This window comes from Hibiscus syriacus, unplaced genomic scaffold (genome assembly GCF_006381635.1).
Source record: "Hibiscus syriacus cultivar Baekdansim isolate YM2019G1 unplaced genomic scaffold, ASM638163v2 tig00110378_pilon, whole genome shotgun sequence".
Lineage (NCBI taxonomy): Eukaryota > Viridiplantae > Streptophyta > Magnoliopsida > Malvales > Malvaceae > Hibiscus > Hibiscus syriacus.
Genome location: NW_024062712.1, coordinates 577,352 through 649,440, shown reverse-complemented (window position 1 = coordinate 649,440; position 72,089 = coordinate 577,352). Strand labels below are relative to the sequence as shown.

The following is a 72,089-nucleotide window of genomic DNA, read 5'->3' as shown; positions in this document are numbered from 1 at the left end:
GGACATCTACGTTTTCCTCGACCATCTGAATCAGAGTCATATTCATCTCCACTATCTAATGACTCTACTTCATCAATCCCATCTTTATCATTCGAGGACATATCAACCTCGCCCTCATCTCTATTATGTAACCCATTAAATTCTCTTTCAAAATCCACTCCCACATACACCACATGTACAAACCCCTATTTATCACTCACATCATTTTCACTGTACTCAAAACCACTATCAGAAGAATCACTTTCATCAGCTATATATTATGTATTTTCTTTATATTTCAACTCGATCCTAACTGTTTCATGAGTTTCAATTACAACAATTTCATGAGTTTAAGTTATAACAATTTTAGAGTTTAACTCAGTCATAAAGTTTACTTTATTTTCTTCCAAGTACAAATGAATTTGTCTATTTCTGGGCATATCTTCTAACATGTTAATAATATCACAATCTATTCTTAATGGCTTAGCAGTTAATATCCCCCAGGTTGTTTCCAAAACAATTTCCACAAACTAGAATAACCTAAATCTTTGACAATATCATACATCTCAAGCATTGACATATTGTTCATATGTCACATATAAAAAATTACCTTCTTACCAGCGTATTTAAAGTAGATGAATTTACCATAAAGCCACCATGATGCATGACAATAGTAAAATATTCAGATTATGTCCCTAATAATCATAAAAATTAAGTCCTATTCAGCAGCAACAATCACAATACTTTAGCATAATGGTGGACCATTTACCCAACTTTAAAATCATTTTTTCAGAGATAAAAACCCAATAGATGGGCCATCATTCACATGAAAATTTGAAAAACAAAACAAAACAAAACAAAACTTGGGCCACAATTTATGACAACTTTATAATAACGAAAACCCTATTCAACAACAACAATCACAATAAATATAAAAATATGCATATACAACAACAATTGTAAGACGAAAAAATATATCGAAAATAACAAATGAAAACCCTCTTTTATCACTAATCTAAAAAATTATCTTTAGAACAAAACCCTATTTCAAACAAAACCTTAAAAATATTTCGTACAACCTTAAAAATACCCTAAAAAAAATTTTAGAACATCTTTACCATATTTCGAACAAAAACTAAAAAAATTGAAAACTCTTCAAAAAGGTTATTCGTTTTAGAACATCCTTACCATATTTTATGCTCATCATTCCTTTGGATCACAGGAATCATTTCTCCATTTTGTTTTTGCAGTGAAAAATCAAATGAAACAATTTTTTAGTTACAGAGGATTCTTTTTTCTCCTTTGAATTTCCGTTCGTTCGCCTGATGAGTTTTGAGGTTTGGCTAAGAAGGTTTTAATTTTGTTTTGGGAATAAAAATATATTAATGAATAGTTTAATTATTTTTTGAAATAATAACAACCATTCACAAGACTAAGTCGTTTAAGAAATTTGAATAGTCTTTATAAAAACTATGTCATTTTGTTGAAACCGTCCATGTCATCATTGTCATTGATGTGATCCTAAGCAGACCCAACTTTCTTTTTAATTTGATCACATCATTGAAGCACACTAAGGCTGATTCAAAGGGAGTTCTACCTTATTTCATCCTCTACTTGCTCATTATGCACTATATCTTATCATTCATTTGTAAGATTCTACTTGTGCATGAGATTGCATGAACATTACTTAGTTTGCATGTTTAATTATTCTTATTAGTTTTTAATTCACTTGGATAAATATGCACAAATGCAAGAATATCAGTAAGAATGTCTTCCATTTTTGATGTGATACTGATGTGTTGGGTCCTGAAATCAATTGGATATATTCCTCATCTATTAGCTTTCCAACACCTTTTGAATCACTCAATTTGGTATCAAGATCTGAGATATGATCAATTTATCGAAGACAGTGTACGCTAGAATTTTCATTATGGGAATTTATGCAATGAGAACTTGAACCAATGAGAACCTTTCACATTCTACATTAGAGACATACATTGAGTTATTATTAAAAGTCCTTCTTTATTGTATATTGAAGGTGCAAGAACGTTTTGGGATGATTATGATGCAATTGAAGGTTATCATTATTCATATATTCAGGCATTCAAGGCCATTATCATCCAATTTAAGGGGTTGTTGTAACCTTCAAGGAGCATGCAATGAAGGCTGAATTATTTCTTATTATGACATTTAAGTGTGATAATTAAACATGGGATGGGAAGAGTGGACGAAAAGGAGGTTATGAGTATTCAAGGACTATTCATTCTATTTTATTCATATTTAAGCAATACAAGGAAGCCTCATGACCTCCACCCTATCAGACGAATTTAAGGCCAAATTATCCCAAAAGTGTCTATATTCATCCAAGAACTCTATCATATTCAGCACAAGGAAGAAGAGAAGAAACAAGCCATTCAAGAGCATTGTAACCTTCAAGGAGCACAATGAAGGCTGAATTATTTCACTTATTATGACATTTAAGTGTGATAATTAACATGGGATGGGAAGAGTGGACGAAAAGGAGGTTTATGAGATTCAAGGACTATATTCATTCCATTTTATTCATATTTAAGCAATACAGGGAAGCCTCATGACCTCCACCCTCAGACGATTTAAGGCCAATTTATCCCCAAAAGTGTCTATTCATCCAAGAACTCTATCATATTCAGCCCAAGGAAGAAGAGAATAAACAAGCCATCAAGAGCATTTAACACCATTATTATGAGCATTCATTTCTTTTGTAACTATTTACATTTAAGCCTAGAAGTATTATAAATAGCACCTTTAGAAGATTTGTACACAACTTTGATTTATAAAATACCTTTTGAGAGTTTTCTTTCATTCTAGTTCTTTTGAAGAACTATCGGCTTCAAGATAGTCTTGTAGTCTTCATCATCCCATTTCTTATAGCGTTGGTTCCTAACTCATCTATAGCTAGTGAGTAATGTTCCCCCATCTTTCACTTTATTCCATTGTTTATATTGTTGGTTCCTATCTCTATCTAGCCGATCACAATCTGTCATTCTTTATAAATTTATAAAGTTCACACTACCACCACTATATTATCCTCACATTTCCTTTGTTTCATTTAACCATAATATCCATCACTATTTTATAACCTTCAAACATCAAATACCATCTTTCAACCCTTCATTATCATTATTATCATATCATTTTCCTACTTATGTTCTTTGTTTATGCAATTACAAAATTCAAACCTTTCAGAATCAATTTCTTACTAGAATCACGATCGATAAACAACATATATGACTCGGGCCACACAACTGGGATTATATCGATTGGTATTAGAGCTACTGATTCAGTAAGAAGTCAGTTTTCTCTCTCTTAAGTTAGTAAAAAATTCAAAAAAGAAAAATAAGAAAAGTTTGAGAGAGTGAGTAATATTTCTTTATTAAAAAAATTCAGAATTTCAATTTTGTTCTTCATTTCTTAGCCATTTAATTACTTATTCTCATATTTTCTTATTTCTTTGTAGCCTATTTTCTTTTCTACTCACTTCAATCTACTACCTAACCAAGTTTGTTTCAGCTGAATTCCATGATACACTTTGTAAGCCTTGAGAGAGTTACAAAAGGACTTGAAAAGGAAACAAGTGTGGTAAAAGTTAAGAGTGCACATCAAGGGTAAAAGTCATCCCAAGTGAAAACGAGTGGAGTGATTTTCTTTGGAGTGTATTTGTGAATTTCTATGTGTGAGGTTTATTTCATCTTTATTACTAATCTTTTCTTTCATGTCTCAAAATTACACAAGGCCAAATGATTATACAAGGGACGACGTACGAGATTTTTCATCAAATTCTTATTTTCAATATATCGATCAGGAGATGAGGAGTTTGCTCAAAAAGGCATCTCAACCCAATCTCAAAGAAGTTTGATCAAATAATAGAAAACAGTTCACAAACGTCTCCATTGAAGGTCAAAAGGCAAGTAAAGAGAAGAGATGGCAATCGATCATTTTTTAATTCTACATCCAAATGGAGTGTAAGATCTTACAATGAGGATTTCAATTTCTGAACAAGAAATAATGCCAGAAGTTCAACAAAGAGTGAGCCAAGAACATTTTTCAATCCAAAATATATCTCGTCTTTAAAAGTGCTTGACAATTTAGTCAAAGAAACACAATTACAAGAACAACTAGAAAAAGAATTGTTTGCAAGAAAGAAAAAGAATCGGGTTGAAAAGACATTGATAGTGGAAGAAGATATATAAAAATTTAAAAGAGAATGCAGAAGAAAAACAAATTGGAGTTAAAAAGATTAAGAGTGTGGTTGAAATACTTGAAAGTGAAAAGAATGATTGTGGATAAGAAAATAAAGATTTATTTTTCACTAAGAATTATATTCTTCCTAGTCTTGATCTACCTTTATTACATGATGAAGAAAGATACATTCCAAGTGTATTGCCAATTATCAATCATCTTCCATGTTTTGATGACCCTTTTTATGAGAGAGAATGTGAAGAAGAAAAACAAAAATTTATCTAACCCTACTTTTTTATTTTGCAGGACAATCTAAGATACATATCTTTTCAAGGAGATGATTCAAGAATCATGACTTTTGGATAACTAAAGGATTTGTCATTTGAATACCAATAGACATGACTTTTGGATACTCAAAAGGTGTGTCCCTTGATGCTATAAGAGTTAAGATATTTTAAGTTCCAAAGAATATGTCACTTGAAGTCCCAATAGTTGTGTTCATTGACATTCCAAGAGCAATGCCAAGCTTGAAGAAATTCATCAACTAAGACCCATTAAATACCTACCATGGTTTGTTATTTCCATTCATTATATTAATTGTTTTTCATTTGCTAACTTTGGTTTATTTTGCAGAAAAATAATTCATGTGTGTGGAGTTATATTACCAACCTATGAAGACAAGTTCCATTTTCATTTGGAGGAAAATTGTCCTATAAAAAACAAGGCCACTCTAGAGTATATATTCTGCCCAAAATCAATCAATTCAAGAGTATGAAGCAAGTATCATCCACCTACTCAAGAGCCATCATGTAGAAGGGCACAAAGATTAAAGGGGATGGAGTAACCTACCTACTTGAAGAAGTTCAAAGGTCAAAACTCTCCACCCACCATCATGATGATTCAAATGAACACAAAAGAGTGCAAAGAACATAACCTATTAGGATGAACAATGTGGAAGTAAAGTGCACAAGTAAGCAAAACTTAATCTCAAAGAATGGTGTTTGTGCAAAACAAGAATGAAGTTCCCAGCTAAAAGGAAGTCAAGATTGTTTTCTTTTATAGTAAGTGTCAATTTAGGTACAAATCAATTTAAAAAGAGAGGGGATGATATGATCCTAACCAGCCCTAACTTTCTTTTCGATTTGATCACATCGTTGAAGTTCACCAAGGCTAATTTGAATGGAGTTCCACCTTACTTCATCCTCTAGTTGCTCATTAAGCATTATACCTTATCATTCATTTGCATGATTCTACTGGTGCATGACATTGCATGAACATTACTTAGTTTGCTTGTTAATTATACATATTAGTTAATTTAATTCACTTGAATAAATATGCATGGTAGTTCATTAAAGCATTTTTAATTCATTCAAGCATGAGTTCATTAAAGTATGTAGGTCTTTATGAAAGCTACTTCATTTAAGTATGCTATTTCATTCAGTAAAGCTAGTTCACTAATTAAACTATTTCATTTATATAAACTGGTTCATTAATTAAACTAGCTCTTTAAATGTTTGTATGACATGTATGTTGTTTGTTTTTAATTTATTTTAAAGCTTGAATGTGTACTCTATTGTGTCTAGGTGCATGAGGGGAGTTGAACAATCATAACAAATGCAAGAATATCAATAAGAATGTTTTTCATTTTTGGATGTGATGCAGATGTGTTTGGGTCCTGAAATCAATTGGATATTATTCATCTATCTCTTAGCTTTCTAATGCCTTTTGAATCACCCCAATCCGATATGTGAGATTGAGATATGATCGATTTGTCGGAGACAATGTAGGTTGGAATTTTCATTACGGGAATTTTATACAATGATGAACTTAAACCAATGAGAACCTTTTCACATTCTACATGGGAGACATACATTGTTATCATTAAAAGTCATTCTTTATTACATATTGAAGGTGAAATAACATTTTGGGATGATTATAAAGCAATGGAAGGTCACTATTACTCACTTATTCAAGGCATTTAAGGGCATTGTCATCCAATTTAAGAAGTTATTTATAATCTTTAAGGAGCATGAAATGAAGGATGAATTATTTCACTTATTATGACAATTAAGTGTAATAATTATGCATGGAATAGGAAGAGTGGATGGCAAGGAGGTTTATGAGCATTCAAGTACATTCATTCCACTTTATTTCATATTCAAGCAAGACAAGGTAGCCACATAACCTCCACCCCTGGATAAATTTAAGCCAAATTCAGCCCCAAAAGTGTCTAAATTCATCCAAGAAATCTATCATATTCATCCACCAAGTAAGAAGAGAAGAAACAAGCCATTCAAGAGCATTTAACACCATTATTATGAGCATTCATTCTCTTTTGTAGCTATTTACATTTAAGCTGATAAGTACTATAAATAGGAACCTTTTATCATTTAGTACACAACTTTGATTTATAAAATACCTTTGAGAGTTTGCTTTCATTCTAGTTCTTTTTAAGAACTTTATCAGCTTCAAGATAGTCTTGTAGTCTTATCCATCCCATTTGCTTATAGCGTTGGTTCCTAGCTCATCTGTAGATAGTGGGTCACGTTCCACCCTCTTCCACTTCATTCCATTTTTATATTATGGTTCCTAGCTCTATATAGGTATCAAGTCACAATCTGTCATTCTTTACAAATACAAAGTTCACGTTACCACCATTATATTATCCTTACTTTCCTTTATTTCATTTAACCATAATATTCACTCATTCATAACCTTCAAACAACAACTATCATCCTTTCAACCCTTCATTATCATTATTATCATATCATTTTCCTACTTACGTTCTTTTTTATGCAATTACGAGTTCAAACCTTGCGTAATCAGTTTTTACTAGAATCATGATCGGACAACTACATATATGACTCGGACATACAATAGGGATCATATCAGTCATGGTAAGAAGATGCCATGTCAGCATCCCATTAATGGATTAATGGCAGTGGCATAATAGAGTTCAACGCCAGTGCTAAAATTGGTAAAATTGAAACATTTGTGGTTTTGAGTCCGAACTTAAAGTTCAGTGGTATTTGAAGTAGTTTACCCTAAATTGAATATAAATATTATAATATTATGATATTATTGATTTCAATTTAAATGGTTTTTATGATCATATACAATACATATATATAACAATTCATGTGTGCCTTTTGAAAAAATATAATACATATATATTTCTTTCATATATGATATACATATATCATACACAATTGAGAGACTCGACACTTGAAAATTCATCCACTAATTACTAAAATTTTTTAGTTATTCGAGTTGTATTTTACAACTCGATTTGAACTTAAATTGTTTTTGAGTTGATTTTTTTTAAACCGAGTCGAGTCGAAAAAAAATCAATTTTTGAGTTGAAGCAAATTTTATCATCCCTAAAACTGACAGTAGAAGCTTTTGAGTTCGTTACCACCCAATCGTTAATAGGTCTTTCAATTGATTTTATGTCTTCATATGGTCAAGTTTAATCTCTTTACAAAACGTTTTCTTTAACAAAGTGGTAGTGCACTTCCACATGTTTAGTTCTTACATAAAAAAAATAAATTCTTAGCTAAATGCATGGTTGACAAGTTGTCATAATATAAGTTGATTGGAAGCTCCACTTGTTGATGCAAGTTCTTTAACAATTGTAAAATCCAAATATTCTCTTGAGTTGTCATTGCTACTGCGCGATACTTTACTTCTATAGTTGATAAAGACATTATGGGTTGTCATTTGTTACACCAAAAATTACTATAGATCCAAGTATAAACTAGTAATCCTTATCTTTTTACACTGAATACCATGATCAATTGTAACTCTTATGTATCTCAAAATCCGATGTACTATTTTCAAGAGAGATTTCTTTATATTTTAAATGTAGTGACACAATGTCAACTACAAAAGAAATATTTGTTCTTGTTAAAGTTAAGTATATAAGACTATCCACTAATTATCAATACATTATAACAATTTTTAAATCTTTCTCTTTATTAGCACAATTTTTAAATCTCTCTTTATTAGCACAATTTTTGGCTTTTGGTTCCAACAACATAGAAATTACCTTGCAATTGAGTATTTAGAATCTTTTTCAATAGTTTACTGGAATACTTTCTCTGATAGAGAAAAAAAATTCTTTCTTGATGTAATTAATCTCTAGACCAAGGAAATGTTTAAGTTGTTTAAGTTCTTTCATTTGAAAGTGAACTGATAAATTCTCCTTAATTCAAAAATTTCTTCACACTGGAATCTAAATGTAAACACTCGTTTTTATCCGAGATTAAATTATTCATATTACTATTCTATAGTATTATTATTAATCTAATATCATTATGTATATTATATTTATTCTACCATTGCCATATATGTTGTTTACTATTATTTATATATGATTATATATTATCATTGTACACATTCTATATATATGCTATTATTTAATATTATTTCCCTTATCATTATTAATATATTTATTATTATTTACTACTATTTATTATTATTATTGACCCGTATTGATATTATTATCTATTACTATTTATAATAATTATCACTACTGTTATTATATTACTATGTATGGAAATACATGGATCTTTACATCCAATTATTTTATTCTTGTAGACCCAATTGTTGTAAGATAGCCCAAATCTAGCTCGTTTATTCACAGTCCAACATATCAAATGTTTTGAAGAAACCCTAATACCCTAGAAGATCAATCAGTCGCACATCCTCAACCATCGGAAAAGTACGATCAAGGGCCCATATTACAATCAAAATAGGGTTGATGGGAACCCTAGAGAACTTTCAGCCAAGGCGCTGCTAGCCATAGGAATCAGTTAACGCGCGTAAGATGCACGCGCGACCCTCCGACTCAATTTAGGCGCCGATCGAATCATTGTTGACAAGAAGATCTTCTACTGCAAAGAAAAAGGAAATATTTAATCAACAGAAAAATCAAGAACAGATTTTTCGGGATTCAAATCATTTTTCTGATTTAATGTATTAAACCAAAAGATTTTGATTCGAATGAAAAGATGGAAAAGGCTTCATGTATAAATGGAATGAAAAAAAACAGGGGAAACAAAAAAAAACAACAGTGATGGAATAGGGTTCGAATGCAACAAACCAACCATTGTATTCTCAAAAGTTTAAATCAATAAAAAGAAATTTTTTAGATACTGACTTTTTTTCGCAGGTTCGAGCAGATTTCGGTGAGGTTTCCGACGAGTGACTTACGAAAAAGAAATAGAGTGAGTGAAAATAAAAAGTAAAAAAAAGGTTCCATACCTTTCGGCTGACGGCCTCGCCGGCGTTGAGGGTTTCTGTTCGAAGATCCGATCTTTGAGAAGGAAGAGAAGATGACGCTAAGCAACATATCTTGAAATGGGAACGATCCACTGGCGGACAACGGCGGATCGAAGAGTAGAAAGCTGAACTGTCTTCGATTGTTACACGAATATTTGAGCGTCTCTCGGCGATTTGGACCCTAGAACCGGACTCCTCTCGTCAAGGTGAAGCTATCGTGTAATTTAGGCCCCATCGAAGACTGGCGACGGTGGCGGCACGGTCGACCGATGACCGTTATCAACGACGAATGGCGGGCAGACGACGGTGATCAGTTGCATTTATAGATAGGGAGAGAGAACAAAAAAAGCTATATGAGAAGTAATGAGAAAATGTGGTTTTAAAATAACAATCTATAGCCCATCAAAAACGACGTCGTTTTCGGAAGGCTTATCAAACCTCAAAACGTTGTCGTTTCATCAGACCTGACCCGTGCCTGGCTTACATGTTTGGGAAAACTACAGTTTCTGGCCCATTGTTTCCTTGAAACTCGATTTGATCATTTTCACTTTATAACCTCATAATTTTGTTATCTAATTTTCTATTTTGTTTTTTTAGTCCTTTAATATTAGTTAAATTACTTGTTTAAATTATTTTTTGATTTATTTTATAATGCTTAATTTAACTATATTTTATTTGTTTATTTTCAGGATCCAAACTCAAGATTTTTTTTATATTTTAATTTAGTCTCTAACCTCATAATGTTATATTATCTTTGAAGTTTAACTTTTTTTTTATCAATTTAATTCTTGAATTGTTGTTTATGATATGTAGATTGCATTTATTTTATCCTAGTCTTTTTCTTGTTATATTATCTTATTTTATTATTTAAATATTTAATTTCATTAACATTTTGTTTGTTATTTTTTTATATTTATTTCCGTCCAATATCCTTAATTTTCTTTTACCCTAAATTAGTTCGCCCTGTTCGTTTCAATTGTTTGAATTTTTTTCATTTATTTTACTAGTATTTTTGTTTTACTTTTTCAGTCTTTTAATTTGGTGTTAGTATTCATTCCCATTATTTTTTACTAATACGTTTTCTTTAATGTTTTAGGTTTTTGTATAACGTAAATTAATAGTTTATTTATTTATTTATTTATTTATGTTGTCTTATTTATTATTCTTTACTAATCATTTATTCTTTTAATCTTTTTAAAATTTTATGGTAGGTGAGTTAATTTCATATATATTATTCCTATAAGATTATCACATTTTGTATAACATTTTATATATGACTAATGAAATTTATTTCCTTTTAAGTTATAAGCGGATTTCATTTATAAGGAATCATCTCGCAAGATGGAAGATGGTTGTGTCGATAGCCATATCGCGTTGTTTTTTGTTTTGTAATTAAAGTGTGTTGGGTCGGGAAGTAGAGATTTGCATATTAGTGTTAAGTTTCTGAGCTCCGATTATAGAGAGAAAAATATTGTACAAAAATCAAGCTGGCAATTGAGTCATTTAATTGGACATTCGGCAATGTATATAATCCTATCGGGTTTTCTCTGTGGTTTCAACGTTGTTAAGCTTTTAACGATGAAAATTGGGACATTAATGAACGTTTGTCAAGTTTTCTTGACATTCATAACCTCCTCTTTGTCTTTCACAGTAAATAGGTCAGATAAATCATTAATTACATGAGTAAGCTGAAAGCCAGAACTTTTTCGTTGTTCAACCCAAATCTCTAAAAGCTTTCCTTCAGGAGCTTCTCGAGCTATTTAACCAAAGATAGGAGAATCATTTTGTGGGTTATGGTTATTTGGTTTTTGATTTTGTGGAGGTTATGATTTTCAATGGGGTTATGATTTTTGAGTTTCTGATTTTTTGGAGGTTAGGGTTTTAGAAGAAGAAGAAGAAGAGAGTTGAAGGGAGGTTAACTACCATGTTAGCGAAAAATTAACGGAGGTAACGACAGGGGCATAAATGAAAACGAACTAAAAGTTCCATGACTGTATTGTAAGTTTCAAAAGTTAGGTGATCAAAATGTAAGTGCCACAAAAGTTTGAGGACTATTCATATATTTTACCCTTAAAAATATAACATTTAAATCAGATTTACATATATACGAATCATATCAATTTAAACTATTAAAAAAATTAAAAATTATTATTATATATGAATTATATCATTTTAAACTATAATAAAAATATAAAAAAATATAATTATAATAAAATATATTTTATATAACACTATTAATATTTTAATATATAAATCATAAATTTTATTTATTTTAAATGATAAAAAATTATTAAAAGTAATAAATTATTTTTTAAAAGAAAATTATTATTAAATTATTAAAATAAAATATTTCATTCAAACAAAATTATTAAAATAAAATATAAACCCATAATTGAGTGAAACTCGTGCATTAGTAGGGGTAAAATTAATTTGCTTCCAAATGCAAATTTGAAAATGAAAATGCTAGAAACCATAACTTTTGCGATTGGTTTAAAACCAACGTTTCTACCATTTTTTTTTACCCATTGACATTGATTTTTCGATTAAAACAAAAATTGTTTTACAAAAAAATTGTTTTTAAAAAGCTTTACCAAATGAACATAATTAACTTTTATCACCTTTATATTAATTATTCATAAAAGAAAATCAAATAAAAGATCAAATCATTAACATATTTAATATAAAATATATTTTATTTTATATTATATTATATTTTTCTTTTGTAGTATGAAATAGTTTTACACCGCTTTTAAAAACTTAATTAATGATGGTATGATTTCTCAGTTTATTTTGTTCATTCATCTTTAATCTACTTTCTTGAGAATCAGCAACAATGATGGTATGATTTTGTTTACATATATGATCTCATACGAGGTCTAGCCATGGATTGTGCACATCGACGAATATAGTAGCCCCAGTCATATAGCGGGAACCATCACTGATTAAATAGATGACAGTCGAAGCTAAATCCTTTCAACATCCAACCATCTCTGCAATGGCGTTGCTCCTTCCCAACCCACCGAGGAAACTCGTCGTCTAAGTGTAAACCACGAGCGATTGCATTTACCCTGATGAACGTAGTCATGAAGATGATGGAACCACCTGATTTACGCTCCCGCATTCTCCGACCAACAGCTTTGAGCAGAAACCATGCAGCCATCAAGTTTTTTTTTACGATTTTCTCAAATCTTCTTCAGCTAATTGGAGATGGTCCTGCATCTTTCCTGTTTCATAGAGTTAGACACGGTTAGCTTTTCTCCACAACCTGTTGCTTGATCCAGTTGGACTAAATCTTAACTTGTTGCCTTGGTAGATAAGATGCAGAGTTCCAACGGTGGTCGAACTCGATAGGAGGATCAACTTAAAGCTTTAAAAATTAGAGGTTTAAATAGACAAGGTTATATATATATATATATAAAGAATCAGCTGAACTGCTACAGAAAATAATATGCTACGTTAAATGAATGTATCTGTATATCAAAAACAGCAACCTTGCAAGGCAGTCACTCATGCCACAGAAAAACACATCAGCAATGTGCAGCAAAACAACAAGACAACAACAGATTCTCAGTTTAGGAAAACATATCAGAATTTGGATCCCAATTTCCAGAAAACTTCGACTTACAGAGTCTGGCATAATGTTATTTATGCATTAAACTCATCTTATAATTCCCTTTAGCTTCCCCGTTAATGCTTCTGGTCATACTTTACGCTGGTTGAATCATCTATGATTTCGTTCCCACCATATTAGGTAAAGAGGTAGCATTACAAGCAAGGTGAAGTAAAACGCAGTTCATTTTTAACTAATTTTGATAAATTAATAAATTATGCACTCAAGCTCCTAAACTTTACAAATACATTCAAACAAGACAGGATAAGAAAATAAATCCAGTTTTTAGATCCGTTTTCCACTCTTAATCCAAAGTTGTTTTCTTCACCATTTTAAAGAGCCGAGCAAAATTTCAATTTTCCTAGGATGCTGCGACTGCAAATACGCTTTCACCGGCCATTGAACAGAGATAACCCTTCACTTCCTATACTCAGAAAGTTGGTGGTGTACACGGGAAATTGAAAAGTTTTAGGATAAATTAGATATAAAATCATTATTTAATGACATATTCAATATTATATCTATAATTTAGGGGGTAAAACTAAAGTGACCATTTTATTACAAATCGATAATATTTGTGACTATTTTATTATAAATTGATAATATTAATGATCAATTTGTTACTTTTAAAACTTAGGTGGAGAAGACAAAATTTTCTCAAATATGAATGATTATTTGTATAGTTTACCCGAAAATATTAAGGTATTAAATAAAAAATAAATAAAAATAAAGTTCACGTGACGAGAGAATAAAAACCCTAGAATTACAAGCTTTGTAATTGCAATGCAATACACCCTCAAAAGAGGGCTTCTCTTCCTGTAAACCCTACCAAAAAAATCCCAGCTTCGAATCCAATGGCCGAAACCAAGAGTCCTCACGAATCTGCATTGCACGTCAAACGCAAATCCGACCTCACCTCCCAAGATCACGATCCTCAACGAAACCTCCCCCATAAATCCCCCAAACTCCAAACCCAAGATGAAATCATCCAACCAACTGAAGAAAATCACGCTCTCCTCCCTTATGGAAACAACGATTCCTCTGTTTCTGGTCCCGGACCCGAGAACCGGGATCCTGGAATCGACTCCGGAGAAGGTGAAGCGGAAGACGATGATGACTATGAAGAGGACGACGCCAATGAGGAGGAGGGGAATGGAAGTACCCCAGTGGACCGGAAAGGGAAAGGGATTTTGATAGAGGAGGAAAATGATAGTGATGATGAAGACGACGACGGTGATGATTCGAGTGACGGCGGGGCTGAATCAGAGGGTGAGAGTGATTTATCTGATGATCCATTGGCGGAGGTTGACTTAGATAATATCTTACCTTCGAGGACGCGGCGGCGAGTGGTACGTCCTGGCGTTCATATTGCGAAAGAAGTGGGAAATAAGGGTGAAGCCGATGATAACGATGATAGTGACTCTTGATTTTGGTGAACTTTATATTTTCAATGATTTTTTTTAATTTGGAGGTTAGTTGAATTTAGTCATTTGGGTTAGTTAATACTACGAGTTGATATATGCCTACTCTGTGTTGTAACCCAATTTTAATTCTCCTAGAATTTCTACGTTCGAAATTTCGGAGCTTTTCTTTTTCCTCGTTTTTTTTGATTGTTACAGTTGCTTTTGAAATGCCTACAGATGAGTTAAGATTGAACAAGGGGAGGCATATGCTAAATTGAGTCAAAATTATGGCCCCAAATAAATGGGCATTTGCTGTTAAGCCATTGTGAAATATGATCAAAATGAGAGCTTTGTTTGCTTATGTAAGATGAAAAATGTTAAGAAATCATAGCCTCTCTTCTGTTGACTGTAACGTACACATGAATAAGAAGTCCTTTCAAGTATTTTAACTTAAGGAAGCACCCTTCAAAGTTCAAATATTAGGAGGAATGTGAACAATTTCTGGAAACAAGTGTGGTATTTGTATTTTTCTGTGGGGAGAATTATATGTATTTGTAAATCTTGGCTTGTATTCTAAAAGTATGTTTTGCATGCTGCTAATTATGTGGTTAACGATCCATGAGAATTTTGATCATATGGATTTTCATGTTTCTAACTAATGAAGGAAAGCCTGCAAAGTGAGCATAATTCTTGCTCGGAATCATCATGTTAAACAGTCATGCTTTCAAGCATTGAAAACTTATTCTTGTTTTTGCTGAGATAAAACTTCGTTTTCTAAGACTTGAGTTGTTGGACTCTGGCCTCTTCAGGCAAAGTAGATTGATCAGTTTAAATTAGACTTGTCTCCATATCAGGCCTTGAGGGATGCCTTAGTAGTATAAACATACCGAACTTCAAGTTGCTTCTATATTTGTGATTTGTTAGTGATGAAAACCTTTCATAGCTATAGTAGCGCAGAAACCGCATCAATTGTAGTCATATAATAACTCTTAAGAATTAAATTGTGAATATTGTCATGCAAGTATCAAAAGAGTTGAGCTGGTTTGCTTGAGAGTTGAAGAAACAATATTGCTGCACTCTGCTTGACATGGCCATGTTTTATTTTTCTGTCCTCAACGGACTCCTTTTTTTAGTAGTCAAATGGCTTACTTACAGACTACAAGGGATATTCTCTTTTCGTGGTTTATCATACAACTCAATGGTTGATTATTAGCCTTGGCCGACCCTTAAAGCAAGTGAAACATTCTTGTCCATCTGTCGTCACTTTGGTACTGTGATGTGCATATATCATGTTTGAATATTAGTTTTGTTAAAACTTGTTTGCTAGACTGCGAGCCAAGGTCGGACTTGTGCAAAGGTGATATGAAGCTGCAACATGCACAAGTTTTCACATCCATTATTTTGGATTGAAAAATATGAATCTCTCTCGTATGTCTTGCGCTTCTCTCACAATTTTGATATCTCGACGGGTTTGGTCGGATAGCAAGAAAAATTTGGTTTCACCAGAAGTTAGTTATTCATCCACATCGCCTTTTGTGATTAATACAAGCCACTGTAACTTGGTATATGGCATCAAATTTTGGTGTGAAGCATGACTGTAAACTTGGCCTTTTCTTACTACCTTTAACAAAAGATTCATTAGTTGACATCAACAGACCATTTTTGTGGTCTTTAAACCTTCTTTTTAGTCTCCTTTTTTTGTTGCCTGTGGTATTAGCAGAGACTACCACGTACGGCTATTGTCGTTGCACATTTCAAAATACACCCATCAAAGATGATATATGGGACTTGATGTTGCTCCTCATTTTCATTGGACCACCCTTAGAGACATCTTATGTTTCAAGTTCAACTATGTTTCAATCTAAAACAGTACCTCTTCTAAACAATGATAAGTTTGCCTTAAACCAATTTGGACCACAAAAAACACTCACATCTTCATGCGCTATCATGGCTGGCTGCCCCTTTCAGCTTTCCTTCCGTATACACTGTATCATGAAATCATGCCCCTAAAGTTTTGACAATCACTCAACAAGTTTCTTATTAGGTGATAATCGTTTTCATGTCATTGAAATTTGGTTGGATAAATCTTTTGTTTCCGAAAACCCATTGTGTACTTCACATGGTCTGCAATTCTTGCAAATGAATCAAATGATGAGATGCCCCCCTGCATATGAAGATGGTGAAATGATCATCACCCTCACCCACTTTCTAAAAACATTATCGCTTCTCTTTTTTGTTTATTTGTTTGTCTTGGGCTTTCTCTTTCAATTGTGTTCTCCTCTCCTTGTAATTATATGCAAGTGGGGCAATGATTATTGTGTTTTCATTGTCCTTATAACCTTTTTAAGGGCCGAACCACTCCCTCTTCCAAATTTCCAATTACAATATTACAATCCTCTCATTGGATCTTTTGTTGAATAGTACTAACCCTGATGTCACCCCCACCCCCTTTATTTGGTCTAAAAGCCAAGATCCCCAGTATTATCCTTTTCATGTTAAAAAAAATTCAGTCTATTGACGAGGTGCATCCTAACAAAACTGTTTGAACTTTTGAGTTTTAGGGAGAACAACATTCATTTTATCACTGACACTACTTAATGAATTCAATCATAAAATTATTGAAGCATAAATTCATAAATAAGATTATCTAGTGCTACATAAAACCAATACCATTGGTTGATTAAATATTCTGGATATGCATATATAAATATGATGCTAGTGGTACACAATGCCACTGAACATCTTCAACGTGGCATCATCATATTGGGGAAGGGGCATAGCAATGTTTTGACTCAGAATTTGAACATTTTCAACACTAGTGAAGCCATGTTATGTCATGCCACTAAAAACCAACAAATCAAACACCTTTTTTTTAGCTTAGGTTGGTTTGCTCTAGTGCTTCCATCCAACCCCCTCCCTTGGAATGATGCTGGTTGATTCCTTATGAACGGTTGCCTGCAAAATCCTCAACCCTTTATGTATCTTCTCTTATTGCAATCACCTTATTGATACAATCAAGGATGGATATCGGAGTAGGTACGTGGAACAGTTACCCCTACAAATTTTAAACTATCATATATTTTATATATATTTTTTATTTTTTATTGATAATCCTAAAATTTTATAAATTTACTTCCCTAACATAAAATCATAGTGGATTCTCTCTAATAATCAAAATATAATTATAACTATACTAACATTTATACAAATCTACTTTACAAAATGACGAAAGATGGCTATTTCTAGAAGGCTAATGATCATCTTCCATGTTCAATATTCTGAGGAAAATGTAGTATGCATCTGCTACCTTGATAGGCATAGACATAGTTCCACTTTTCCATTAGTAGCCGAGGGGTTGATGGAATTTTTGTCTTTGAACTGCAACTTCTTTTCCTTTTACCAAATGGGTTTGGTGAAATTCCTAGCTGATGATTATCGATGGATGCTTTACATATACTCCAATGACGCAAAAATTAATGTCTCAATCATGTTTTTTTTTTCACAGTGGTGAATTCCACAAGGAAGCCTGTAAAACTGAATATTAACTTGCCAGGATTGCCCAAGGTGAGTGGCTGGCTAAGTTGACAAGAAATGGAATAATGTGGTAGCAATGAATGGGGATTTGATGCTATATACAACATAATATAATTGAACTATTATTCCATACAAAATGACAAAAGCTAATTCATTTGTCAGCCAAAGATAAGAAAATTTGGAAGTTAGGACTTAAAATACCACCTTCCTCACGTATTCTCTCCAAAATTGCATTATTTTTTTAAGTTAGACATGCTTTTGATTTTTTACCGGTCATATGGTCATTCTTGTCGATTATTCTTCTCAATGTTGAAGTTGATATCGCTGGAATTAATCATGATAACGCTCATTTGTTGTCATACTAATCTTTTCTTATTAGAGACTCACATATTGTATTTGGATACAACTTGCATTCATATATAATTTTCTCACGATGTTTGATCCTAATTTGTATGTCGACTATTTTTTAGTAGTTTGATCCCTTATTATGATTTTTTTGTCGATGTAGTTAGATTTATTTGTATCTATCTTTTATTCTAGTTTTTTGGGATGAAATTTTCAACTTTTTCTTGTATAATCTTTATATAATCGCAATTAACTAATTTTTTGTATTAATGATTATAAGATAATGTTTTAATTATGTATTTAATTTATGATTTTTTCCATTCTAGGACGAACTCTTTTTCCTCCGACTAGGTGTAGGGAGGTTTTTTAACGAGGTCATCGGAGTGGTCACTTTGTAATTTCTTCAATACAAAGTACCATTTTACAAAAAAAAAAATTGATTTTAACCGGAAACTTTTATTATTGTTTTAAATAATTATTTTTTAATAAAATTATCAGTTTTTATTATAAAAAAAAAGAGTAATCACAATATATGTCAATTTTTATAACCTTTGGAGTCTTTTCAGATTTAATTCTCATACATGCATCCTTCATAAAGAAAGCTAAGAATCACATTCCTATTCACCTGGTTCATGAAATGTCACACTGTAATTACTTGACGGTATGATTTAATATTTTTTGTTTCCACATAGTTCCTTTGACTTATGGCCCCAACTTTAATTTGCGATAACTGAGTGTATGGCATTTAGTCAAAGTAATAAATGATTGGATCTTAACAAGCTTTGAAAAATCATTACATCCATTCTTTATTGAAGATTGTACATCAGTATAGTAGTACATGTAACAGTGTTATTATAGTACAGTGACAATTATTTTACGTTGAGTGGTCATATATGTAATTTACTCTAAAATATATAACCTTTAAATTTATGTAAAATGCTATTTTTAGCCATAAATGAAATTAAATCATTTATAAATCAAAATCAATGTGTCGTGAGAAGATCAGAGCTATGTATATAAAAGCATTAAATGCAGATATAATTAAACATCATTATCAATCCACAGAAAATAGAACAGTCAATTCTTTATTTTTTTTTCATTAAAGGATTTTTCTTTTTTATTTTAATCATCAAAATTATTTATAAAAATATCATTAAAGTTATATATTTTTTTATTTTGATCATCAGTTTTAACGATAATATATTATCTTGAATTTTAACTCTTTTTTTTTTGTTATTGTCCTCCCGGTTTCATGGTTTCATTTTTATTACTCTAGACCGACCTACATTACACACCTAATTTTATTGAATGATTTTCCAATAGAGATTTTCTACATACTAATGTCACGTAACACCATCTAAATTTTCTTTGATTATACGGGGTTAAAAATACCTTATCACTGAAATGGCATTCGGAATGGCATGAATTTGGGACCCTTACGAAAAAGATCCAATATTTAATCACTAAATTAAATCAAATAATTGTTATATTTTTTTAATATCTACCGATATCTGATTTATTAATAGACTAATCTGAATTGGGTATTATAAAGGTGAGGGCAACCCTCCCAATCCAATTTATCCTATTCACAAACGTCAAGATTTATAATTGTTATATTTTTAACCAAATAAATATTTTTTAAAATTATAATTAATTTATAATATTTATTTAAGATATTGTTGTACTCCAAATTAGGGTCTAAAATTTTCTTAAAACTTATTATGATGACTAAATTGAAATTGTAACTAAATTCAGGAACTATAGTGAAATTTTGATTAAATTTATATCCAAATTAATAAAGCAACTAAAATTAGAGAACCTATAGTATAATTATACCATTTTTAAATGTGGGTTTAAAAGCCCAAAAAATCAGAAATTTTCCATTTTAGAAAGTTTAAACCCTTCTTCTCTCTCTTCAACCTTTCCTCTTTTAGTAGAAAATTTTTAATCGACGTTTCGTCACCGACCGTTGTTCATTTTTTATACCTCCCACACCATCGTGTTCTTTGTGTCATCTCGAGTCCATCGGTGTCAATTTTGTCTCTGTTACCGCCGACGTGTAAGGGGGTGACGAAGGTCAAGTTTCACATGTTGTGAAATCAAACTCTCTGTCATTCATCACTGTGAACCGAGCTTGGTAAGTGTCTCAAAACCCCCTTAAAAGGCATATAGGATTTTTTCCATATTTTTTTCAAACTCCGAAGCCCCGCACGCGCCCCACACGTCTCCGCTACGTGTGGGGAATATTCACCTCCTGGTGGGCTATAGAAGCGACCCAACTCGACCCACCTACCCGACTTGACCCACATGCCATACCCGTTCCGACCCAACCCGATCCAACTCGAACTGAATCGGTCAGCCGTTGATCGTTGATCGTAGTTGACTTTTTTTTCGAAAACCTACATCTTGATTTTTTCGATGTCATGAGTCTAATTTTGCGATCCGCTTTGCCAAATTATGACTCGAAAGCCTTAAATCGAGCCCGCTAATCCAAAAATGCTTAGAATTTTTAGCAATTTTGCTTATTTATTTGATATTTGATTATGGAATAGATTCGAGTATATATTTTTATGAAGCTACTCGTGTTTCCCCTGATCGATGGTCAATTAGATCTGGTGCTTCCCTTCCTTCAGGTCCGTTCGATCTGCGTTCCTCGAGAGTTACTCATAAGTTTTTGTAAATTATTTAAATAGAGGTTATTATTATTCAAATTAGGATTCAGATATAGATTTTTCAATTCATATAATTTAGGGTTGCCGCTGATTGTGATCGATAGACTCTGTAGTAGGCTTCCTTATTAGACTACTCAGACCGGTACATGTGTGTTTCCTAATGGTGTTACATTACTGTTTTAAACTATTTATCTAAAATGTTTTAGATTTCTGATGATACTGAATATTTTTACGACATCATACATGATTTTCTGAATAATATTTATCTGATATCTGATTTACTGTATATTTCTGATATGATCTCTGGTTATTGTATTTTTGTATCTGATTTATGATTATAGTATATTTTCATGTTTTAATGGATTAAACTTCCATATTAAACTACCCACAAAAATACAATGTTCGAACAATGCAAAAAAATACTGTGCAGATTCAAAAATACTATGCAGATTCGAACAGTGCAGAAAAATACAATGCAGTTTGATTCGAACAGTGCACAAAGCAATGCCAAAAATTAGAAAATGTTCTAACAGAAAAAAGGCATTTTGATTCACACAGTGCAGTGAAGAAAAAACAGCAGATTCAAATAAAAAACAAAAGAGAAAAATTTGAAAAAAAAGAGAGTTTGTTGTTTATATTTGCTAGCTTCCTTTAGAATAAATTTGGAATGAACTTCTTTTTTTCTGAAACTTAAACCCCATTTTTGACATTTATCCTACTCAAACCTTAGCCACGTTACAACTCAGTTTAAACACCTCTTGACTTTTTCATCATATTTATTTTTAAGTAATGGAGATTGGATAAATTACAAGCCTATGGTAATGCTTTAGCTTGTTTGGATTGAGCGTTTCGTTGCCCTTAAACACTTTGAGCAGAATGAGTGAATCTTTTGTGAGGGTATCGAGTCTTTCATCACGAGATTAGTGAATTTTTGGACAGTCTTGTCTTGCCTTAATTTATTTCCTAGTTTTGTCACTTGCTTGATTGTTTTCTAGTTTTAATTAATTGCTTTGATTTTGGTTCATTGGGATGGTTAGAGCATGATGTAAATTGGAGAATGGCAACTTGTAATTTTGGTATGTTGATTGAAAAATGCTTGAGGACAAGCATCAGATAAGTAGGGGGAATTTGACTAGTGTTTATTTTGTGTTATATTTTATGTTTAAATACTCCTCAATAGTTAATTATTATTGTTAATTTGAGTATTTTTACATGCATGATTTCTGTACAGGACAATGATTTTTGGAAAATGTGCTTAAAATGCCTGAAAACTGCATTTTTTGTTTTGGAATCAAGATTGGAACAATGGACATGAATATGGGCCTGAAAAGACTGACGTGGCAATTTGTTAGCAGTTTCTAAAAGGTCTAGTCAACAGCTTTCAAAAGATTCAGTCAGCAATTCTAGAAGGAGGACGGACGACTAAAGCATTTGAATTTCAAGTTTTTAGAATTATCTTTTTATTTGTTGGGATTTATTTTTAAGAAATTATCTTTTAGGATTTTTTAATGTAATTTTAGGGTTTTCAGAGACTAAATACCCATCGGGGTAAGCCTGAAATCTCATCCCTTGTTCACCAAACATTTCTTATCTCTTTTTCTTTTCTTTAGTTTTATAAAATATTTTTCTTTTTACTTTCGCTCTTTGTTTTTCTTTTTAAGCTTTCTTATTTTTAAAATGTTGAGTATGATTTCTATCATGACCAGTTAAGTTTTTCTTAGCTAAAGGTTGAAACGATGACTCAATTCCTATCATGAGAACTGAAAAGCACCTCATACCCTTTGGGTTAAATTTCTTTATTTTCTGGAAACTAGATTGACGGATCGTCTTTCTTAAGATCAAGATACATTCACTTCAAAAATAGAGTTTGAATTGGATGTTGTTAAGACTTATCATTAGGATTATATAATCAATTGATTCGAATTCCCTAGAACACATTTTAGCGATAGATACTAAGTGGAGATTGAGAATGAGTTCGACTTTTATAGAAGAAGCATAATTCGAGTTGGGAATTTTCTAAAAGTGCTTTGAACTGTTTTTATTTAACTTTGATGTGAAAAAAGATTGAGGACACCAAAATAGATTTCGAGAAAATCAATCACTTAAGGGAAATTGAGCTACAAGGATTGACCTTGCAGACACACACTGATATTTAACCGGAGTAAAATCCTATTCAGGGATTGATTGGAATTCGAGGCAAAGTGAAAGCCCGAAGATGATTTTATTATTTAATTTTATTTTGATTACTTTCTTCCATTTTTACTTTCAATTACTCTCTAAATAACAACCCCTGTTTTATTTTTCATCACAAGATCTCCTAATCCTAAAAAAAATCAATTCATCGGCAACTATGATATTCCCTATGGATCAACCCTTACTTTCTTTATTCTACTTATTTCTATTTTATTTTTTTATTGAGATTAAGGCATATTTTATTTGGCAATAGAAACAACGCGTTGTCACTCAAAAATAGTTAACGGACTTTAAGGGCTAAAATGAACACCATAGACAACTTAGAGGGCTAAATTGATGTAAAAAATTTATGGAGGAAAATGATCAATTGAGTTTACTACAGGGGCAACAGTGACCCTTAAGCCATTAAAATATTACAAATATTTATAATTAAATTTAAACATAAACTCGAATAACTTGACTAAAAAATTTTCAAATCGATTTTAAATTATAAAATATGACTCGTCAACTAAAATAACTCAAAAAAATTTGCTCGATCAAATGCTAACCCTAAAATATCATAACAATCTCTTGATTGTTCGATTTCACGTCAAGTGTCTCAATAAGTTAAACAAGTAGGGTGAACCAATCATGGATATGATCTCTTAATTAGAGGTTTTAAAATTTACTCGACTTGACATACTTGACTCATTGACCCTCAAATCCGAATAAAAATCATCAAATATTTTCCTTCAAAATATCCAAATTCTCAGGTTGTGTACCAGGTCCTTTATTTTAATGGGTCACAGGTTGGACCATGGGTCACAATTTTTAGGTTGTCGAATACCCAAGTCATTGGGCCGACGGTCAACTACGAGAGACGAGAGAGGGATCAAATTGATATTTAATTTAAAGTTAAGAGGTTAAAGTAAAAATATTATCTCGTTACTGATGTATAACGTCGTCAAACTAACTCATAATTGACAATTCAGTGACCAAAATATAACAATCGATAATGTAAAACTTTAATAAATCACTACTGTAAGTGATCAAAATGTAACTTTTTCAAAATCGAAAAACAAAAACAAAATGAAAGTCATCGTTATCATAACTTACCTTAAATTTTAAGTTATTGTCAATTTTAACATTAAATCAATTTTAAAACTAATCAATTTGGCCTCACGATTTCACTGTAATTTCATCCCTATTGATACCTGATATAAGATCAGTTTTTTTTTCTTCAAATAAAAACCATACCAGCTTTTGCGGTTCTTATTGTACCTACGATTGCGTTAGTATGGTTAAACAATTTGACGCCATGATTTCATCTTATTGATATAAAACAACAATTTTTTTAATTCAAATGTAACACTTACCAACTTTTGCGGCTCTCGTAGTACCTTTGTTTGTTTGTTTGTTCGGGTTCTTGACTACCATTCCTAATAAGTCTTTAAAATCCAAACTTGAGATCTCTTTAAGAATGTGATGTCTTATCACACGTTAAATATTTGTCGGCACTCCATGTGAGATGTTAAATATTATAGAAGGGATTTTGTTTTGAAGATGGTCCATGAACTGAGGAAGACTCAAGGTCCCACTCCTATGATGGATAACATGCATTGCTTTAACCTGGTTTTCCTATTAGTTATTGAAGGGATACATCACCTTCTACCTGTGTGAGTTCAGCACATCTAAATGCGTGGTAGATTGATTATTGAATCCATAGAAGAAATCTCAGACAACTTATAGACCATTCTTGGAGTTACCAATGTAACGATGCTAATCGAAAAACAAAGAGAAAAAAAAACTATGAACAACCTCCATTGAAAAATCTGCCTACAGATAGTCTTGTTGATCTTGATCTCTGAGAATGATTGCGCTTTAAACCAATGTTTGAGCAATAGAGGCATTTCTGCAGGTGCAGGATCTTGTTCTCACTCTTTAAGTGCTCAAGTTTCATCCGTAACCGATTGATGGTTTCTCGCTTTTCCTCATTCCTTCTTAATAGTTCTGCTTGCTGCCGCAGAGTCTCTTCCATAAGCTCTGTAACTCCAAACCATGTATTCACCTTTTGAAACTCCACAACTTCCTCTCCATCCGAAAATTCTCGGTTAATTTTTTCTTCAGATTTTCTCATGAAAGCCATATTGCAATGTTCCGTTAATACCAGATCATCTGCTAACTTGTTCAGATGTTCGAAGTCGGATCTATAATGTTCATGATCATAATCATCAAGGACGGATTCGTGGCAAGTATCGGAATCTTCCCATATAGGATCATTAGAGGCCTGTAGGACCCTTCTTTGATCGATGGCCTGTTGGATTTCTGTTGAGTTAGAGGACAATGATGAAGACCCAGAATGAGGTAGATTTCGAGATTTCGACCTCAACTGGTCATGCTTATGTGCTAAAGAACAGTATGATCTGTTTAACTCTGACAACATTTTTACGAGTTCTTGTTTCCAGTCGTTAGAACCATCGAAGTTTTGGGATGAAGGTTTAGATTCATCAGATTCCTGAAGTAGGGTCATCATGGCTTTCATTTTCTTGTCCAAATCTGCAAAATGATTGATAAAGGAGATCAAATAAGGAAAGCAAGTCACCTATGCATAGAGTTAGAGGATTTGAATGTAACTCCACCAATACTATATTATGAAATTTTGAACGACACTTGGCAAGGCACATTGTCAATAAACTTGAAAAGTAAAACAGATATGAATTACAATAAAAAAATATTATGAATTTTGAGCATCCGTAATGGACTCTCCAATAAACTTTCATGAGACAAACATGAAACTTTCTGCTAACAGACAATAATTTGCGGGTGGGAGTGCAGTACTACTGGAATGGCAACAGCGGTGACATTCTTTGTTTTTCCAATCGACAAAATTCGAAATTAAAAGAGGACATTTTTTTAAGTTTTTTTGGGTACAGTTTGATCTAAATCCGACTAAGTTCGAATCTATTTTTTGTTAATTGAAAACTTGCCCTGTCAAACTCAATTTTGAAAAGTTCCCAACTGAAACTGGGTCAGAATCATCGGATTTAGATTATTTTACCAAGATAAATAGATGAATACGTACTATGATGTAACCTGCAAATGTGAAATAAGAACAATGATGTGAAGGTAGAGCTTAGTTGTCTCCCTTTCTGCCATGTGCATTTGTATGGTTATATCTCAATTTGATCAGAAGATTAAAAAACAAGTGTACTTTTGGGTGTTTTGATTATATCTCAATTTGATAAAAGGTTATGCAAGAACTACCTGTTGTTATCATTCTACCATAGACTGACCTGACAGAGTAATTTGAAGCCATTGGGACTGCTGTGGGATTCCAGATGTTGCGGAAATCTCCATTGAAACGAGAGGATGGCTGTTGTGTTTTAAAAGGAAAAGAAGAGAAGAGAAGATTGGAATGAAAACGGCGATTGTTTGTCGAATTGCGTGGCTTCTTAAAAGGGAAAGGTTGGGATTCTTTTTCAATTTCAAACGCATTCTTTTGTTATTTAATAAATTCTCTGATTCTCCCAATCCCTCACTCTTTCAAATTTCAAAGGGTGATGATATCATCAAACTTTTTTTGGGATTTTATTCTGTTTTTGTCCTATCTTTTATCATAAGCTTTTTTGCTAAATTTTAAATTTAATTATAATTTTATTTAGATATTCTATTGTTGTCGAAAACAGCAAGTAGCTGGTCAAATTGTAAGGGATTTAATATAGCAACCAAGTGGATGGCGTTCACAAAATACGTGAAGAAATTTTCATTGTGACTTATGGGTACCACCAGGGGATGAGCTACCATGTCTTTTCAACCTCCTGCTCCATGCTATGTCTTATTGGTTGCTACAGCTAACTGTAAAATTCGGTGATTCCTAGATGTTTATTATTTTACAAAAATACTAATAATATACACTTATGGATTTTTCACTACCTCAGGTTTTGAAATGAGGCAGGGTCATCCTTCTTACCAACCCAGCATGGTTACGTTTTCTGGACCCCGCCTGGTCATTGTATTAAATTATAAGGGCAATTCAAACTATAGAGAAAATACAAAAGAAAATGTGAAACCTCCGATTCTGTTTTAGCGGTGAGTTTTTGAAATGGTCGGAGGTGCCGTCAGCATGAGCCCATAATGCACAAACGCCAGCCTCTCGGGGGGGGGGGGGGGGAGAAGACCAGACACAAAGGTCCTCGACTGCTAAGATGCTTACCCAGATTGTACAAGGGTCTTGTTCCTCTTTGGGGCCGTCAGATTCCATGTAAGTTTGGCATGCACATTTTTCATGGACAATTACTAGCTTTAGTACTTCCCTTCATTTTTTATTTTATTTCCTTTTTATCTTTTTAACACTCCTTTTGGTGGTCGCTTTAACTAAAACAAAGTGTACGATTATTTAGACATTCCTCCATCCTTTCAGATACCATGATGAAGTTTGCTTCTTTTGAAACCATTGTTGAGATGATATATAAGTATGGTATTCCCACACCAAAGGACCAATGCAGCAAATCTTTGCAGCTTGGTGTTAGTTTTGCTGGTGGTTACATTGCCGGTGTGTTCTGTGCTATCGTTTCTCATCCTGCTGACAATCTTGTCTGTTTCCTCAACAATGCCAAAGGGGCAACTGTTGGTGATGTAAGTTCTGCAAACCTTGTATAATTATTTTGAGCTTTAATAATTTCAGTTTTCAATAAATTTTACTTTGTATGTTGTCTTTTAATGATGCAGGCTGTGAAGAAGCTTGGTGTGTGGGGTCTATTTACCCGTGGGCTTCCGCCCCGTATTGTGATGATTGGAACACTAACCGGAGCTCAGTGGGGCATATATGATGCTTTCAAAGTGTTTGTGGGACTGTAAGCCATTCTTATTATGGCTATAAAGCATCGTTGTCTCGTTTTTCAGGTGATTAGAGTGAATGCATATGGGTTTCATGTAATCTTTCAGGCCAACCACTGGTGGTGAATGCTTGCCTTATTCCAAATCTCCTTATATATAACAAGTCAAGGTGTAAATAAAATTTATTCAAGATTCTCTCTTGTACCATCTTTACAAAATGTCAATATGTAAAAAAAATTCTGTGATTTGATCAATTACACACTAAAGCTCCATATGAGAATATTTTGATGGGTGATTGGGTGTGTAGATTTTTTTAAAAGCTGCATAAAATTAAGAACAATACAATTAATGTAAAAAAACTAAGAAAATGTCAGTTTAAATAACACTGTAGATAGGATACCAACATCCAGTTTGACTTGATGTTTATTTTATTTCTTTTACATTGCACATTACTATCACTGTAACTGCTGAGATTCGATGCAAAAAGTACAACACTTGAAAAACACCAAAAAAGTGACAAAGTTGGCCCCATCCTTTGAGATTTCATGATGCAGGCTTTTGTTCAACAAAATATTATAAGGGTATCCATGGTGATTATAGTTGATAGAACTCATCAAGGGACAAGTTTTCAACGGAGCCAAAGCTTTCGAGAGGTCCCATCCTTGAATAGTTTGTCATGGATCCATCCAGAAAATCAAGTGGGCAGTCATTTGAGAAGGTCAAGGTGTTGTCATAGATAAATGACAACCCACTATCGTCCATCGTAGGATAGTAATAGCAACTGGATTTACCCACCTCATAATCATGGAGGAACAGGTCATTCACCCCATTTCTAGCTATGTCACTATATACATCTTCGTCCGATGCCTTCTTCGCCTGGATCACCTGAAACACGTTTTTTTTGACCGAATTTAATGAAAGGTTTTTGAGCAATTCTAGAAACCAGATGATTGGTAGATCATACATAGTTTTGATTTTGACTGTCTTGATACAACATGATGAAATCCCCCAGTTGTAATCCATGTGTGCTAACGAATTCCCCTGAGAAATTTAATGCAGTAACTAATGATGAATCATGTTTTCACGAACTAAACGTGTATTTTTTTTTTGTCACTTCTATAAACGGAAAAGGAATTACGAGGGCGGGTCGGTATTTACCAGTATTTTCAAGCACATACATGCGGCTGCTGTTGTTAGGCCAAAACCTGCATACAAAGATGGAAACAAAATGGATTTATCATGCTATTCAAGGACAAAAATCGTTATCAATCTTCCGTTAGATATTTATAACGCGCACACATGAAGACACGTACACACATATCCGACTGAAATTCCATTATATCCCTTATAAGATGAATTCAGGGTGATAAAAGTCTTCTTGCAAGACAAGGAAGAGAGGGAGCAGAGGAGAACTTGCCTATACTTGAAGCTCCATACATGCAGACCATCAAGGTCATCCATGCTGATAAGAATCCCTTCCTTGGACTCGAGGACAGGCAAGTGAGCCTCCGCCGCTCGCTGAAACGATGAGAATATTATATATTTATTCAGACTAATCCCATGAGAGAGCAAAGTTGCATCAAATGAATTCAACTCAGATGTAATGTAGAAACCTTGGGGAGTATCATTCTTCTGAGGGAGCTTACGTCGCTGTTCTTAAGTTCCTTCTGGAAAAGGAATCTCAATCTCTTCGGATCAATAACCTAATAAAACATTATTAATATTTATTTCTCCTCAGAATGATTACTAAAATAGAGTATTGAACCACTGATTATTATCTTTGAGAGACGAACCAGGCAACATAACAAATCCCACCATACAAAACAAAGAATGAAACACAAAAAGCTGTGTCGGAATTCCAAATTTGGGTAAATGAAATAGTACAGGTTCCTAGTCAACTAAATTTAGGAAAATGATTATTACCGTCACCTATATGTATATAATATATGGGTATGGGTATTTATGACAAATTGTTCCGAAGAAATCGATCAGATGTAAAAAAAAATTTATCTGTATCAGTGGATTATCATTTGGAAAATAACGTAGAATCTTACAAACACAATGATTTTGATTTCGTTATCTATGAAATTGGGAAGATCAAAATACCCATCGTTATATATTTGGGAGAAAATAATTCCATACAAATTTAATTAAGAACCTCCTCGTCTGATGTTCAATACCACAAACATATATATATATAACTAAAATTAAGATAAAAACATAGAGTAGTCAGACTTGTTAGAATTAAGAGAAGAGGACTATCTGTACAAGTAGGCCAGGCAAAAGAAAGAAAAAAATATTGAAACTTAGACTAGAGATACAGATAACTCACACGTGTGGGGGGAGGCACGTGCGAAGAGCAACTAGAGGAGGAGTTGGTAAAAGAGAGAAGTTTGATGGTGGAAGATGATCTCCTCTGTCTAGCCATCCTTTTCTTCCTGTTAACACCAAAGCTTGGAACAGCATCGAAAAGGTCACGGGTCAACCCGGATCTACCCGATGACCGACGGGTGTTGTCCACTTCCCCAATGACAAAGGCCTCGTTTTCTCATGAACACTAGTAGTCGTAGCTGCTGCCATCATTAGCTCAATTGGCTGAAAAACCAAAAATAAAAAAGCCTTTAGATTTCCGTGTGTAAGAGAGAGAAAGAGAGAGGCACTGTTTCTCTCTGAGAAACTACCCGATGATGGACGCTCGGCAATCACGAAATGGAGGGTTTTAGGTTAAAGAGAAAGGCAAGGTATATTGGCTTTATGAATTTTATGCTATTTTTAGCAAGGTTATGATGAAGTACATTGACATCTGTTCATCTCACATTCAGGCCCTATGCTTTTTACATCTTTTGTTCCCATTCCGAAACCAAACTTTGATGATGGGTTAAACCTGGGTCTCAGACTTTGAGTTTGAGAAACAATCCCTCCAGCAAAAAAACAAGGCTGGGTTTAGGGTTCTGACGACAAATGTGGATTCCTGGGTGGTGTAAAATCTCTGATGCAAAAGAAATACAACCCCCCAAAAGGGAAAGTAACCATAGTTGAGGGGTTGAAGCTTGAGTTAATGTTGAGAAATGTGAAGGTGTTGGGAGGATAGGGATGGTTAGAGCACCCCCAAGGAATCGTTGACGAGTGGAAGGTCATCACCTTCCATGTGTTGCAAAAGTTCTGCATTTTTGTTGTTGCTTGTAACAGAAATCTATGGCGTTGGGGCTTAATGGGTGGTGAATAATGAGTTTGAAAATTTTAAATTAATTAAGCATTCCTCCTGCATTTCCATGGCAGTGGAAGATGGGAGAAATGGAGAAGTGAATTTCTTTTTCATAGGATTGGATTTAAAGATTAAGGGGGAGGGGTTGGAAGGAGTAAATTTGATGGGTTTGAGCAATGAATATGGGTGGGTTTTGCGTTGGTGAAGAAGAGGCAACAGGTGGGCATGGATTGCCACGTTGCCGCCATGCAAAAGGATGGTGGCTTTTGAAATAGAGATGGAAGGAGAAAAGTAATGGGTTGCAGTAAATGGTATTATTATTTGACCAATGTAATTCCCTTCGCCTTTACGATATTCCAATGGGTTTGGTTTGCCTTTGGTTGGTGCTGCTTTTTACTGACTCTGGATTTCGCTAACTCTGCTAATTTTGTTTTGGGTAAACTACGTATGTAATGCCTAAACTGTCAATTTTGATTCATTTTAATACTTAAACTTTTTATTTTTTTAAAATAATGCTTAACATTTACTTTTCATTTCATTTTAATGATACCTTTAAAAATTTAACGCATTTAGTACATAAACTATTAGATCCGTTTTAAAAATTATTGGTGATGGAATTACTTAAATTATTTTTTTAATCACTTAAATAATTGATTCAATATGAATAGTTAATATTATAAGAATTAAATTGATAATTAAATCAGTCATTATTTGTATTGAATTAGTTGATTCAAAGATAAATAAATAAATAATAATAAGATTAAAACATTATAAATTTAAAGAGCGATTTGAATGAAAAGAGTAATATGTTTTTTTAGTGACAAATACGAACGATGATATGTTCATGTTCTTTCGTTTAATTTTAACCGAACAAATGAACGAACAAGAACAACTAAACGAACAAAATTTATTGCTCGTGTTCGTTCATTAAAAAAATTAGCTTGTTTGAATTCTTTCATATTTGTTCGTTAAAATGATAAACGAATACAAATGAACGAACGTAAATGAACACAAACGAATTAACATAAAATTAATTAGATTTATATTTGAGAATAGTTTCCCCCAAAATTTTAGGATTTATATTTTTTTAATTGATTTGAGTGTTTTTATTTGTTTTAAAGTTAATTAGGTTTAGAATACTAAAGAGTTTAAGGTTAAAATTTAGGTTTTAATATTTTAAACAGTCTATAGAGTGGGTTGAATATAAAAACGAACGAACGAACATAAACGAATGAACAAAAATGAATGAACACAAACAAATGGATTATTGAACGTTCACGAACGTAAGTGAACGAACGAGCCATTTGTTTGTGTTCGTTCATTTAATTAAACAAACACTACAGCAAAACTGGCTTTTTGCGGCCTTTTTTTTACCTATAGCGACGTTTTTAAGCGCCGCAAAAAACACCTGCGGCGCTATGACAAACGCCGCAAAAAGCGCTGCTGAAACTAGCGCGCTAAAGCTTGCGGAGTTTGGTAACAAAAAACGCCGCAATGGGTAACGATATATAGCGGCATTTGTTGTAATAGGTGTTAATATTTAGCAGTGTTTTCCCCAAAAACGCCGCAATAGGTATTGATATTTAGTGGCGTTTTTCACACAAACGCCGTAAAATGCGTATGTATATAGCGGTGTTTTCTTAAACGCCTCAAAAGGTTAAGATATTTCGCGGCATTTTGGATACAAACGCCACTAAAGGTCTGGTATATAGCGGCATTTTTAGGATACAAACGCCGCTAAAGGTCTAGTTTATAGCTGCGTTTTTAGGATACAAACGCCGCAAAATGTAAGGTATATAGCGGCGTTTTTTGTTACAAATGCCGCTAAAGAACACATAAATTAAACTATTTAAATATTTTCTTCGATTACCCCAAATCTATTTTTTTCAATCTGTTCCATTATCCAACAAACATGACATCAATAACATCAAACTCTATATCCATAATAAGCAACATCAAATCTAATATAATAAATAAAAGTTTTTATTAACGTAATATCAGTTAAGTTAAACATGGTTTAGTAACATTAAGAGATTGTTGATAACATAAATGAGACTATGATGGTGGGTTCTGAGGTTGTGTTTTCTGTAACATCTGCATCGTAGCATCGAGTCGTTTTTCAAATTCTTCACATCTCTACTGATATGCTACTTCTCTCTGTGCTGCCGCTGCTTCTCTCTGTGCTACCATTGCTTCTCTCTCTACTTCTGCTATAGCTCTCTCTGCTTCCCTTGCTTCATTTTTGGCTTTCATGTTAGTCATTTGTTGATCCATCTCAGCCAACATTTGTTTTAAACGACTAACTTCTAATTGAGAAGATTGAGACTGTGATGACATGTACTGTGATGAACTGGATCCAAAATATTTGGTGAGAGTAACGAATGATCCTTGACAGCGCACCCGACCATATTTTTCAGGACCCAAAACGTCATTAATAGCTTGGTTGTCAATGTCATCATCATTAACAAGACCTTGACTCGAAGCAGTAGCATGATACTCCGCCCTTTTCTCCCTCAATTTTTCCTAATAATAAAGTGAATAATTAATTCAAGTAAAAAATGTCATGGTACATTTATAAATAAATTCAGGTAAATTTAAAACCCTATCCAATAAATATACTATAATTTCTGTAGCTTCAGCACTCATAGGATTGTCATCCTTCTTTGTACGTGTCATGTTAAAGAGTTGATTCGGCCAACTTTAGAACTAGATGTATTTTCCTACAATGTACCATAATATAATTACTTTGAGTTAGTATTCAAATGGAATACAAATAACTATGTGAATAATCTATAATACTTCCTCATTAGCTATACAAGCAAAGCTCTTCGATCCAGCGGTGTGCGTAAACTTTTGTTGTTGCCTGCTAGCAACACCAACATGTTCTCGGTCCTACAATGTCAAACAACTACTTTTAATGATGATTTATAATTCGTTAAAATTATTTTTGAAAAAAACATCATACATGTCCTTTTTGTGAACTCCAAAATCTAACTGCATCTTCCCATTGGTACCTGAGCATTCCAGGTGGGACTGTTTGTAGTTTCTCTTCAAGGCTGAGATCATTCTTGAAGTATTTCTTCTTTAATGAGCTCTTATGGTCTCTCCATCTCTTCCCTAACGCTTGCTTCACATAATCGTCAGAGACCTCTAAAGAAAATTTCTCCTATACAACAAATAAGTGTGCAACGTAAGTATAAATTAGTATTGAATTGTTATAGAGTATCTATTATAATGACATTATTACCTGAACAAAATCCAACGCCTGATTTTTGTTACTATTAGGCATTTCGCGCCATGACTCATAATTGATCGGTAACAGATTCTCATTACATCCAACTATGCCTAAGTAACTGGATAGAAGACGTGCTTCTGGGCCAATATGTTGACCGGCATCGTTTCTTGAAACTTTGACACGGTGCCCAGGAGGAAGTTGGTATAATTCCTTCAACGTTGTACGTTCTCTACTCTTGCGCGTTCCAGCATTTTCAATTATATAAGAAATTATTAAATGTAAGTTTTGAAAATGAACAAGCTAGTAAATAAAGTTTTGAAGATTACCTTGAATTTCTACAACTTCTTCAACAGTTTCAGGAACTTTGGAAGACTTAGTTGTATTCGATTCCTCGTTATTTCTTTGTTCATGGTCTTCATAAGCTCGAGCAACCTGCAAATCACTTATTTTTCTCCTCGGCATGATATCTGTAATAAACAAACATGTGTAATAAAACACGAATTAATTAATGAATATATTGAAAGACAACATGTTAAAGGTTATAACATTATAAATAAGTAAATTAATATATAAAATCTTACAAAATTCTTATGTAATGTCAGTTGTCATAAATATATTCATCAACGTCCTCCCGAACCCATTGAAATTGTGTTGTATTAGTGATAGTTTCATCAAAGTTTTGTGGTAGTAGAGGTAAACATTCTAATCTTGTTTCAATTTCATCTCTACTTCCATCCCCGGTGTCTATAAAGTCTCTAGGAGTATTACGGAGCATAACATACCAACCGTCATCCATTGGATCGTGACAGTAAAATACTTGTTTCACTTGAGAAGAAAATACATATGGTTCATCCATCAATCATTGACCAATGTTAATTAATTGAGAGAAATTCACCATTGTAAACTCGAATCTATCTCTTTTTATGCCTATGTTTACATCAACCCAGTCACACCGAAACAACACAACCTTTCGTTTTCTATAATAATCTAACTCAATAATGTCCGTAAGAATTCCATAATAATCGACATCTCCCTCCTGCAGATTATTGTCCCTGACACTAGCATAACTTGTAGTTGACGAAGTAACTACGACTCCACAATTGTGTGTCATCCTTAATCTTTCACAAGATTTCGTGTGGAACCTGAACCCATTTATGAGGAAGGCATTATATCTTTTAACTATTCTATTTAGACCTTGAGAAAGACATTTAACATCTTCACTAATTTCTCTCCCACTCCAAACCTATTACACATGAATGGTGAATTAATTTGCATTGATTTTGATATAAAAAGCAAGACAAGTTTTATTTATAAGTATGTGGAATGACTTTGTTGCTTACCATCTGACATAACCATTCATGAAAAGTTTCTATGAATAACTTATGTATTTGTCGATGATTTAATCTTCGGGAGCGTGCACGAGATCTCAAGACTTCTTTAAACTCACTATAAAGTAAATTATGTCATTAAAAATGATAAATATAAAAGATTAAGATATTTCATTAGTATTGGGTCCGAAAGACTTATGTGCGAAAGGGATCTATTGAATCGTGATGGAAAAGAACATATCGGTGTGCTTGTACCCAAGACGTGTCATCTAAACGTGCAATTTCAACTTTCCTTAATGATTGACCATAACTTCCAAACAAATAATGTTGAGGTAAGTCATTAGTACTGAACATATCATTTCAATTTGGTCTATTCCATCTTGATTCAATATCTTCCAAATATCTAGAGCAAAATGTCATACATTCCTCTGCCAAATACCCTTCAGCAATTGATCCTTCTAGATAACTCTTATTACGACAGTAAGACTTCAACTTGCCCAAGAACCTATACACAAAACCACATACTACGTAAATACATTTTATTAAAAGGTATAATCAGTAATCATTTGAAATGTATAATTCAATTAACACATCTCTACAGGGTAATTGGTCCACCAACTCTTGCTTCGTTAGGAAGATGAATTAGCAGATGCACCATAATTGTGAAGAATAAAGGCGGAAATATCTTTCCAAGTTGCATAAAGTCAAGACGACTCGATCTTGTAGTTTATCAAGTTCTTCAACCATCAGAACTTTCCCACAGATGGATTTCATTATATTAGAAAGTTCAATGATACAAGACGTCACCTTACTCGACATGCAACCGCGTACAGCTACTGACAGTAAATCTTGCATTAATATGTGATAATCATGTGACTTTAAAGAATAAAGTCTTCGATATTTAACACTGACACATCGAGAAATGTTTGATGCATACTCATCTGGGACCTTTATATCCTTCAACATCGTGCAAAACACCTTTTTTTCTTTCTTCGAAAGAGAAAAAATAGAAGGCAGCAAGAAATATTTTCCATTAGGATGTAATTGTGGATTAAGATCATGCTAAATTCCCATGTTGACTACGTCAAGTCGACTCTTAAGATTATCTTTAGATTTTCTGTCGTCATTCAAATGGTCCCGATAATATTCTCACAAATATTCTTCTCAATATGGAGTACATCAAGATTATGTCTCAAAATCTGATTCTTCCAATAAGGCAACTCGAAGAATATACTCTTTTTTTCCACAAGTCAATCTCATTTGGATCATCCTCTTCATCAGACTCATCATCAGACTCATCATCACTCTATTGGTCAACTTCAACCTCTTCATTGACCTACTTTGCCTTTTTCTTTGATCGTGTACTACTAGCTTGATTCATCTTTCCATAAGTAAAATTGATATTTTTCAACATTATGAATATTTCAGACCCGCTTGTTTGGTCAGGAGCATTTTGAAACTCTTCATCACTATCACTTCGAACATGTTTGTGCAGCACAACAAGGATAAGCATAACATCCTTTGGTACTCCAACCAGATAATTTGCATACGCATGAAAATCATTAATTGTTCATAATAAAGTCGCGCGTAAATTAAAGTTCTCATTCGTCAACACATCGTATGTTTTGACCCCTTCCCATAACTGTTTCAACTATGCAATTAGCGACTGCATGTAAATATCAATATCATTTCCAGGGATTTTCTCGCCAGGGATTATAATGGATAAGATGAAAGATGATTGTTTCATGCAAATCCAAGGAGGCAAATTGTATGAAACAAGTACAACAATCTAAGTACTATATGAAGTACTCATGATTTTGAATGGATTAAACCCATCAGTTGCAAGACCGAGCCTGACTTTTCGAGGATCTCTCGCAAAACTTGGATACTTGTTTTCAAATGACTTCCAAGCTAAAGAATCTGCAGGATGCCGTAATAATCCATCATCAGTTCTGTCATCATGGTGCCACCTCATAGACTCAGCAGTCTTGGAGGACATAAACAATCTTTGTAGCCTAGGTATGAGAGAAAAATATCGCAGAATCTTGACCAGTTTCTTTCTTGATTGTGCTTGAGCTTCATCCTCAGTAACATTTTCTGCCTCCCTAGTCATCCATCGAGATTTTCATCATACATGACAAGACTCCTGATTTTTTCGATCACCCAAATACAATATACAATCATTCGGACAACTATGAATTTTGTCATATCCAAGACCCAAATTGTTATCATTTTCTTAATATCTTTGCATAATTGAGGGATTTTTGCAAAAGGAAACACTTCTCCTAGTAACTCCAACAATTGCGTAAAAGAGTTACCAGTCCACCCTCCCAAGCATTTTAAGTAGAAAAGACAAATGTAGAAAGAAAGCTTTGAAAACTTTGATCCCTCATAAAGTTGTTCGTTCATTTCATTCAGTAACTTGTAAAACTTTGCCACTTCTTCATTTGGCTCTTCATCACATCAAATTCTTCTCATCTCAATGAAATCATTAACATCATTCTGACAATAATTTTCTATAACATACTACTGATGATTGTGCATATTAAATGCATCTCGTAACATCCCTTCCATGTCATCTTCTCTAAAAGTTGGATGGTGAGAAGGAGCAGGATAAGTCGATAACTCGTGGAAGCAGATCTATTTGATACAAACTCTCTATGAAAGATCCATTTTCTATACCCTCGAACAAATCCAAAAACAACTAGATGCTCGTACACAACTTCACGAATATGCCAGTTAATGTTAACACAGTTCTTACAAGGGCAAAGAATCATATTCTCTTGGCTTGCATTCAGAAAAGCTAAATTTAGAAAGTTTTCGACTCCATTTCGATATTCGACGCTTACCCTTGAGAAATCCATCCAACTCTTATCCATTTCGTATTTCTGGAGTTTCAAATTCAAATGTTAATTGCTAATATTATAGATAAATTTAGAACCTAAATAGAAGCATTACATTTAATTTCACATTTTATTGCTAATATTATAGAGAAAAGTAGAACCTAAACAGAAGTTTTAATTTTATTTTTAACTTTTCAATATAAATCTTCATCATAATAAATCACACTTGAGAAATATTATAATTTCTGGTTTGTGTTAGACCTAAATCTTAAACTTATTTAGCATCTTTTTTTGACTCGACAGCTTTTCAAGATTTCAATTTAAAGTAATTTATAACTTGAAGAATTCAATTTAAAAATTCACAGAATGAACAAAAAAGACACACATCCTTAAGAAGACATAGCAGGCTTGGACCTTTATATATAATGCAATCATAATAAGTTTGCAGTATCTAAAAGAACAGTTTGTTGGACAGATTTGAAGTATGCCTGCCTCTAGGTTATTGTGAAACATTTATATGCATAAACTCATCTATATCAAACTCATAAGAACTTCCTCTTCTTCCATAAAAATTGAAAATTTTTCATTTTCAATATACAAATATTAATAATACAAAAAAAATGAGGGCTTACCTCTAATCAAACAAGTTGAGTTCTTGACAACAATAGCAGTAGATTTAAGTGTAGATAATGCAAGACAAACCATCTATTATCGGCAATCAAAACAACACAAATAAAGCAATACTTCATTTGTCTCTTAAAATCAATATGAAAATGAAATAAGACAACAAATAAACTATACCATTCTCTCCCCCACACATACGCTCAAGCATCTCCTCCATCAAAGCCCTATATGCATGCAATAAAATTATAGAAAATAAAACATCCTACTAATTGAGATTGAACACTTGATTGATTCATTATTGTCTTGTTTAACATAATACTAAGGAAAATGCCTAAGAGTTAGCAAGTAATTTGCAAAGGAAAATCCCTATATTCAAAGCAAATTCTCAAACAACATTTCTAGGCAAAATTGAACTTTAACATACTTCTATTGATGATCAAATCATAAACTAACATTGAACATAGGTTTGTATAAGTGTCTTAAGTACTACCAAGGTATCAAATGTAATCAAGAAAATATAAAATCTGTTTTAGTTGTGAGAAAAAAAATATATATATATGCATTTCATCTGTTTTCTTTTATTTTATTTTTATAAAGTTTATCCTTTAGGTTATTAGCATTTAAGTTTATGTATTATTAATGAAAGACAATATTATTCCATTCAAGAGTTATTGAAATAAATATATAAATAAACGTAGTCTTTTTATACCTTGAAAGCATTAACTAAATATCATATTCCTCAAGCACTAAGAAGGTATCCCGACTCTAGCTAGCTTTATAAACTCCGACTCCTCAGAGAGAAATATTGATAAACTTGCATGACAAATTTTGATTTTGATTCAGCATATGATCCGTCTGAAACATTCCAACTTAACAAACACTTGTTCATATAAGCTGCTAAAATGATCCAAAAAACTAAGAATACAAACGCATGAAAAATCTCTCAAACCAACCAGGTATTTGTTAGGTTCCTCACATTCCTAGAGACTCTGGTTTGCTATATATGTTATATTTTTTCTGCTCGTTAAATGGTACGTATATGCAGCTATGCTTTAATGATAGAAAACCTGGGTGTAAAATTCTTAAATTTGGTCTTTCTAAGAAAAAAGTTGTTGTATCATATTAGTCTCCGTACTAATCAGAGCAAAGAAAAGACAGAAAGAGCAGGGAAAGAAAATAGTAGTAGAAATATTATTCTCTCTGATATTCCTTATTGGATTCAGTCGAACCCAGAGTCAGTAATGGCAGCTAGTTTTTTAGTGTTTAGAGCTCTTGGCTGTAGATGCACATGTCTACTTACGCTCTCAACTCTACTTGTTTCCAGAGGTCAAGCTAGTTGGCATTCACGGGCATTTTATTTCTTATTACACAAATCAACAACACTAGTTACACTACTATCCTTTTCCTTTTCCTTTTCCTGCTTAATAATTTAAAATATTCCCATCCCAAAACCTGTTAAGATCGAAATCCAAGGGTGTTACGAGGTTTTCGGAACCACTATAGCACAATATGGACAGAGAAAAGCTAAGAGGCGCATAACTATATATATATTTATATATAATAAATTTTAATAGTTAAAATTATTAATGTTATGCCCCACTAAATTATATATCCTTCCATGAAAAGTGCATTCCCTAATAAAACACAATCTACTTACACACCAAGTCAAGCATATAAAGATAAGTATAGATCATACAAGATAAAAATTCTTGAAATTAAAAAAGTCTATACGTAACGTAATGGCAATGCCTTGCTACCACAATCTTTTGATATGCGTATTATATTATCGTTAGTTTATAAAGATGCAATCAAAGAAGAGGATGACGATTAAATAAATTATTTTAAGCTGTTTACATACCATTAGAGAAAATCTAGTGTGTATATAAATTGGTTCCATATCTCCACTCATATACTAAAATTTAAACTGATTATTTTGGGACCATGTGTTCTATATCGGAAATCACTATAATATATGTATATAATATCAACATGGACATTCATTTCACGGGGAGCACAAAATCGAACAGAATCAGAAAAGTACCCAAAAACCAAGGGAAAAAGTAAAGAAATGCAAAACTAACCATACATCCCAATTAAGGTTTCCACATTACCTCAAAATCGGCCAACGTTGCCGTGGCCTTAAACGGCCAGCAACACCGACAATGGAAGGAGAAAGCAAACTGCAGAGGCTCCCACGAAGAACCAGAGCCAACCAGCCGTGAACCAAGTCGGCTAAGCCCTACCTTGACGAAAACCTGACCCCACGGTAGCCTTAATCGGCCGAAAAACACCCCAATGACGGTGATTGTGAGCCAAAGTTATTGGTTTCACACTCCAAAATAGCCCCCCAACGACAACAAAAACAAGGGTCACAACGTGGGGGGCTTTAGGGAAGAAGACCGATGACCTTACCCTTAACAACAAATGGTAACGGAGATGGGATGAGTGGACAGCAGCGGGGTTGAAAGAGAGAAAGCAGGAGGGTGGGGGCGCTACTCGTGAAAAAGGAAAAAATGGATAGGTTTTGTGATATAAAAGATCATTTATTTTGCGGCGTTTTCTAACAAAAACGCCACGATTGATAAAGCCTATTGTGGCGTTTGTAGACAAACGCCACTAAAGTACACTTTATAGCAGCGTTTGTTACAAAAACGCCACTATGAATGAACCTATTGCGATTTTTAGATACAAACACCACTAAAGAAGATTTGAAATGATGGTAGGGATCGGATGGGAGGAGAGGTTAGCATATCCTTTAGCGGCATTTTTATTAAAATGCCATGATCGCAAATGTTTTTGCGGCGTTTTTATAACAAACGCCACTATTGATGAAACCTACTGTGGCGTTTGTATAAAAACTCCTCTAAATTACTCTTTATTGCGGCGTTTATTGGAAAAACTCCACTACAAACTAACCTTATTGTGGCATTTGTGCTACAAACGCCGCTATATTACTACTCTATAGCGGCGTTTGTTAAAGAAACGCCGCTATTTGATAAACATTAAATTAAATGTATGGATGAACCTATTGCAGCGTTTTTTGTAAAAAACCACTATTGATGAACCTATTGCGGCGTTTTTGATATAAACGCCGCAAAAGGTCAAGTATATAACGGCATTTTGGATACAAACGCCGCTAAATACCTTTATTTATATAAGATTAACAAATTTTAAATATTTAATTTCTTCTCTACATAAACTAAATTTACTATTATGTAGTTTTATCTATTTAACAACAACCATACATTTTAATTAAGACATAAGTTATGCATACAAATACTTAATAACAAAATACATTAAAATTTAGAAACATTCAAGTTATGCATAAACAGTCTTCACCATATTGTTCACTACAATTTAGTTGTGCTCCTTCGTGGGGAAAAGACGTAGGAAAGTTGTTTTCCTTGTTTGACGACGCATCGTTAAGTTTTTCCTCCGTGTAAACTCTATATGGACAAACTCTTCATCCATTTCACCAAATAAATCCCCTACCTCGGGTTCACCAAGAAGACTCTTTGTGCACTTCAGTGCTTCACTTGAAACAGATAACGAACTTCCACCTACAGTATGAAACTTGATTGGAGGTGGCTTGGGAAGTGAATCACTTGTTGGAAAAAATTTAAATAGATGATAGAAACGTTTACTTGGAGTAACAATAGAGGTAACGTCATCTTCATTGAGGATAGCTCTTGCTTTTGTAATTGAAGATACTTTCAACGCCACAGAGTTACCAAATTCGGTTGTAAACACCGGGTATTTATGCACTCCTCTATCATCGTTCTGAATAAACTTCGAACATGCTACATGTGTGCCATCTATGAAATTTTAGAGTACAAAATGAAAAAAAATAGCGGCATAAACTTTCAGCGATTATTACCTTCAATTAGGAGATCGGCCATAGAAGGGTATGGAGCAATCGGAGTTCCATTCGGGTCATCATCGATTTTCGACGGTAATTCTGGACTAATAGCCTCCCAACAATAATTTGATCCATCGTCAGTGCAAATACGCCACGTGGACATTCCGACGATAATTTCTCTTACACAAGGCAACACCTGCTCTTTTTACCACAACCATTTGTTCACGTTTTCAAAAGCTATTATTTTCCTATTTGAAACCTATTATTTTTCTATTCAAAACCGGAAAAACAATGCTCCCAACCAGTAAAACATTATGTATAGATATGTGAAAGCTATTATTTTTCTCAATTACGTTATCATTCAAGGTTTTCCCCATATTCAGAATACCAACAAAAAATAAATGAAAAAGTTCAGTACTGAGAGAAGGGATCAAACCGTGCAATCGTGAGATAACTGTTCATTGGTGAGAGGGTCGATTTGGTCGCCGCAGAAGACATAAGACCACGTTGCTTGGAATCATTTGAGGTTCATTGTTGTACCAGAGAAATCCATTTTGAAGATAATAGCGTTGAAATTATTTTAGGGATCAAGAAAGAAAAAAGGGTACATCATATATTTACCCTTTGGCAGTGTTTTTAATAAAAACGTCACTATAGTACATGTTTTTACGGCATTTTAATAATAAACGCCACTATTGATGAGCCCTATTGTAGCGTTTTTCCAAAAACGCCACTATAAACAACCATATTGTGGCGTTTATAAAAAAATGCCACTATATTACTATTTTATAGCGGCATTTGTGCAACAAACGCCACTATAAACAACACTTTGGCGGCGTTTTATTGATAAACGCTGCTAAATTACTAGTTTATAGTGTCGTTTGTTGGAAAACCGTCACTATAAACAACCCTGTTGCAGCATTTTTATAAAAATGCCACTAAATTACTACTTTTTGCCGACATTTGTCTAAAAATGCCGCTAAATTACTACTCTTTTGCGGCGTTTGTTGTAAAAACGCCACTATAAAGAACTCTATACCGGCGTTTATGCCATAAACACCGCAAAATTACCGCTCTATTGCGGCATTTGTTGTAAAAACACCGCTAAAGTATCATTTTGTGGCGTTTGTAATGTAAACGCCGCTATATCCCCAAATTTTGTGGCGTTACTCTCCAAACGCCGCTACAGAACACTTTTCACCGATGACTTCAAAATTCTACGTTTTAAAACTGGTATTTTGTAAAAGCTCCTATTCCTTGTTACCTATTTACTCTTTTTGTGGAATGGAATAGGTTCTAAGCCAGTGCAAGGATGCTGTAATTCCGGCTATCCCTGTTAAGGCAGTCGAACCCCTCAACTCTAACAGCTGGTTTGTTACCAAAATTTGCCTGAACACAACTCCTTTCCTTGGCCCGGATAGAGACGACGAGGACAAGCCAGACAAACCATTAGTTATATCAGTAAGCTCAAAACCAGAACTTTTTAGTTGTTCAACCCAACTCTCTAAAAGCTTTCCTTCAAGAGCTTCTCGAGATATGTAACCAAAAATAGGAGAATCATTGTGTGGGGTTATTATTTTTAGGTTTTTAATTTTGTGGAGATTATGATTTTTAATGAGATATGATTTTTGGGTTTTTGATTTTACGGAGGTTAAGGTTTTCAAAAGAAAAAGAAGAAAAGGAGAAGAAAAAAAGAGTTGACGGGAGGTTATTTTCCATGTCAGTGAAAAAACTAACAAAGGTAACATTAAGGACATAAATGAAAATGAACTAAAAATTTGATGATTGTATTGCAAATTTTAAAAATTAGGTGACCAAAATAAAACATCCTAAAAGTTCGGGGATATTTATATATTTTTTCATATTTTAATTTACAACATAATGTATATAATAGATATTTTGTCTATTTAAACTAACTTTTTAATAGTAATTCCGAACAATTAAATTTAAAATGTACTTTTATACAATAATTTCAAATTTTTGTTTAACTTACTTTTAAAAGTTACTTTTAAAAAGTTATATCAACCAAATAAATTAACAATATTAATAGTGATCTTATGTGTTGCTGTTTGCTCTTTATGATCATAAATTGGGGCAACTAAATCAGTACCAAACTGGGCCGAGCCGACTTAAGCTTTAAGAAACTTGAGTTGGACTAGAAATTAGAAGTTCCAAACTTGTTTTGACGTAGTTTTACTTTAAAATTTTAAGTTTGATAAAAAAATCAACTTGAATCTAGTAAGTTTGATCAATTTTTAAAAGCAACTAATTATATTCAAAATATAAAATATCTTAAATTATAATAAAGAATTATAGTAAAGAATTATAATAAAGATTTACAATCACAATAGTAAATTAAACACATAATTAGAAAATTTTTCTATAATCATTGAAGCAAAACTAACAACTTAATATCACATAAAGACCATACAGGGAAATATTAAAAATCTATCCAATAAACTCGAACAAAGATAGATACAAACAAATCTGATTACATCGGCAAACGAACCACAAAATGATATCAAACTATTGAAAGACTATCGACAAACCACAAATTAGACTCGAGCAACATAAAAAACTATCCATGAATACTAATCGAGTATCTACATCCAATCCAAGGGTCAAAAGCAGGGAAGGTCAATAAGATATCAGATAAGTGTCATCCTGATTAGTCGTGACAATGTTAAATCAACATTTAGAAAAAGATAAATGGAAAAAAAAGATAAATAAAAAAACAAACGACCGAAGAACATGCCAAAAGACATAAGAAAACGTGTCATAAAGACATGTGAAAACGTATATACATACATACTTATTGAAAATAGAAAAATAGAAATACAATATAAAAAACAATAAAGAATACCGATGGACAACTAACATTAAAATTAGTGTCGCCGTCGATCAACAAAAATAAAATAGAAAAGAAATAAACGACACGCCAATAAAGTTTTTTTCCTTTCAAGATAAAGTTAAAGTAAGAAAATTAAATAAGGGTTGGTTACTAGTTTAATTCAATTTCTAAAATATAAGAAAATTAAATAAGGGTTGGTTACTAGTTTAATTCAATTTCTAAAATATATGAAAAATAAATGTAATTACTGTATTTTATTTTGAATTTGATTACTGTTATATTTTCGGAGAATGATATTGGGAAATTAACATATTTGTTGATTTCCCTATTTATTTAAGCTTTAATTTCTTAGACCTTCAATCGTTTGATAATAAATATTTATATACCTCAATAAATATCGTGTTTGAACTTAGAACTTCAATAAATTATAATTATCCCTTTGATTATTGAGGTCGTTTTTTTTATGCAACAACCACTTAGATTCGTACGGGGATTTATCGGTGATGTTGTTTCAAATATATAACTTTATATATTCTCGTACTCTAACCCTTTTTTTTTTTTTAAATTAATCACTGGTATTAGATCCATTGATAGTCGTTTCATGAAATTCAAGACCAACAAAACAACATTCAAAAGAAAGTTCACTGGTTTCCCTAAACTCATGACAATGAACAGTGTTGCCATCTTTTCCATACCTACTCTTCATTGACATTAAAAATGAGCAAGCATTTCACATTTTCACAACATGTTTAACTTGATCTATTACCAGTTTAATGAATCTTTAAGATAACTTGAAAGTTCCAGGAATACTCTCATTCTTAAGCCTTCCATTTTTTTTTATAAGTGATTTTTATTTAACCAAACAATATATACATATGATCCTTTATTCTCAATCATATTATATATACACATCAGGAATAATCATGAACATTTTAGGTATTGTTATAGTGAATCTCACTCATTTCCAAAATTTCAAAGGTGATCAGGTAGAGAACCTTTGACCTTGATGTTTATATCAGAAAAAATTTATTGTTAGCAGACACTGAAGTCAAAAATGTGATTTCAAACAAGTGGTTAGACAAAAACAAGCTAAGCTCCATTTAACCATGTCAAGTTCAGTCGTCTACTCATCAACTACATTGAATATGATCAACTAATTAATAACTAAGTCACTGCCTTTTTGAACAAGTTCATTCGTGGCCTGGGAACTAACATCATCATTATAAACCAGCAGATATCATGGCTATGATTTCTCCATTTTAAAATGATTTGCAGTCTTTTTTTACTTGTTTAGTAAAGCATGCGAGGGCCATTAATTAATATCAGTTGCCATTCAACAATGGAAGCTGTAATTTGGAATTCAAGTAGAATCAAACGATATTATATTATGAAATTTGCAACAGAAGTTACCAAGCGGGCCAGTGGCTGCCCATACCTTCCTAGCTGCTTCTTCACCCTGATGTTGCTCTGAGGTGGACAGCTCAGCTACTCACCCTATGATTGCGACCATATTTTTCGCGGCATTGTTGGATTACCTTAATTATGGACATAACGGATATTATTAAAGTAATAATAAATATCGTCATCATGAATTATTTTAAAATTCACATAACTTATTATAAAACATAAAATTTAAACCTCAATGAACTAATTCAATACGTGAATTAATTTGATATCGAGTCATTACTATTGTTGTAATTAGTTGTTACTCATTAAATTGTAGCTTCGATTCACCTTTATTAGTATGATTCTACTACACATCATTATTTTCATAATAATATTTTTTTGTCGTTGCTTATATTATACGATCATTATTCGATATCCAACCATTATTTAAATCTATATCTATAACTACTGTGCTCTATATTTTCTTGAGAGATGTCAATGATTATACCATTTATATTATTAGCTGGTGATTGAAAGATTATAATCAAGAGGGAAAAAACTGTTTTTAAAAAAAAAGAATAAAACAATTTATATGAATATATATTATTAGTATTAGATAAATTGTTACAATTTTTTAATAAAGTATGATTAAATGAACAAAAAAAGTTTGATTTGATATTATATTGAACACGTGTTGTCCTTTTATTGAAATATAAATAAAGAAATGCATAATAATGAATATTCCTGCACGAATATGTACGGTAATTATGACCTTCTAGAGCTAGTCAAAGACTTGGTATAATACTATTATGCATGCAAATTGCAAAGATAGAAGTTAATCAATCTCTCTCTATATATTTTGCGAGGTTTCATATTTGATCATTGAATCTATACTCTGTCAACACAACATATAATAGTCGTCCGATGTTCATTGAATCTCGGATATGAGTACAATCCCTCATAGTTTCTCCAAAAAATAATTACTTTTGCAATAATATTCTAAACCATATGATATTATATATGAAAAATTCTATCACGTTCGACAAGCATCGCTGAGCATCATTAACGATTATCACTATTAATTTAATTTATAAAAATTTAAAATTTTAAAAGAGTCAATGTATAATTATAAATTAATTAAAAATAAACTATTTAAAATAAAATATTAATTAAATTATATTCCATAATTTATTAATAAATTTTAACAAGTTTTTAAATAAATTTTTAAAGATAAATTATAAACTTTTTTATTGTTAAAAAACTGAAAAATAATGTAATTAAGATTTTAAATAATTTACCTTTACATTTTTAATTAATTTATAATTATAAGTTGAGTCTTTTAGAATTTTAAATTTTTATAAATTAAATTAATGACGTCCAGCCATGTTTATCGTTAATGGTGCTAAACGGTGCTCGTCAAACATGATAGACTCATCTTATCATATTTTTCACATTTTCTATTAAAGGTTGAGCGGGAAAAAATTGAAATTTTATTATGTATGGAAATATGATATATATAGGGAGAGAATGTAAAGATGGTAGGTGAACTAATAATTAATTGGCGTAACAGATACTTTTAAAATAATACTTAATATTCAAATTAGATTAAAATAATTATTTATATTAAATTTTAATGAAATCAGTTTTAAATGAATCAAATAATAAATTGAATATAAATAGTTATGCGTTGTTAGACGGACCGTTTGTTATTTTGTGTTTGCCAACCACCACATTGTGGGGAATATAGGAGTATTTGACGATTCAAACTTGGGTCGAATCATCTAAAATGACGCATGTCCAATGTTTGCCACTGCGCATACTAATCACAGGTATACATACACATACCAGATTATGATCATGATTACTTATAAATTTCTGGAAACCGAGGAGGAGGCTCTACCCATCAAAACAGGACCATTGATATGGTTGGAGAAACCATAGGCTACCGTTGGATTTATTCCAAATATTTGGCCTTTCAGCAAGTTCCTGGAAACCGAGGAGGAGGCGCAGTCTCACATGCAATAAAACGACATGGCACCCACCCACCAAAATAAAGAAAATGCTTTATAAAACAAGTTTTAGTAAATCTGTAATAAATAATATCATATGAGCACGTGTGAAATTAGATTAGTCCAACGGAAACTGCTCTTATAACTACAATAACCACGAACCTTCGGGGGGAAAATTATTTAAGTTTATTCTGGTCTAATTTATTCATAAGTTCTCCTCCTTAAATTAAAAATTTGATAAAGTATACAAATTGTCCCTTAATTATAAGGTATTATTTTATTGAATTCATTGACTATTTAATAGTTTGGAGACTCAACAAAGCAATGTCGTCTAGTTGATGGATATTTATGTACCTTACCCATAAAAATTTATAGACTATTACATACATTTGAATTTATTATTTCTTAAATAGTACCATAAAATTAATAATATGAATTAAAGTAAAATCTAGGATAATTACGAATGTTTTCTTATTAAGTAGAAAAATATTATATATTTTTTAAAATATATTGAAATTTGAACATATACAAAATAAAATAATATAAATATCTTTAATCATTCAATCAATTAAACGATGTCAATATCAATGCTCTTTGTTTGCTAATTTCTCATCCATTTTTTTATATCATGAAAAGTTTAATGTCTTTATCCTAATGACGAAGCCGCCACCATATTTTCAATCTTTTAACAGAAAACGTGCCGCCTACGACGCCTTTTGCCCCTATATATAAGGCTTTGGATGTTTTCTGCTTCGTTTCTTCATCTTTCCCCATACAATAAATCCGATCATTTTTCTTTTCCAATAGACTCTCTTTGATCCTTCTTCTTCTTTACACATATATAAGCAGTGCTGCCTTTTACTACACATGGAGAAATATCAAATGTTCTTTCCTATGTCAGCCTCAGCAGCAGCAGCAGCAGATCAGTCTTTACCATTAAACATGGCGCCTAATTCTCAAGTTTTCAACAATTTTAATGGGAATTCCATCGATGGGTTCTCGGGTTTTAAGACCGAAGACTTGATGAAGAAACCAGAAGATCATAGGGAATTTGTAAAATCAGGTCAGAAAATGGAAAAGAAGATAAAGAAGCCTAGATATGCTTTCCAAACAAGGAGCCAAGTTGATATACTCGACGATGGATATCGTTGGAGGAAATATGGCCAAAAAGCTGTTAAGAACAACAAATTCCCAAGGTTTGTGTTTTGGCTTGTTTATATAATAACCTTTTTCTTTCTTAATTTTGTTCCATTTCATTCATGTTTCCGTAAATTCTAAGGGTAACTAAGATCTTTTGATGTATATGATAGAGTAGTTGATCATGTTTCGGTGAACAGTATGTTCTTAATTTGTTTCGTTTGCATATGCATATACAATTTTTGTCTAGGGTTTTCTTAATTTGTTTGCATATGTATATATAGTTTTTTTCTAGGGTTTTCTTAATTTGTTTGCATATGCATATACAAGTTTTTGTCTAGGTCTTATTTTTCCTTTTTGAGGTAATTAAATGATCAAATGTGTTTATATAATCATTTAAAGCAAAAGATGTTGCAAATTAAGCTAAGAGCTTATAAAACCTATAGGACAGACATGAACAGGAATTCAAGTATCCCCGATAGGAAATGGAGAATTGTGCTAATGGAATATATATATATGTGTGTATTTATCACCAATATTATTTATATATTGAGTTAGAGTTGTGTGACCCAAATTCTCTTTGATCTGGCTTGAGATAATTAAGAAGTGACGTTCATGGAGAGTAGAAAATTCAATTTGAATACATTTATTTCTATGCAAGTTCCTTTTGTAAACGAAAAACTTATTCCTATAAATATATACAAATTATTAGAGTTTAGATATAAGTTGCATAAATCCTTAATCGTGTTTAAATGTAAGTCGTTTTGTACATTTTTTACATTGTGAATTTTTTATTTTCTGCATGTAATTTTTTTTCTTAAAATGATTTTTCTACATTAAATCTTAGTATTCTTTGTTTTACGATTATTATTATGGTACTTACATTATTACATATCCTTTGTAAGATTTCTAGATGAATCAAATGCAAGGGTATGAACTCAACTAATGGTATGACTAAATTTGCATGTATGTGTACAGAAGTTATTATCGATGCACGCATGAAGGATGCAATGTAAAGAAGCAAGTCCAACGTCTAACCAAAGATGAAAATGTGGTAGTCACCACTTACGAAGGAATGCACACTCATCCTATACAGAAGCCAACCGACAATTTTGAACATATCTTGAGCCAAATGCAAATTTATACACCCTTTTAAAACCCCTCATCATCATCATCACTATCACTATCCATATATACTGGTAGATGAAACAGCTATATGCATATTAGTTAAGGGACATACCAATATTCTTGAATTTAACCCTTCCATATATAGGTAGTTGTTTTTGTCATCAATGCTTGTTAGGGTTTAGTCTGTAAATTAATAAGGAGGAGATATAATCCTTATAAGATATGATTTGTAATTTTATTCGAATAAAAATTATTGATTCAATGATCTTTAATCCTTTTAGCATTATAAATATAAATTTAAAAGGTAGAATCGTATTAAATATTCTCTTGTTAGAATGATTGATTTTTCTGATCTTATACACTAATTACATTTCTATTACATTTTCTTCCACTAGTTTGTAATAATTGTAATTTTGAGTGATACATTGTGGTTCAAGATTATCATTAAGTTTATTTATTATTATCATCTTTATAATTCTACTATATTTAGAGATTATTTTCTACTTAAATTGTAGACCAAATAAGTAAAGATACCAGCCAAGTAAAATGGCATGGGATGAATGCATGGTCCCTTGCAACAAGGAACTGGAATTTTAATCTCAGCCACCATCGGTCCGGTGGGACATTTGCACGTAAGATGAACAATGCCCTGCACTCTTTACAATGGGCAAATGCAAAGCCCTCCTGTAGAACCAAAAGAGAGAACAATAAATAGTATTATTTATCAAATCTAATATAAAATTCACAGCATAAAGAAATTCAGATAGAGATCTATAAATGAAGAGAGGATTGAATATTACTACGTGAAAAGATTGATTGAACTACAGGCTGCTTTCCTATGATTCCACCCCACGCTCTTTTCTAGTTTTCCTTTGTTTTTTTTTTCAATATTTTAAATTCAAAGAATTTGGACAAATGCAGAAAAATCGAAAGAAGAAAATAATTCTCACCAAGTCTGGATATGTGTTTATTTTTTTATAGTCGTCAGTATTTAATTTATTGATCGATTAATTTAAATCGAATACTACAGAAGCATAAGTAACCATCCCAACCTAATTTGCACTTCATGTTTCTTACAACATGTTTTCATCCCTAATCTTTTCTCCGACATCAATTACAATCTTGTTTTCTGTATTTGGCGAATGCCTCATGGGAGTTGCATTTGGGGGGTTTGCATCATTGCATAGCTGTTTCCCTTTCAAGTTCATTGGAATATAGAAGTTTAAAAGTTCAAGCTCGTCCATTGTTCTTCATTCATTATTGTTTAATTCAAATTTAATTATAATTAATCACTATTTCTAAACATGATTGACAGAATATATGAGTAAATTATATGCATATGTATGAAATGTAATAAAAAGAATAATAGACGGAAGGATTTATACCCACTTTAAAGATTGATATGGATTTAAATTTTAACTTTAAGAGAGTAAGTTTCTGAATAATAACTCCTGTGGCCTTAAAAACACATCAGAATAATAAAAAAGTATATTTTATATGGATTATTATACATAAAACTTTGATGGTAAGTTCTATCATGGTATTTTCTTCCATATAAATAAATATAAATATATATATTAGTTATCGGTTAATTTAGCGAGGTGACATGTGAGATTTTAAAAAGAAAACGTTCAAGGTACAAATTTTAGCGTTGAGGATGGAACAAACAAAGTCGGTATCAGGTGCTAGATTTTTTAAGTAAACCTATATCATTTTTGTAATACCTTAATTTTGTCCAGATAATTCAAATCAAATTAAAGGTCACTAAAGACTAATTTGAGGATGATCGTGCAATGATGTCACCTTATCGTGCAATGATTCGAGGTGATGTGTCGTTGCTTAATTGGTTTATTTGGGAAATATGACCATATATGTCCATTATGAAATTTTAAGGTTCAAATTGACTTGTAGCATTTTATTTATTTAAAACCCAAATACCAAGTGAACATTATCATCCAATGTCTAATTTTAAGTGTCCATCATCTACCCATTATCAAACACCAAAAGTATTCAAGGTCCAAATGGCCACTTCATATTTACATTTCCCATATCCGCTACACATCAAAATTCAAATAGCCTTAAACCAATTTACATATCATTGGCCCCTCTGCAAACCCACTAGGCCAATTTACACCAAGTCATGACGCCCAAATGACCCCTTCGCAAAGATCATTCATGCATAGTTATCATCTTCACGTGAGAAGCCCATGCAGTGCATCCTTGAAGCAACTGTATCATTCCAGCATCTCCCAAAAGCCACGAGAGAAATCCACAAGTAACCATCTCGCTAGCTCGACCCTAAAATCGCTTCAGATCAGCATACAAAAAATAAAAAATCAGTAAAAAAATGTTATAAAAAAATGATTTTTTCGGTTTTGTAACAGAAGAGAGAGTTGATATAAAAACCTGATACAATTGTAAAAAGGGATCCCTCATTTTCCATTAAAAAAAGGAAGCAATCAATACAGTAAACTCTTTGGATTCTTTTTGTAAACAAATAGAGCACATTTCAAGAGGTTCTGATTTTTCTCCAATATTTCTAGCATTTGTTTTGTTATTTTATTTGATATTCGAAAAAATAGAAGAAAAAAAAAAGTAAAGATAGTGAGTGAGCGTTGTTTACCTGAGCTTCTAGAGTCCTTTGGATTTACCCAGTTGAAGCTTCGCCAGAGTGAAGTGAAAGTAAAGGGTCGGGTTTCATCTTAGGTTCAAATCGGAGGGGTTTTTGAGGTATCGGTTGATTATATGAAAGGGTGTCGAAGTAATGGTCGGTCTAGGGTTGTATTTCGTGGTAAGTAGAGCGGAGTGAACACCTCTATGCGGTGGCCGTCGCCGAGACGACGTTGGGTATTTGGGAGGGCTCTCGGCCGTGAGTTAAAGAGAGGAGTGAGGGGTATTCATACCTGGGTCGAGGGAAGCCTAGGTCGTCACGGATGAGAGTTATCGGAGGGTGAATCAGCGTTGGTTTGTGGTGGTGAGTGTTGGCCGTGAGGTTTTATAGGGGCAGCCGCGGGTGAGAATGAAAAAGATTGAGAGAGTATCTTTTGAGTTAAGTTAAAAAGAAAATCGTCTCAGTGACAAAAAATGCCTTATAATATACGATTTTAACCAAATTTTTTTAGATTTGCCAAAATGACCAACAAAATCGCAATGCGAAATAAAAATCGCAACGCGATCTCCAGAATCGCAAATCAGTTCCCAGAATCGCAACGCGATGATGAAGAATCGCAATGCGATAGTACAAATTCGCATTGCGATTTTCCAGAATCGCAATGCGAATATGAAAATCGCAATGTGAACATATAAATCGCAACGCAATTCTGACTATCGCAACGCGTATCCGTAAATCGCAACGACAAATACGTAAAATCGCAACGCGTATCCGTAATTCGCAACGCGATTACGTAAATCGCAACGCGATTACGTAAATCACAATGCGAATCTGTAAATCGCAATGTGAATCTGTAAATCGCAACGAGATTCTAACTATCGCAATACTGAATTTCAAATTCGCAACTCGATTTCTGAATTCGCAACAGGTTTTAATTTCGCAACACAAATGTTTTGGGTATATAACTACGCAGCAGCAGCAACTCATAACCTAAATCCCTAAATCGCAACTCATTCCATCTCCATCTATCACTCTCTCCAGCGACATTCGTTCCTATATCCAACGACATCCTTCCTCATCTGGCAACAGGTTTTAGTTTTGCAGCTCGTTTGTTTAGTAAATTAATTTACAATAATGAAATCATCTAATGTTGATCATGTTTGGATAGATTTGTGTTTTGGAGGGTCATGGGAGAATGTTCATGGTGTTTTACAATATATGCCTTTACCCATGAATCTTCAACTAAAACTGTCATTAAAAAAGTTAACTTATGAAACTCTAATGTTACGTGTTGCAAATAAATTGAATTTAGAGCCCCTAAGTGGATTTAGGCTATCTTATCAGAGAAATGGTAAAGTTTATTTGTAAAGCGACAATGAAGATGTTGAACGATTTATTGCTTACATTAGTGTTTCAAGTGATGATGTTACATTGTATGTTGTTAAACCTAGAAGTAGTGAAGTTGGGTCAGTAGCGGGTAGTAATCAACTAAGTTTTTCAACCCCAGTTTATGGTGCTCAAAACTTAATGGTTCCACCACAATTTCATCACCAAGCAAATATTGTTTCACCACATTTCCAATACCAAACACAATCTCAAAACCCACAACCTTTCCCTAATCCAAATCCCAATCAACTTTCAGCACCAAATTCCGGTTTTTCGTATTGACCAGTTAGACGATGATGAGCCAACAGAAAAAATTGTGAGTACTAGTCAGTATTCGAAATTTGATCTTAGTCAATACCCGGACTTTGATCTTGGTCAATACTCAGATTTTGATGATTTTTCAGAAGAAGAAACAGACCCTGCGTGTAATGATTTTGATATTGGTCAATACCCAAATTTTGATGATGAAACAACCGTTACCGAGGAAGATGTTGTTGATGATAATGAGGAGGAAGTTACGACTGTAAATAAACATGTTGAACATCCATTCTGTAATTCATATAACACTGAAGAAGAAAAAGAAGAAGAAGAAATCCCCAAAGAAAAGTCCCCGAAGAAAATACCACGGGAGTATAACTGGAATATGCCAGAATTACTTCAGATACCGGAAGAAGAGTTGGTAAAGATAGCAGTTGATTGTTACACAAAAATTATTCGTATCTAGAAAGATGATTGTTTGATACAAAGGAAGACTTGAAGATAGCTTTGTATACGAAATGTGTGGAAGATGGCTATCAACTAAAAGTTAACAAATCAAGCAAAGATCGTTTCGAAACAAGGTGTATGATTGACAAAAACTGTATGTGGCGTATGATTGCAAAGAGGATAAAAGATTGCGAAATGTTTCAAGTTAGGACTTTTATTGATAAACATACATGTTCAAGAACCCAAGTTTTTCCTCACCATAGACAGGCAAACAAAAAGGTGTTGGGTGGTTTTCTGGCTGAGTTATTGTTTTTGAATGGTAGGGTATATCGGGGACATGAAATTATGACTGACATGAATGCTCGGTTCAAGATTAGTATCTCATATTCTCAAGCTTGGAGAGCCAAATGTTATACCTTGGAATTGTTGAGGGGGTCGCCAGAAGCATCGTTTGCCCAACTGCCGGCTTATTGTCACAATTTAAAGCTGAAAAATCTTGGGTCGGTAACTCATAACAAAACAGATAGAGATGGACGCTTTGAGTTGCTGTTTATCGCCATTGGTGCTGCGGTTAGTAAATCAATATAATTTTGTTGACTCATTTTTGTTAGTTACATGCATTTCACATTTAAATGATATTTCTTGTGTATATGATTTGTAGATTCGTTCGTTTATTAATTGCATGCGCCCAGTTATTATAGTTGACGGAGCACATTTAAAAGGTCGATACCTTGGAGTAAACTTATTAGCAGTAGCCATGGATGCTAACAATGGGATACTGCCAATAGCTTACGGGGTTGGCAAATCTGAAACCTCTGATTCATGGACATGGTTTATGGGGTATCTTAGGGATTGCATAAGTCCTATTAGCAATCTAAAAATCATATCCGATAGGGCAAACTCAATTGACAACGTTGTTAGAAAGTGTTTCCCAGATGCTTTTCATGGACTTTGTGGTGTTCATTTGTATAGAAATCTAAAATCAAGGTCTGCTGGTATAAAAAATCACAAATGGACATACTGGAAGGCTGTAAAAGCTTATCGGGAAGTGGATTTTAATAAGCATATAAACTGTTTAAGACGTGTTTTGCCTCAGTGTGCTCAAACACTAGAAGATGTCGGGTTTGAAAGATGGTCAAGAGTACATCAACTTGGAGCAAGATATGGTTTCATGACGTCTAATAGTGCAGAATCAATCAACGCTCTAAGTCGTCATTCCCGGAAATTACCCATTACTATGTTAATGGAGTTTTTTCGAGCCTCTATTCAACAGTGGTACTACAAGAAAAGAAACCATGCAGATATTATTTCTTTAAATTCGTAACTTATCATATATTTTACTAAGTATTATTTATTTAAATTTACAGGAACATTGGAACATCGTTTTACACCATGGACAGAAAAAAAGATAACGAAACGTGTTGTGAAGTTAACGTCATGGAGAGTTGAACCATGTTCAAACACTTTGTTTGAAGTACTGGATAATAACTTAAATGGGCTTGTCGATCTAAATGCAAAGACGTGTAGTTGTATGAAATGGCAAACATCTGGTTATCCGTGTGGCCATGTTATAAAAGTTTCTCTTCATCTAAACCAAGATGATTCAAGCGCATACGCTATGGATCCTTACGTTTGTTGTGGTGCGGTCTCGTCTCTGCTAACTGTAATATTGAGCTTCTTTGGCTTCTTGTTTCTAGAACGAGTCCAATAATTTATCGTATCCAAGAATTTAGCCAAATGAGAGCTCCATCCCTTAATAATATCTCTTAAATCATCCAATGATATGTAATTTATCATGCTGTCATATATTATTGCCTTAAGGGATGGGAGCTGAAGCTCGACGAGAAGCCAATGTTTACGTTCCAAAACAGGGATAAACACCTGCAATCATAAGTAATAATTCATTCATTTGCGCACTTATTTATGAATACCTTTAAACTCAATCTAAAATAAATACTAACCTTATCGACCTCCCACCATGCAGGATAAAGTTTAGCTTGTCCATTGCCCAACGCAAATGATTCATCTCGTTGATTCTTCAAGTGAACGGCGTTAAAAGACGTCGGCATAATTGTATATCGTATATTTCTTTTATTTTTCTTAAGTTTCCTAATTATTAGAAGACGTGACACCCACACATCGATATGTTGTTTTACAAAAAAAGACATATATTAGTGACTTACATAAATTTAAAAAAAAAATAATCAAATTGAAATATAAGAAAAATATAAGACTTACCCCTCCATCGAAATAGCCATTGTCTTCGACCCCTAATAATACGCCCCACCAAGACCGATCAAGCAACAAATAAATATCATCGTTGAGCTTGCATATGTCAGTGAAACACCCCTGGATCCGCTCATGTAGATAAAAATCAAGTGCGGTCTTAGCCCAAAGGGTGTTATCCATAATTGTGTCCGGTAGTTGTCTCATCTCCACTTCATATACCGGAATGGTACTGGCCGGTAACTCATACGAGATCCAACTCTCATCCATCATGTCTGGCACGTCAGAGGGTTTCTCAAAAATCTTACATATGACGCCATGTGAATCGGGCTCTTGAATGGTGGGAGGGACCTCCTCAATTATGACAGTGGCCTCTTGAACGGTGGGAGGGGACTCTCGAGGAATGATAGGGGCCTCTTCAACGATAGGAGTGGACTCTTGAGGGATGACAGGCGAGTCGGGCTTCTTCTTGCGGTGTCTTCGCACTATTGGGGTGTACGGAGACTTAATAGCACGTGCACGCCGTCTGATGCGTGAACTCCTTCGTGCAAGAAAAACCCGACGTAAAGCATCCACCTTATCGGGACGCTAAATAATTAAATACAAAAATCAATAAATAAACAGACATGATATTTAAACAGTGAAAACAAAGACAAATATGTTTCAAACTTGTATTGTATTCACCCAAGTCATTATTCTATCATAGTTAACAAAATGCATCAGATAACAAAGACAAATACTAACTTTAGAGTATTAAAGAATACATAGTTTAGCAGAATTGGCAGCAACCGAACAAATTTACTTTCAACCAAAAGACAAAACAAAGACAAATACTAACTTCACAGTGTTAAAGAATACACAGTTTAGCAGAATTGGCAGCAACCGAACAAATTTACTTTCAACCAAAAGACAAAACAAAGACAAATACTAACTTCACAGTGTTAAAGAATACACAGTTTAGTAGAATTGGCAGCAACCGAATAAATTTACTTCAACCAAAAGACAAAACAAACGACAAATACTAACTTCACAGTGTTAAAGAATAAACAGTTTAGCAGTATTGGCAGCAACCGAATAAATTTACTAAGCAATCTAAGTGAAATGGTTAATCTAAGTGAAATTACGAGTAAATTTATCATCAAGTTAAATATAGAAAATCTTAAACTTACCTCGTTGCGTAGAGTATAAACCTCATTCTGTAACGATACTACCATCTCACGTAGAGCGGCAACCTCACCACGTAAAGTAGACACCTCCACACGCCATGCACAATCGTTATCGCGTAGAGTACCGATCTCCTCACGCAAGGCATTGGCCTCATCACGTAACTCCCTTGACTCATCCCGTGGAGGTGGAGAACAGGGAGATAGAAGTCGTGGCATCTTTGTCGGTCGCCTATCATGAGGTGATGGTGGAGAAGAGGCTCGATGATGTGACGGGATAGGTGATGGCTCTCGTTGTAGAGTGTATAGTCTGGTCGATCAGGTGATGGCTCTGGTGAGGTGATGGCTCTCGAAGTGGAGGAAGTGGAGGCTGCTCATCATTCGTGCCATCAAAAAAAACGCTGACTAGCTTGCCACCAATCAGTGGCAAGCTCAGCCTCCGTGGTGTCAGTCTCTGTAATGGAGTGTTGGCCTCCTAAAAATATAAAAACTCAAACAAAGTTAAATGTCTACTATTAATAACTTGTTTATATATGAAAGTATTTGTGTTAACTTACATTATTTATTGTCGCATATGGTATTAAGTCTTCCCAATCCAACATACGTTTCCTCTTCCAGGAAATAGCCCTAGGAATATCATTTGAAGTTTTTAATGCATATGTCCGCATGCTGGGGAAAGCCTCGAATATCCAAATCTACAAACAATAACAAAATTAGTAATTGTTAAATAATTAATTATAATTTTAAAAACATTATATCAAATTCTTACCTTAAAGGCCCAAACAAAGCCTAACAAAGTGTATTTCGACTCATCGCCACGCAAACTTTTGCGGTCATCAAAGGCAGACGACAACTTAGTCCAGGTAGCTTTCCATATATACGAACCCCACGGAAACAGATTCCATGCATTTAGGTCCTCTACCAATAATATTAGCTCCTGAGGAATAGGTTGTCTGACCTCTCTGCCTAAAAAGCTGGCATACAAAAATACTAGAAGGCATACTCGGACAACATCGACGTCATTCATCCGAGTAAAACCATCTTTCTTATTAAACAATTTCTTCAGGTCGTCGACGTGTAAGTTCGGCTTCTCTATTGACTCATCAGGAAAAACCTGGGATAACCATGATGGGCGGGTGCTATGACGAGTGTACCGGCCTACATCATCGTGTCTGAATCGTAGACCAGTGATTAAGCAGAACTCCTTCTGCCCAAAACAAGTATACGCCGGTGGAAAATGAAACCATATCTCTTCCTCACCACGTTGTATACTGTCGGGTAGATCGCTAGTCATGGTCTGAAGCCACAAATGGGTCAAATTAGCATCTTCCACCCGGATGATGTACTCTCAGCCATGGCCCGAAGCAGGTTTCCTCAAACAATTTTCTTTGTGCAGGTGAAAGCTTCGAAGCAATTGTAGTGGCTAGGCTAACTTTATTCCTTAATGTCAATGAAGCCGAAAAAAATTTCTACAAAAACAATAAACATACCAAGTTAGATATACCAAAAACTACACTGTGAAGATATACTAAAAACAATAAACATAAAGAGTAGTAGTTTATTCTTGAAACTAAAATTTACAACACTGTTTTGTCTTTTGGTTGAAATGAAAATCACAACGAGAGAATGACTATCGCAACGCGGAAATGACTATCGCAATGCGAAATGAAAATCGCAACGCGAAATGAAAATCGCAATGCGATTTTTTTCGCGTTGCGATTCTCATTGCGATTTTCATTTCTCTCGTTGCGATAGTCATTTACGTGTTGCGGTTTTCATTTTCATGTTGCGATTTTAAGTTTAGAACTATTCTTCTTCTGCAAATTGAAACTTTAATGGATTGCATTACTTCACAAAAAGACAAAACAAAGACAAATACTAACTTCACAGGGTTAAAGACTAAACAGTTTAACATTATTGGCAGCAATCGAATGAATTTAATAAGAAATCTAAGTGAAATGGTTAATCTATTATTGAAATTACCATAAACTTATCATCAATTTCAATATGAAAACCTAAAATAATGCAAAATTTCAAAATAAAATAATTAAAAAAAAACACGAGGAGTTGATTTTCCATTTCTGAATGATTGTGAGGGATTTCTGACCGTGAATGGTTGTGAGGGATTTCGCCGGAGATGGGACGGATTTCGCCGTAGAGAGTGAGAGATGGAGATGGACTGAGTTGTGATTTTAGGTTTTAGGTTATGAGTTTCGATTACGGGATATACTGTGGACGTTCAGTGTTCCGATAATTAATATTTGTGTTTGGAATTTGAAAATAAAATACGCGTAGCGATTGTAATGGCGCTTTAAAAATCGCGTTGCGATTTACGGATACGCGTTGCGATTTTAACGTATTGTCGTTGCAATTTACGGATACACATTGCATTTATGTATTCTCGTTGCGATTTACAGATACGCGTTGCGATTTACGTATTCTCGTTGCGATTTACGGATACGCGTTGCGATTTTACGTATTGTCGTTGCGATTTAACGGATACTCGTGCGCGATAGTCAGATCGCGTTGCGATTTTTTTTCGCATTGCGATTTTGTTGGTCATTTTGGCAAATCCAAAAAAGTTGGTTAAATCGTATATTATAAGGTATTTTGGTCACTGAGGCGATTTTCTTAATGAAACAAAAAAAATGTTTTTAACCTTAATAGCCCATGTAATTAAGAAAATAGGTTAATTAGGTTTTAGCCACTTAACTTTAGCTACATATTTCCATTTAGTCACTAAATGATGACAAAATTTGAATTTCTTTCTAATTGTAAACCCTTTTATGTCAATTGTTCCGTTTTATATCCTATGTAATTACTTTGATTTTAGAAATGATAAAATTGCTCTCGTACCCTTGAGGATTTGCTTTTTTCATATTGGTCTCTAGACTTCTTTTGATTTCCTTCGAATTTAGGCTACTGCTTTAGAGTTATTCAATTTAGTCATTAATTTATGTTTTACTATTTCGTTTTAATTTGGCTGTTGCATTTTATTTTCATTGCATTTCCCCTATTTTGTGTTTTTTAATTTAACATTTTATTTTCGTTTACTTTCAATTTGATCACTAGTATGTATGAATAATTTGATTCGAATTAATGTTAATTTATTGCTTTTTTAATTTAACCTTGTTAGTACCATTAGGACTAATTCCTTTTAGATTAGATTAGCACTCAAATTTAGGGTTTAGATTTGAATTATAGATTTAGTAATAACTTAGTTTTTAGATTTAATCCTTTGACTTAATTAATTTTTTTAGTCCTTATACTATTAATTAGGTGAGCATTTGATTTGGCTCTCGCATTAGATACCTGAGGGTTCTTATTGCTTACTCGAATTAAAAATGGTAAAAGTTAATTAGGTTTAACATTAAAGCCTTCACTTTAGGTTAAATTTCATTTTAGTCCTTTAATTTAGGGAATATTCGATTTGGTCCTCACCTTAAATGCTCGAGGGTTCTTATCGATTATTCGATCTTAATAATTGGTTAAATTTAACTAGGATTAATATTTGAGACAAAATTTTTAGGTTTAGTCCTTTAAGTTCTTTGAATTTCATAATTTGATGCCCTAAGTTAGAAAAATTACCTTAATTAACCATTTAGTGTAATTAGGTTTAATAATGAATTGTCTGGTTGCATGTCGACTTTAAAATCAAGGCAATGTTAATTCTTTTAGGAATTAATGGTGTATCCTACGTCATTGCTTGGGGTTGACCACTAATGATTCCCGAAAAATTGACATACTTTTCAAACCCTGCATCATATTTCTTAAATTAAGGCAATGTTCATTTATTGAGATCGATAATGAAGCTTCCGCTTGTTCTTGGGGTAGTCGTTATTGGTCTTAGTAAATCAACATCCTTTTCAAATTTTGCATACATAGTTGATTTTAAATTAAATAAAATTTTGAACTCAAAAAAATTCCAATTTAAAAATATAAGGTAATCGACTAGGTACCAATTTTGGGCGTTATAGGGGTGTTAATCCTTCCCTACGTATACCTATACGCTCGAACCTGATTTCTGATTTTGCATACCAAAACTAGGTAGTTTTGACAAAATAAAAATATTTTATTAAAATTAACTATTTTAAGTGTTCCAATCACACCTTAAAATGATTGGTGATGACTCTTCAAATATTTACAAACCATTTTCCAACCATTGTCGATAATCAATTTTCCACCCAAAAGTCAGTTATCATAACTTGCCGACACTGCTGGGACCTTTGTTTTTAAAACAAAATAGAGAGTCAAGCCATGAGTTGACTACCCTATATTTTAGAAGTTGAAAATTTTGAGTTTGAATTTACTTAATTAATGATTTATTATGTTTGGTTTTAAATTTGAAAAAAAGCAATTTTCACTCTGATTAATGATTTCATTTGTGTGAATATAAATAGAATTTTTGCATATCATAACTCTATACCCAAGCTTCACCCTAATTTTCCTAAGTAAAGAAAATGTCACACACCGAGGAATATTGGTTTTCCTCGTGGCTCCGGCAAAGTACCTCTGGAAAGCATTATAAATGTATTCGGATATTGTCTTCTGTGACATACATTTAGTGATGTGATCCCCTAGACTGAATTCAATTCAAAAAGTTTGTAATGGACTAGAATCGAAGTCCTTATTTACCTTAGCAGTTTCTGATTACAGTTTGGGAACCTCTTTTTAGAACCTAACTTTACATAGAGAATTTAGTAAGCACACCCATTTAGAGCATTGTGGATACCCTAAGAGAATTAGAACGTACGCGATTAGGGTTTTAAATTTCTTTGTGTGTTGTATTTTTTGGTTTATTTTCCAGTTAAATTTTATTTATTTATTTTTTTTGCTTATTTATTTCCTTTTAATTATTACATTGATTTTATTAACATGTTTCCTTTTTTTGCATATTGTATCATTTTTGCATAAACATGACATTTTATCAAAGGTATTGATCTTTGAAAACTGGTCGTATCAAAAAGTTCCTAAAATGAATGCTTTTTGATAGGTTAGACATAATTTCAAGGATTCATCCATAGCCAGAGTGGAAACAACTTCAAGTCAAGTGTAACATCCCAATTATCGGGTCAGTGACCAAATTGTAAGAACTTATAAACTCCATAAACATGACATTTTATCAAAGGTATTGATCTTTGAAATAACTGGTCGTATCAAAAGTTCCTAAAATGAATGCTTTTTGATAGGTTAGACATAATTTCAAGGATTCATCCATAGCCGAGTGGAAACAACTTTCAAGTCAAGTGTAACATCCCAATTATCGGGTCAGTGACCAAATTGTAAGAACTTATAACTCAGTTTTTGAATTAGAAAAAATTTGTAAACTCAAGGATTTATAGTGGAATTTATGTGTAGGTTAATGGAAATTTTGGTTTAATGAAAGAAATAATATTCTTTTTCTAGAGGGATTTTATCCTCCTTTTAATGGAGATGTGCACGTGGGTATGGGGTGAAGCAAAGTAAATTCTGGAACCATTTTTTCTTTTTTTTTTCTACGTGTGACCCATTTATAAGGTAAGTTTTTCAATTCTGTTGGTTTTCTTTGATTTTGGTTGGTTAGTGGAAGTTTGGATGCTATATAAGCTTAAGGAAAGCTTACATAGCTTAAAACAACAAGATGAATGTTTTAGAGATGGGTTGTAGTAAAATGGGTTTTTCAGATGAATTGTATTATAGTATAGTTTTGGAAGTTTTTAATAGGATATTGACTTTTCTATAGACTAATTAAAGGGTAGAGTGTTAGAATTGGTTAATATAATGGTTGAAATCTTGGTATTATTTGAAGATCAAGCATTCAATGAGGAATTGGGATGTTTTAGAGTAATAAATGTGTACAAGTTGGTTTGGAAGTATAAAGGTGAGTTTTATAAACTTAAGTATGTTTAGGGAGAGTGTTGGGAGGATTTTTAGGTGATTTCAGGATGAAAATGGCCATTCTAGGCTTAGGGTATCGTACCCTTATGAACAGGTACCGATACCTCATGGGTTAAATATGAGTTGTAGAGGGTTGTATCGATACCTGTGATAGAGGTATCGATACGTAAGGGTAGTATCTATACCTGAAGGATGGTATTGATACCCTTAAAACATTCGAATGCCATTGGTATCGATACCTTGAGGATGTATCGATACCCTTGAAACATGTTATTTCGGTATCGATACCATGAGGAGGTATCTATACCCTTGAAGGGTAGTATCGGTACCATAAGGGTAGTACTGATACCTTCAAGCATGAAATGATATAAAGGTTTCTTACGTCTCAAGTTATTATGATTGGATATAATTGAGTTAAGAACGATATTGATTTTAGATTGTTTTGTGTAGCGATTAAACGTAATTGACTTTCAATCAGCTTGGCATTTTGAGAATCGGTTAAAAAGGATTGGATTAGACTTTAGTGAGGCAAAGGTGAGTGCAACTTCTCTTTCTTGTAATAGAGTTGAGGAATGCTTGCGATAAGCCAACCTCCGTGTTTTCGATCGAAACTTTATATTTATTTTATGTTATATTAAATGTTTTATTTAATTTCCATTATACAAACTATGTTTTATGATTATATTTATGGAAATGTGAACTTTGAACCAGTGAATATGAACAAATTCTATGAGAAAGAACTATGTGAACAAGACCACTTTGAATAAGGATTGAACATATCATATGATTATAGCCCAATGTATATGTATGAGGATTAGAGGTATAGTTGGCATGCCAAGAGTCGAGGGTCTATGGTCCTTCGAGATAATTATGTAGTCCTTTGGGACAAATTTGTGGCACTTCGGTGCAACCCTATGTGGCACTTCAGTGCAAATTACGACTTGTAGTGACAGCATTAGTGGACACCTCATAGTACTCAAATACCTAGCGATCACAGTAGTATACTTGGGCATTTAGAACAAATACATACTAAGTGAAACTATTAATAAGTATATTTTGATACTAAAAATAATGAAAACTCTTTGTATAATATTTTGAATAAACAAATAGATTTTACTTACTAAGTTAGCATTATTAGTTTTGCCTCACTAAGTCATCGACTTAGCGTGTGTTTTTCTCATGCGTAGGGTTGAAGAAAGCTGAAGATTGATTTGGGTCGAGGATATTATACACTTCCGAAGATCAGATCAGATCAGATCAAAACAAACTAAATGTAGGTTTTTTGTTCATTTTGTAAAATGTGGGCATGTACTATACGTTTAATTTGAAATGCTCTGATTGATTTTGTAAACTTATATTTTGTATTTTGTAAACCATCAAGGTTTTTTGCAAACATGAATATGATATGTTTATCTTATCTAAGTTAAGGTTTATACCTTTTTTATCTTGAGAATAACTTATAAAGTATTCTTAATTGCTAAGTACATAGTTTTGAAAAGTCAATGTGACACCTTGGATTTGTATCCGGTTGGATATGGTCAAGAGTGTTACAGAGATAGTCTTTGTTAAGGAGACGATCAGGACTCAAAAGGTTCAATGTCGAGGAAAGAAGCTAAAAGTTGCAAGCTAGTTCAACAAATTTTCGCTATAGAGATGAAATGAAGCTCTGAAGATTTTTTTTGAAGTGCCAAAATCTGAAAGACGATGCATCATCCAACTATGCGCAAGAGGAATCAGTTAGAAGATAGAGGCAGATTTTATCTACAATCTTTGATATTTGTTTTTCCATATGTGAGACATTGTCAATTCTTCAAAAATTGTTTTTAGGAACAATTATTTGGGATCAATATCTTTTGCATTTGTATTTACATTCGCGTTGCATTTATTCAAGCATTTTGTATATATTTAACCTTTAGAAGATGAGATTAATTTTTGAAGGGTTCTATGATAGAAATCCTAGAAGTAAGTGAAAGTCACTTTTATTACTCCTCAAGAATGAAGAAGACCATGGAAGAAAAGTTAGACGAGTTTGAGAAAAATCAGAAAGATCAGTTGTCCAAGGTTTAACAAGAAATGATGGATAAATTCTTGGAGTCCCAAAATAAGATGAAAATTAACTCATTAATAGAAGCAAGAAATGCTGACCCAATGATCAGTTCGATGATTGAGAATCTTGTTGCTTGTCAGTAGCCATTCCAACTTGTTCAAAAGGAAAAATTCATCAGGCTAGTGCCACTACTCATGCCTCTATAAGGTTAGATCGTGCCAAGAGTACATCTCCATTTGTTGAAAAGAATGCAGTTGAGAGACTTGAAAAAGAACGCTTGAAAAAGATGGAATAAATGATTTAAATGCTAAAAAGATCTATTTATTTTTCTAAGATAGATGGAAGAGATCTAAGTTTGGCCCCTGATCTAGTGCTCCCACCTAAGTTCAAGATGCTTGATTTTGATAATCATAGTATAATCATTTGTCTTCTCAATCATCTCACATGTTTTATCGAATGATGTTCGATATATTGATAATGATCAAATGTTGATTCATTTTTTAAGATAGCTTGATTGGATCATCTTCCAAATGGTACAATCATTGAGTCAAACTCATATTAAGACCTGAAAAGATCTATCCAAGTCTTTTTTTTGAGCAATACAAACATGTGAAGAGTACAGACATACTCGATTCATGCAAGGCATGAAGAATAAATCCAACGAAACTTCTAACAATATGCTCAAAGATTGAGGAACATTACGGTGCAGGTTCACCCTCCACTGTATGAAGAAGAGATGATAATGGTCTCTCTGAATACCTTGAGAGCTCCCAAATACCAAGATACCATTTTTATCTAATGTCCAATTTCAAGTGTCCATCATCTACATATTAAAACTTGTATCAAACACCAAAAATATTCAAGGTCCAAATGCATTCACATTTATTAGGGATGGGCATGGGACCTGAACCCGACCCAACTCGATCGGTCAGATTTTTTTTAATAAAATCGGGTTCGGTTCGGGTCGGTTTTTTTGTTTTGATGTTCGGGTTGGGTCTGGTTCGGGTTTAGGGTAAAAAATATCTGACCTGAAAAAATATATTTTTACCATAAATATTAGGAATAATTACAATAATACCCCCTATATATTATTTTTTTTCAATTAAGTCACTGTTTTTTTAATAAAATATTTTTTTTATTTCGGGTCAAGGTTTTAAATTATATCGGGTCGGGTGGAAACTTATTTTGGTCGGATCGGTTTCGGGTGGAAGACTCCTTGTTCTCGGTCGGATTGGATGGACCAAAAACCCGATCCAATCCGACCCATGCCCATCCCTAACATTTACATTTCCCATATCTACTGCAATACATCAAAATCCAAATAGCCTTAAACCAATTTACATATCATTGACCCCTTTGCAAACCCACTTGGCAATTTACACAAAGTTATGAAGCCCAAATGACCAATTTTTAAGTTAAACAAATGAAACCTTAGGGATTCCATGGTAAGTTGTCGCAGCCAGCAAAGATCATTCACATGCAATAATACCCCTCTATATATTATTATTTTTAATTAAGTCACTGTTTTTATTGAATGAAAATATTTTTTTTTATTTCGGGTCGGGTCAAGTTTTTAAGTTATATATCGGGTCACGTTCGGGTCGAGTGGAAACTTATTTTGGTCGGATCGGGTTTCGGGTGGATGACTCTTTGTTCTCCGGTCGGATCTGGTGGACCAAAAACCCGACCCAATCCTACCCATGCCCATCCCTAACATTTACATTTCTCATATCTGCTGCAATACATCAAAATCCAAATAGCCTTAAACCAATTTACATATCATTGACCCCTTTGCAAACCCACTTGGCCATTTACACCAAGTCATGAAGCCCAAATGACCCAATTTTTAAGTTAAACAAAATAAAATTTTAGGGGGTGTTTGGTTCAAGGATTGTGGAATTCCCATGGGATGGGAATCCCACATTCCCATGTTTGGTTGGCCGGGAATATCATTCCCGGTAATGTTTTATTACTAATAGATTTTTGGATATATTACCGGGAATGTCATTACCTCCCTTCCCTTAGGTATTATAATATTGCCGGCGTTTTGGACTAAAATGCCCTTAAATTTATATTTTTTTTTCAAAATATCCTTCTGTCATTGAATAATAAAATTCTACGAAGGTTAAATTACAAATTTATCCTTATTAATTATTTTAGATTTACAAAAAAATCTATAATTAAAATTTTATATGAAATTCAAGGGTTAAAAAATTACCTTTCATTAAACCTTTTATATTTTAATTTTGTAAAAAATTTATAATATATATGATTTAATTTTTTAAATAAAATATATAAATATTTTATAATTTTTAATATTATACAAATATATAAGGACAATTGGTCAAATACATTCCAATAATCTTTTATTCTTTTAACCAAACACGGTAATTTTACATTCCTACTAAACTAACCAAACACAAAATACAACATTCTTAGTAATTTTATTCCCTGATAATCTTTTATTCCCATTGGTAATCCTACATCAGGCGTAGTCATCATCTTCACGTGAGAAACCCATGCAATGCCCCCCTCTAAAGCAACTGTATCATTCCAACATCTTTCAAAAGCCACGAGAGAAATCCCATCAGTAATCACCTCGCCAGCTCGAGCCCAAAACCGTTCCAGATCAGCATGCAAAAATAGAAAATCAGTAAAAAATATTGTAAAAAAATTCTTTTTTCAGTTTTGTAATAGAAGAGAGGGTTGATATAAAACCCAATACAACTGTAAGAAGGGGATCCCTCATTTTCCATTCAAAAGGAAGGAAGCAATACATTGAACTCTTCGGGTTCTTTTTGAAAACAAATAGAGCACATTTCAATAGGTTCCGATTTTTCTCCAATATTTCTAGCATTTGTTTTGGTATTTTATTTGATATTCGAAAAAATAGAAAAAAATCAAGAAAAAAGAGTGGGTGAGCATTGTTTACTTAAGATTCGGGAGTCCTTCGGAGTTACCGGAGTTGAAACTTCGCCGAAGTGAAGTGTGAAGGGTCTGGTTTCGTCTTAGGTTCCGATCGGAGGGGCTCTTGAGGTCTCGGTTGATTATATTAAAGGGTGTAAAAGAATGGTCGGTTTAGGGATGTAGTTGGTGGTAAATAAAGAGGAGCCCACCTCTATGTTGTGGCCGTCGGAGAGATAACGTTGGGTGCTTAGGAGGGGTCTCGGCCGTGAGTTAAAGAGTAGTTAGGGGTTTTCATACATGGGTCGAGGGAAGCCTAGGTCTTTGCAGTTGAGAGTCATCGAGGGTGAATCGGCGTTGGTTTGCTGTGGTGAGCGTTGGCCGTAATTTTTCATAGGGGCGGCCGCGGGTGAGAATGAAAAAGATTGAGAAAAGTTGTTTTTAGGGTTAAGTTAAAATGAAACAAAAAAAATGTTTTAACCTGAATAGTCCGTGTAATAAAGAAAATAGGTTAATTAGGTTTTATCCACTAATCTTTAACCTCGAATTTCCATTTTAGTCACTGAATGATGTCAAAATTTGAATTTCTTTCGAATTATAGGCCCTTTTATGTTAATTTTTCTCTTTTATTTCCTACGTAATTACTTTGATTAGAAAAGATAAAATTGCTCTCGTACCCTTGAGTCTTTCCATGTTTTGGCATATTGGTCACTAGACCTCTTTTGATTTCCTTCAAATTTCCATTTTAGGGTCTATTTGTTTGGGATAAACCAATTACGGAATTGGTTTTTCCCGAAATCCCGTGTTTGCTTAACGTAAAACGTTTTACGAAAAATGTTTTCCTCATTTTCCGATGTTTGGTTGGAGGAAAATTGATTGGTTAACGTAAAACATTTCCTGATCAACAGAATTTCCTTTGTGTTTTTTGAAAAATGACTTACGGTCGATTTTCCGTAACTCATTTTCCGAATTTTTCACTTCAAAGAATAAATACTCAAATAATTTATTTTATGAATTTAATATTAATAAAATATTTTAATATCATTTTAATCAAATATTAATTAAAATATTTAAAATATATTTATTAATATTTCTAATAAATATTATATTTTAATATTATAATAAATAATCAATTATTATATATAATAATATAAGATATTATATTTTTATTTTAATATATAATAAATTATTAATAAAATTTATATTATTTTTAATTTCATAAAAATAATATTATTAAATTATTAATAATGACTAATATTATATATATATTTAATATTAATATAATAATCTAATAATATTTTATTTCAATAAATACCAATATTAATATTTTTATTAATAAATTATAAAATATATTTAATAATAAATAAATTATTTTAATATTTTAAAAAATAAATTAAGTTTTATGATAAATAATATTATTTTTGTATTTAATATTTGTAATAAATAACTTTTAAAAAACTCATCAACTAGTGGGAAAAATGTTTAAACAACATCTTCCAAACATCGTAAAACG

The 72,089-nt window shown here is 33.0% G+C and overlaps 5 protein-coding genes across 5 annotated transcripts; 3 read left to right on the top strand and 2 right to left on the bottom strand.

Annotated features, from left to right (window-relative positions):
* Nucleotides 1-13,874: 13,874 nt before the first annotated feature.
* LOC120121709 (nucleolin-like) lies at nucleotides 13,875-14,692 on the top strand. Its single transcript, XM_039141019.1, has one exon. The coding sequence runs from the start codon at nucleotides 13,945-13,947 to the stop codon at nucleotides 14,515-14,517; it is 573 nt and encodes a 190-aa protein (XP_038996950.1). The 5' UTR covers nucleotides 13,875-13,944; the 3' UTR covers nucleotides 14,518-14,692.
* A 10,155-nt stretch (nucleotides 14,693-24,847) lies between these two features.
* Nucleotides 24,848-26,586, bottom strand: LOC120121708 (protein NETWORKED 1B-like). Its single transcript, XM_039141018.1, has 2 exons — nucleotides 26,510-26,586; nucleotides 24,848-25,772 (listed from the first exon to the last, which is right to left on the bottom strand). The coding sequence occupies exons 1-2, from the start codon at nucleotides 26,571-26,573 to the stop codon at nucleotides 25,024-25,026; spliced, it is 813 nt and encodes a 270-aa protein (XP_038996949.1). The 5' UTR covers nucleotides 26,574-26,586; the 3' UTR covers nucleotides 24,848-25,023.
* An 849-nt stretch (nucleotides 26,587-27,435) lies between these two features.
* On the top strand, nucleotides 27,436-28,141 carry LOC120121715 (mitochondrial phosphate carrier protein 3, mitochondrial-like). The gene is made up of 3 exons (XM_039141021.1): nucleotides 27,436-27,477; nucleotides 27,637-27,851; nucleotides 27,945-28,141. Exons 2-3 carry the CDS (start codon nucleotides 27,642-27,644, stop codon nucleotides 28,071-28,073), a joined length of 339 nt encoding a protein of 112 aa, XP_038996952.1. The 5' UTR covers nucleotides 27,436-27,477; nucleotides 27,637-27,641; the 3' UTR covers nucleotides 28,074-28,141.
* Nucleotides 28,142-28,447: 306 nt separating this feature from the next.
* On the bottom strand, nucleotides 28,448-33,531 carry LOC120121735 (B3 domain-containing transcription factor FUS3-like). The gene is made up of 7 exons (XM_039141031.1): nucleotides 33,409-33,531; nucleotides 30,385-30,591; nucleotides 29,666-29,755; nucleotides 29,470-29,570; nucleotides 29,211-29,257; nucleotides 29,017-29,093; nucleotides 28,448-28,937 (listed from the first exon to the last, which is right to left on the bottom strand). Exons 1-7 carry the CDS (start codon nucleotides 33,529-33,531, stop codon nucleotides 28,647-28,649), a joined length of 936 nt encoding a protein of 311 aa, XP_038996962.1. The 3' UTR covers nucleotides 28,448-28,646.
* Nucleotides 33,532-50,173: 16,642 nt separating this feature from the next.
* On the top strand, nucleotides 50,174-51,718 carry LOC120121674 (probable WRKY transcription factor 75). Its single transcript, XM_039140981.1, has 2 exons — nucleotides 50,174-50,588; nucleotides 51,508-51,718. The coding sequence occupies exons 1-2, from the start codon at nucleotides 50,260-50,262 to the stop codon at nucleotides 51,683-51,685; spliced, it is 507 nt and encodes a 168-aa protein (XP_038996912.1). The 5' UTR covers nucleotides 50,174-50,259; the 3' UTR covers nucleotides 51,686-51,718.
* Nucleotides 51,719-72,089: the final 20,371 nt, after the last annotated feature.

Coding starts and splice junctions, on each gene's coding strand:
- LOC120121709 (XM_039141019.1), top strand. CDS start 13,945: ATGGCCGAAACCAAGAGTCCTCACGAATCTGCATTGCACGTCAAACGC.
- LOC120121708 (XM_039141018.1), bottom strand. CDS start 26,573: ATGGAGATTTCCGCAACATCTGGAATCCCACAGCAGTCCCAATGGCTT. Junction 25,773..26,509: donor GCTTCAAATTACTCTGTCAG/GTCAGTCTATGG, acceptor ATCATTTTGCAG/ATTTGGACAAGAAAATGAAA.
- LOC120121715 (XM_039141021.1), top strand. CDS start 27,642: ATGATGAAGTTTGCTTCTTTTGAAACCATTGTTGAGATGATATATAAG. Junction 27,852..27,944: donor AAGGGGCAACTGTTGGTGAT/GTAAGTTCTGCA, acceptor TTAATGATGCAG/GCTGTGAAGAAGCTTGGTGT.
- LOC120121735 (XM_039141031.1), bottom strand. CDS start 33,531: ATGGATCAACAAATGACTAACATGAAAGCCAAAAATGAAGCAAGGGAA. Junction 29,756..30,384: donor ACGTGCCTCCCCCCACACGT/GTGAGTTATCTG, acceptor ATGTTTTATTAG/GTTATTGATCCGAAGAGATT. Junction 29,094..29,210: donor GTATGTGCTTGAAAATACTG/GTAAATACCGAC, acceptor TAAATTTCTCAG/GGGAATTCGTTAGCACACAT.
- LOC120121674 (XM_039140981.1), top strand. CDS start 50,260: ATGGAGAAATATCAAATGTTCTTTCCTATGTCAGCCTCAGCAGCAGCA. Junction 50,589..51,507: donor AAGAACAACAAATTCCCAAG/GTTTGTGTTTTG, acceptor GTATGTGTACAG/AAGTTATTATCGATGCACGC.